The following is a 72,089-nucleotide window of genomic DNA, read 5'->3' as shown; positions in this document are numbered from 1 at the left end:
AGGTGCAGTCAGCTTTATGGAGCAGGGAAAGTGTTACTCTTTTTACCGCTGCTTCATTTTTCATGGCACAATGTAAAACTTTTGTGATACGCTCTGATACAGGGTGGCTGATGAATTTTGCTACATTAAGAAACTCAAATAACTTTTTTTTAATGTATGGAATTCATTTATTTTTTTTTTTCAAGTTGAAGGTCATTAAATTTTATTAAATGTAGCTTAACTAGTTTTAAAAATAATTGAATTTAAATGCCCCCCATGCTCGTTGACACAAGTGCGGCATCTTAGTAAAAAGTTGTTCATTGCTGCTTTGAGAGTTGCGACAGGAATAGCCGCAATTGTTGCCCGAATGGATTGTTTTAGTTCATCCAAATTTGTTGGCTTTGTTTTATAAACTTCTTGTTTACATAAACCCCACAAGAAAAAGTCAGGTGCAGTAAGGTCAGGCGACCTGGGGGGCCAACGAAATTCGGAGTTTCTTGAAATCAGTTTATTGGGAAATTTTCGTCGCAACTCTGTCACAACAGTCTGGGCTATGTGAGACGTTGCCCCATCTTGTTGAAACCACACAGAGTTGAAAGGAATTCTCTTTCGGCGTAGTTCTGGATAGAAAAATTCTTTCAGCATTTTCAAATAACGGTCTCCAGTAACCGTAATGGTGTGACCATTTTCTTCAAAAAAATAAGGCCCGACAATACAGCGTGAAGAAACCGCACACCACACTGTCACGCGAAGAGGATGCAATTCCGTCTCGTGGAGTATCTGTGGGTTAGAAGTACTCCATATTCGACAATTTTGTTTGTTCACATTGCCGTTTAAATCGAAATGGGCCTCATCAGACATGAAAAGGCAGTTTAACATGTTTTGGTCTTCTTCCACCATTTGCAGGATCTTCTGGCAAAATTCCAAGCGAATCGGCAAGTCTGCTGCATTCAGTTTGTTAACCATTTGAATTTTGTAGGGAAATAAGTCTAAATCTTTGTGCATTATTGTTTGCAAAGACTGTCGGCTGACACCAAGTTGAGCAGATAAGCTTCTTGTTGAAACCCCTGGATTGCTTTGTATAGCTGCAGCTACAGCAGCGATCGTTTCCTCCGTCCGAACTGGTGGGTTTCGATGATAAGGCCTTCTTGCGACTGTTCCTTGCTCAGCAAAATTATTCACCAGTCTCATTATGGTCCATCTGCTCGGGGGATCGCCGCCAAACATCCGCCTGTACTCTCTCTGTACCAAAACTACGGACTCCAGTGCGTGATAGCGGCGGATTATCCAAATTCTTGTTTGCATGTCCCAGTTATCCATTTTAATAAATTTTAAAGATCAATCTGCAAATTAAAAACAAAAATGGAACAGATAACTGAAAAAGAAAAAAAGTTATTCAATTTTTTTTGGTAGCGGCTTTCATCAGCCACCCTGTACAAAGCAAAAAGATAAAGACAGTATATTCGCCTTCGTGACATATTTGTATGATAAAATTTTTGCAGCAGATCATTCAAAAATCGTTATATGGTCTCGTTATTGGTATATCTCTCTGAAAGATATAGCAAACAATTTGAATGGAAGTATTTAGCCACTTCCCATGGTAAGGGAGTTGTAGACGGAGTCGGTGGCAATATAAAAAGACTTGTTAATCAAAAAGCCCGTAGCCAAGGAAGCAATACTGTAATCCAAAACGCGAATGATTTCCGAAATAGCTGACAAAATTCGGGATGTTCGTCCCTGGGAATCGTCCAAGCCTATACCCGGAATATCCAAATTTCACGAAGTATTAGCAAATGGGCGCGAAGTTACATGTAAAAGCCATGCTCAAGATAACAACAGCATCAAATTTTTCCTTTAGAGAACGTTAAAATCAAAATTTAAGAGCTGAATTTCGTACGCGTTCCGTACGAACATTTTCATTTTTACACTAAAAGCCATTTAAACTAAATATATTTTAAATGTTTTTATGTGTTAATAAACTCTAATACAATCACAATCAAATGTCATTTTCGATTTCTTGTTAATATTATATTATTAGTTTCGCTGAAATTTCACTTAGTTCACTATAACTCTGAGTAGTGGTAGACTGGAGCTGTCCCGTACGAACATATAATTTTTTTTTGATTTTGCAAAGATATGCGAATATTTTAAAGCCCGTTTATAGGTTTCGTTTAGAAAACTACCACACAGTATTAGTGCACTAAATAACTCGTTTTAAAAAGTTATGGTTTGTCTATAATTAAGGTTGTAAACTGTAAAAATTCGTACGATCTGTCCCGTATGAACCATGGAATGCTCCAATTATGTAATAAATTAGTTTGGGGAAAAAGAAATCTATAATGTTTTCGTAAAATTTTTGCGTAAATGGCTTAAAAGTGTTTTATTCATGTTCTTCAGCTTCTGGGCGATGCTACGACTACTAACTTGCTGGTCAACTGCGATTATTTCTGTGTTTTATCGATATTTTCGACAATTTCTCTTAACATCAAAAATGCCTGAACGGAATCGATGAAACTATAAACACCAATCAAAATTTCAGCGGCCTGGCTTGCATTTTCACTTTACCAAACAAAAACTTTAAAATGTACCGAATTGTCTCTTTGTTGACTTCCATTGTTAACACCCTGTAACTCACAACTGAATGAAACAAATACAAAAACAGCAACCGAACTTTTTTAGCGTGGAATGTCACCTCGACAACGATCATAAAGTTTAAATTATTTGATTGATACTTTACGAGACATCGATCACTACAGCTTCTGAGATCACTACACAATTGACAAAATAGTGGATTTCTTTTTCCCCAAACTAATATTTTACTACTGTGTCCAAAAAATAAGGTGACATTTGATTTTAAACTGCGCGCTTTGAAGGATTAGGAGAATTCTTTTTTTTTTAGGTTGGTAGTACTGTGAGTGACATCTATGTCAAATTTCATGTGAAATATTCATTTACTGTTTGAGATACGCGTCGTTTTGTGAGCTGCTAAAAGTGAGTTTCTCGTTTTTTGCAATGTCGAAATTTGTTGAGCAAAGAATTTGCATTAAATTTTGTTTGCGGAATCAATTTTCGGATACGTTGAGGATGGTGCAGAAAGCCTTTGGTGATGAGGCTATGTCTAAAAAAATGTTTACAAGTGGTATAGTGAGTTCCAAGCCGGTCGTGAACGTGTCGAAGACGAAGAGCGTCCTGGGCGACCATCAACCTCAACTGACGAAGCTCACGTCCAACAAATCAAAGATTTGGTGTTGAAAAACCGTCGATTAACGATTAGAGACCTTGCTGATGATGTTGGCATATCGAAAGGCTCAGTCAATACCATTTTGAAGGATGTTTTGGGCCTCAAGCGCGTCAAATCTCGACTGGTACCGAAAACATTGAATTTTTTGGACTCGTAATTCGTGATCATTTCATCAAAAACTCAACCCATATCGTTCCGCAACCACCGTATTCACCTGATCTGGCACCGTGCGACTTCTGGCTGTTCAGCAGGCTCAAAAGACCGCTCCGGGGACACCGTTTTGACACGATAGAGGAGATTCAAGCCGCAACGAAGACGGAACTGAAGGCCATCCCGGAAAGTGACTACAACCAGTGTTTCGAAAATTGGAAAAAACGTTGGCATAAGTGCATTGTGTCGGGAGGGGATTACTTTGAAGGGGATGAAATTGATTTGGAAGAATAAATAAAGAATTTTCAAAATAAATACAATGTCACCTTATTTTTTGGACACAGTAGTAAATAACATTTTAATCTTTATTGTGTATTCCTAAATTTATTTTATTTTTTATTACCCTTTCTAAACACAAACTAAGCGGCCGCCGCACACTGGGGATTTTTGTACAGAGATGCGGAAAAAAGTATACATCCCGAAAAATATTTACATTTTTACTACTAACGAAGTTGTATATATTTGTGTATGAAAAGAACATGTCTAAAAACTATTTTTTAAAAAAATTAAAAAAAAAATTTTTTTTTTTTAAATTCATAAATTAAAATTTTTTTTTTTATTAATATAAGCCAGCAAATATTTACGCACAGGATACATGTAAGTTCATAATTCTGAATTACCCTCAAAATGTCAAAACAAAATTAAAAGTGTTTCGTTATCATTATGCACACACTAGAAAGCGTTTACTTATTATTATTGCCAAAAAATAATCAGTGGCGCCTGGTGGCACCTGCAATTGATTACAACTGAAAGAGACGTTATTAAGCAACACGTTGATACTAGTTTCTGACCGTAGGTAAATGTAGCTCAACTTGCAGATCCAAAAATATGAAGGAATATGATTTTTTTTTTTTTCGTAAAATTAATTATAAATAGATAATCAAATGCTTTACAGCCTTTGTTCTTCCGGCTAAAATATATAAAAATATCGTACCCTAAATGAAAAATAAAAAATTGGAAGTCGGCTCAAGCAAAAAGAAAAAAAACCACCTTGGGCTTTGAAGTTTTTTCTTGGTCAGTTCAATACTATAAAAAATTAAACTTTTGACATATCTATAAAAAAAAACTGTAAGTCGGAGTTTAGTAATTCTTTTTGATTTTAAAACATTGCGTAGGTGGTATGTTGCAAATTTGACTTTTTTCCGCAAAATCCCCAGTGTGCGCCGCCCTAGCCGAATGGGTGGTGTGTGATTACCATTCGGAATCCACAGAGAGAACGTTGGTTCGAACCTCGGTGAAACACCAAAAGTAAGAAAAACATTTTTCTAATAGCGGTCGCCACTCGGCAGTCAATAGCGAACCTCCGTGTGTATTTCTGCCATAAAAAAGCTCCTCATAAAAATATCTGCCGTTCGGAGTCGGCTTAAAACTGTAGGTCCCTCCAATTGTGGAACATCGCCATGTAAAAAAGTAAAACCAGTTGCTTGTATGGAAAAACAGTTGGACAGTTGCTTGACCAGCTGGGTTTGCGGTTCATACGTGTCGTGAGGTAGTTTATAACTCATACCTTTGCCTACAGGGTAAGTGCATACATATAAAAATATGCGAGTACCGCGAGCGCCACATAATACAAGGAACGTTAAAAGGAATACTTTTCGTTTTTCTTGTTAGTGTGTAATTTGACACTATTGAATGCTGTGTCAGGCTGTGTGCTCTGCTCATGTTCCTAAAGGTGTCACTTATGATTATCTAGTCGAGGCAGAACAATACCTACTACAAGAATAAAGAATGCAAGTACAGTAGAATGTTTATTGTTTGTGGATAGGTGAAGCTAAAACCAAAACTGTGTTTGACATTTCATGCAAGTATGTGTAAGTGGTGCTAGTGTATATGAATTTGAGTGCTGATGTGTATGTAAATGTTTTCAACTATGCTTCATTATATGAATTTTGTTTCATATCACATTCCATTCTCGGTCAGTTTCTTAGGGGACACCTTTTCTCAGAACAGAAGCCGACAGAATTGGAAGTAGCAGTCGTACAATTCCACCCACCAGCAACCAATTTAGCACTTTGCTCTTATTGCGTATGTGTAAAAACAATTTATGAAAATATGTATGGCAACTCCCAAAAGAATGATTCAACGCAGTGCCGTTGTTTATTAAAATTGTGTTGTTTGGTATATTTTAATAAAATAACAAAATTATTATGCGATAAAAGTGATGTGACAGCAAATGAAAAGCGAAAAAGAAATTTATGCACAAATGGAGTTTGGGCAGATTTTGCACACATGTCGCAAAATTCATAATAAAAACAACACCCGCCACGGAAATGAAACGTAAAAGAAATAAGTGAGTCAATGTCAAGTAACAAAGCCTGCCTGTACTTGAACATGCACATGCATATGTACTCGTATACATACACATACTTATGTGTACGAGTCCGATTTAGCCACAAGCAATTTCGGAATGCTAATGCAGCCGTATGCAAAATCAGAAAATAAAGGTTTTCTCACGAAATAACAGAACAGAAAGGATATTGTCATCGTCCAAGCTTCTGCGCCATACGTTAGGACGGGCATGATGAGAGTCTTGTAGACGGCGCTGCTGGTGTTGAGCAACGTCATCTTGCAAAGCCGTATTAGTTTTGTGGGGATTACGAATTCAGACATCGCGGCATACAAGTAACTCCTTTCCGTACTGTCGAATGCAGCTTTGAAATCGACGAAAAGATGGTGTGTGTCGTTTCTCCTTTCGTGGGTCTTTCCAAAGATTTGGCGTATTGTGAATATTTGGTGGATGGTAGATTTTCCAGGTCTGAAGCCACACTGATCTCACACCTCCTCGCTCGACGAACAAAACTAACACTCTACAAGACTCTCATCATGCCCGTCCTAACGTATGGCGCAGAAGCTTGGACGATGACAACATCTGATGAAGCGACGCTTGGAGTGTTCGAGAGAAAGATTCTGCGTAAGATTTTTGGACCTTTGCACGTTGGCAACGGCGAATATCGTAGACGATAGAACGATGAGCTGCATGAGCTTTTCGACGACATAGACATAGCGCAGCGAATAAAGATCCAGCGGCTTCGTTGGCTGGGTCATGTCGTCCGAATGGATACAAACGCTCCGGCTTTGAAAGTATTCGATGCGGTACCAGCTGGTGGTAGCAGAGGAAGAGGAAGGCCTCCTCTGCGTTGGAAAGATCAGGTGGAGAAGGACTTGGCTTCACTTGGTGTTTCCAATTGGCGCCGGTTAGCACGAGAAAGAAACGACTGGTGCGCTTTGTTAAACTCGGCCAAAATCGCGTAAGCGGTTATCGCGCCAATTAAGAAGAAGAAGAGAACAAAGTTTAAAACTTGGATTTATAAGCTTTTTAGTTGAAAATTAGTTATATTTTCATAAATTAGAATGAAATGGGTAACAAATGATAAATCAATCAATCAAAACTTCGCACTAACTCCCAGTGCTATAGTTATTTATTGCATTGTATTCTAGTACTGTCGGCGCAAGTGAGATGGATTTGTATATATGTATTATGGCTACTAAACGGTGTCGATTTGTGGGGAGGCAAAAAAATCGCCCATTGCTCTGTGAAAATCATATTCTAGGGATCAAAATTAGAAACTTTGCTGAAGGAACCATACCCCTAAAACGAATTCTGATGTCACCCAATTTGGATCGAACTTTTTAGTTTCTTTTCTCATGTAAAGGCCAAAAATGGTGATATTTTGAAATGTTTGTATGGGGAACCCCCCAGGGGAGTTCCAGGGGGTGTACCACTGGCATGGGTGGATCGGCCGTCCAAAGTTAGTGGGCGTCGGTCATACATTTGGACTCGATTGGAGCACTCTAAATGGGTCAAAGTGAGATTTTTCGTTCAACCCAAATTGCGGGACATCAGAATTCGTTTTAGAGGTATGGTTCCTTCGGCAAAGTTTCTTATTTTGATCCCTAGAATACGATTTTCAAAGAGCAATGAGCGATTTTTAAATTGACCCGCCCTAATGCCTACATATATATTATATGTAAGTAAATTTTTATTAACACATTTACACACTGGCCAGGACCGAATCTATTTCTGTGTACTTATAATTTCGCCAAACTATGCAAATTTCTCTAAAATTCTCCACCCCATCTTCCTCTTAATTTAAAGGTAAAGGTAATTCGTCAAATTTTTTTTTTTATTTAATTTGTATATTCTGCTTCTGAAAAGTTAACAACTTATTATAAACGCTGTGACTGTCGATGGCGCAAATGGCGTTGAGTTTTGCATACATACAAAATTTGCGGTGAAAAAGTAATTGTTAACTTTTTTTCGCTTAATACTCCACATAATGCCACATGTGGCACCAAATTCATACACGTTTCCACCTTATTTTTCTAAATTCACTTTAATTAACTCAATATATTTTCAAAGAATTTTGCATGGTTTATTACTCGATTCGCATACATGATTGAACTTCCTTTGAGGGTTATGTCGCTGTCGCCGAGATTTAAAGAGCTTCTCATTTGCCCAAAGTCAGGTTACGTATACGCAATGCCAGACCGAGAATTTTGCTTTTGATGTTGCAGTGCTTTTTCCAGTTGAGAGAATTTTCCACTAGAAGAATTGAAAGGAACTCGTAGGTAATAGCAAATGCACACAATGTTAATTCGTGAGTGAAAGTCTATGATTGCATACCAAGTATATTAACTATTATAATACCCCATAACTAGCAGACATTCTCGGAATGGATTTGCTCTGTGTATCAAAGAACCATTCTTGTACTTTTTCAGTAATTTAACTAAGCGTAAAATTGAAGCTTGCTTTGTGTTTTGAATAACTGAAGGTTTATGCGAGCAAAGATTAATCCCTGCGAAGGGACTATAACGCTGTGTAACGAATACAGAAACGTCCTCTCGAAAGATGCGCCTAAATGTTGTTTTAAAATAAAATAAGTAAACATTTAGATTCTTTCCCGTTTCACTATTTTTATTCCAAACAAATTATTGACAATTTTAGATGAAAAATTACATCATTTAAATGCCCACCATGAGCACGTATACAGGCTGTTATATAAGAATTAAAATTGTGAAGGACTCGCTGACACATTATTACATCAAATATAGCAATCTCGATCCAAATGTTGTGTTTTCACTTTGCAATCGTTCTTAGACTTTACTTCAAAAAAAATTGCAGTCTGGTCTGCCAGTCCTTTTTCTGTCGTTAGCAGATCCAATTTCATAAAAATTTTTCACCAAGCTTTAAATTGTGGACTCATCCGGATGGTTATTACAAAAAAATCACAAATTTTGGGATATGTGGTTCTTAATGATTGACCATTTTCATAGAAAAGTGTCAATAGTTGTAACGCGTTGTTCTATCCTTTAAAATTGCACAGCTGTCTTCTTGACGTAAAAAAAGCACCATCTAAGAATTGTTCATCATTGACATCCAGGCGTCACTTTTGAAACACTCTTTATATCTGGCACAAACATTTTAAGTACAAAAAGCTGTACTACACACTGGCGAAATAATGACGTCCATCTCGACCCAAATATATGGGGGCGGTTCAATAAGTACCCATGTTTGATGACAGAGACGCCCTCTGAGGGAAGTTGGTGTTAGTATCGTCTGCTGCCATCTATCAAACGACGACAAAACAAATTTCAGACGGATTGATAGATTAGTTTGAATTTGGCAACTATTCCAGTAAGACGTGTTTCGTGATTTTCGCTAAGATGGAAAGAGTGCAGTATCGTTCGAAAATTCGCTTTTTGTTTTTGGATGGGGAAAAATGCCAGGAGATAAAAGCAAAGTTGGATGCCATCTATAGGTTCAACGAATTTAAACGTGGGCGAACATACGTTTTTGATGAGGAGCGACGAGGACGCCCGGAAGACGTGGTTACCGAGGAAATCATTCAAAGAGTACACGCTGATCGACGAACGAAAGTGCAGCGAAGCAACAGAAGCCATAGTTACGTCCACCGGAACGGCAATTAATATTTTACATGCTAAAAAATGTGCTGTTTCACCACGATAATGCACGAGCACTTCCATCTGGTGTTGTCGCCGCCAAACTGCAGGAATTGCGTTTTGAATTAGGTGAATTGTATTCACTTGCGAGAAAAAATTTTAGTGTAAATAGAAAGTTATCGCCGAGACGGAGGGATATTTTGGAGATTTCAACAAGATGCCTTCCATTTCAATTCAACCGGGCTATTCGGGTCATGTTCTTCGATTTCGATGTAACTGAAATATGTTGCTCTCTGGTCAAAATAATGAGACACGAATTTTTTTGTTACGCCTGAAAAAATTTTTTTCAAGAGTTATCGGCAATTTTGTTTTTCGGCTCAAGCTCGATTTTTTTTAATTATATAAGAACAAAATTTTTGAAGTGAAAACTTCTTTAGAATCGTTGGGAGTGATTTGAGGAAAAGTGAAACGAAAAAAGCGACCAACTTGGCTACGAAGCGTTATATTATATGTTGATATAAAAGTAGCGACGAACTAAATAAAAATAACCTTGTGATTCGAACCAAGGATTTTGGATCGGAAGCTCACATTGCTAGTCGCTCGGCTACCGCGCCATGCTGTCGTCGCTGGCCTAAAAGTTATTTAGTTACGATGCGTTATATTATATGTTGATATAAATAATTTTTGTGAGCGTGTAATTCTCAAAAGTTTTATTAGGTTTATTATTTAAAATGTATTGACTAGGTAGTGTGGTTATCAGCTTAACATTTGATAGATCGTCCATCGGAGGACAACAAATGTTAAACTGATTTTTGGAAATGGGCGGAGTGTTTTAGGGGCTTGCTCCTTCTCTGCCACGGGTTGACCCGGTATTGCAGTACCGCCCGGATTTCTGCTTTGAATAAATACAAGAAAAAATATACTAATACATTTAGCTTTGGTGGGAAGAGCCATAAATTTTTATATGAATACAGGTAGACGAAAATGGAATTTTTTTTTTTTTTTGAAATTTGCATTGTAGGACATTTCTGATTATTTATTGAAAACAGTTTTTTGGCTTTTCTATTTTTGGTTTAGATACTGAAAGTCAGTTTAAGTGAATCGGTATAAATATTTCGTACATTAATTTTTTTTTTGTGAGCGTGTAATTCTCAAAAGGTTTATTAGGTTTATTATTTAAAATGTATTGACTAGGTAGTGTGGCATCTGTTTTTATCAGCTTAACATCTGATAGATCCTCCATCGGAGGACAACAAATGTTAAACCAATTTTTGGAAATGCGCGGAGTGTTTTAGGGGCTTGCTCTCCACCTCTGCCACGGGTTGGCCCGGTATTGCAGTACCGCCGGGATTTCAGCCTTGAATAAATACAAGAAGAAATATACTAATACATTTAGCTTTGGTGGGAAGAGACATAAATTTTTATATGAATACAAGTAGACGAAAATGGAAGAAATTTGTAAGTCTGTTTCTTCGGTCCGTTTGGGTATTTTTTTTGACAACATCGAAACCAAAGCATTTGTATCATATTTTATCTATCATAAGCCACTCGTATCATTTGTTGAAATTGAAAACATTAAGGATGAATAATGATAAAATGAAGAAAATAAAATATGAACTTTATAGCAATATTATAATGAACCTATAATTATCCCGCTCCTAATGCTGCTTTCGTCTTATTCTCTCTCAGTTTGTTTTACGGAAGGTTTCACTTCTATCAAGTCTAACCGTTAGACTGGTATTTTTTTTTAAATGCCCATAACTTAGTCAAAAATGAACCGATTTTAATAATTCTGGGTTCAAAATGATCGTAATTACTTACACGAGCGACTTCATGTAGAAACAATTGCAAAAAAGTAGTTGAAAATTTTTTATTTAGCAAAAAAGAAAAAAATTGAAATTTTTTCGAAATTCAATATTCCAAAAAGTGTATTTTTTTTTTTATAACTTTTTCTAAATCAAAAGTACATCTCAAACTTTAATTGAGCTGAATGCCTAGTAGCTAAAATGGGTTGTTTTTGAGTAATGAATTTTTGAGTAAAAACCCTGTTTCGCACTTTTTTTTTTTGCAAAATAACACATTTTCAACTTCTTTTTTGCAATTGTTTCTGCATGAAGTCACTCGTGTATGTAATTACGATTATTTTGAACCCAGAATCATTCAAATCGGCTTATTTTTGACTAAGTTATGAGTAATTAAAAAAAATTTTCTTATATAGATTCTTTCCATTTCAATTCAAAAGGGCTATTCGGGACATGTTCTTCGATTTCGATGTAACTTAAATATGTTGCTCTCTGGTCAAAATAATGAGACACGTACTTTCTTGTTCGCCCGAAAAAATTTTTTTTCAAGCTATATCGGCAATTTTGTTTTTCGGCTCAAAATCGATTTTTTTTTTAATAATACAAGAACATTTTTTGACACAGGGTGAACGCGGTACTACATATACCCACCTATGCACCTACCTATGCATCTACATATAATTTTCATAGAATTTTAAATACATTTAAGTACAAACCTGTTAATTTGGCTACAACAATATTTTAAGCTTGAATCTTAAGAAAAGGAAAAACGAGTGCAAATCATCTACGCAGTTATAAAAACAAAACTTTAACTTGCAATTATTTTTCTCAAACAGTTAACTCATCTTGGCTTTGACTCGAAATATGAGCTATACAGCAAATAATCAAAGTCGTAAAAGCAAGTTGCTCGCTATATCTTCCAACTTCTATTCCATTGACAGGAGATAAACAGAACAAGATGAGTTTGCTTTAATATTGCGAAGGTGACTTGCAAGGTAGCATAACGGAACAGTGGTGCATTTGTTATCAGCACGGGCCAACAATGCGATTAATTTTGACAAAACTTAAATAAATGCAATTTCTAAAATTTTTAAGCATAAATCTTTTACTAAAATCATGACGGCAGACCAATATTTATATCGTCCCCCTTATGCCTGAAGCATGAATGTGCAAATTTTCCAATTTCAAGTTAATGTCTTGACTTGATTAACCTTTTGAAGTTCTTTATACCAAAAACCCAGAATAACATTCGTCCAGGGAAATCACAATAATTTTTTATAGGCGACACCAAACCTTCTAAATTTGCAAGAGAAATAAATTTTTATTTTTATATAAATACATCCATGTTTCTGGCATAAGGAAAACAATCTGTAAACGAAGGGAACTTCTACGGCTAGCAAAGTCTCGTCACTCGAATATGGTGGGTGTCTAGTAGGGCGGGTCGATTTAAAAATCGCTCATTGCTCTGTGAAAATCGTATTCTAGGGATCAAAATAAGAAGCTTTGCCGAAGGAACTATACCTCTAAAACGAATTCTGATGTCCCCCAATTTGGATCGAACGAAAAATCCCACTTTGACCCATTTAGAGTGCTCCCCCACTAACTTTGGACGGCCGATCCACCCATGCCAGTCCACCCCCTGAAACTCCCCTGGGGGGTTCCCCATACAATCATTTCAAAATATCACCATTTTTGGCCTTTACATGAGAAAAGAAACTAAAAAGTTCGACCCAAATTGGGGGACATCAGAATTCGTTTTAGGGGTATGGTTCCTTCGCCAAAGTTTCTTATTTTGATCCCTGGAATATGATTTTCACAGTTCTTCTGCTTTCGCGGGACTAAGATATAACTAAACAACCGAAAAATATTTAAATAAGCCAATAGAAGGGGCTTCAGGCGCTAAACTGCGCATAAACAAACATATTTTCAATGTATTGCTTCCTGATTCATAGTAGAGTTCTGTTGTAGCTAAACGAGTAGAGCAACGATTAGTAGAGATGTTGTACAGTTGGTATGACGAGGATTGTCATGATGCGGCAGAAAAGAAGGATGCTTCCTATAGAGTCACGCTGCGATCGGGCGCAACGCGAGCCATGTGGGATCGTTACCGAGAGCTAAGAAAGGAAGAGAGTCTTATTATCAGAAAGAAAAAACGAGAAGCCGAAATACGTGAGCGCCCGAGAATTCTATCAGAAAGTTCGGCGGCTTACAGAAGGTTTTAAGAACGGTACATTTTCCTGTAAGAACATAGACGGCGATCTGGTGACTGACATCCAGAGCGTACTTAAATTATGGAGAGAACACTTCTCGAACTTGTTAAACAGTGACAGCTGCACATGCCACAGAGAATGTGAAGATCCTGATACCCTAATCGTTGACGACGGAAATGTCGTTCCACTACCCGACCAAGGCGAGGTGAGAAAGCGATAATGCGTCTAAAGAGCAACAAAGCAGCGGAAGCCGACGGACTGCCGGCTGAGCTATTCAAACATGGCGGCGAGGAGCTGCTAAGGAGCATGCATCAGCTTCTATGCAAAATATGGTCGGATGAAAGCATGCCTGCCGATTGGAATTTAAGTGTGCTCTGCCTAATCCACCTGCGGGATTAGTCTTCTAAATATCGCTAATAAGGTTCTAGCGAGCGTGTTGGGTGAAAGGCTGAAGCCGACCATCAACCAACTGATTGGACCTTATCAGTGTGGCTTTAGACCTGGAAAGACTACCATCAACCCAATAATTTACAACTCGTGGAAAATACCCAAGAAAGGAGAATCGACACACACCATATTTTCGTCGATTTCAAAGCTGCATTCGACAGTACGAAAAGGAGTTATCTGTATGCCGCGATGTCTGAATTTGGTATCCCCGCAAAACTAATACGGCTATACAAGATGGCGTTGCTCAATCCCAGCAATGAGATTAGAATTGGGAAGTGATACCAAATGAGGTTTCAGACAGGGTGACTCGTTGCCGTGCGACTTCTTAAAATGATGTTGGAAAAAATCATGCAAGCCTCGAATTTAAAAACACAGGCACAATTTCTTATAAGAGCGTACAATTTTTGGCGTATTCCGATGATATTGGCTGTTAGTTCTACCTTTTTCCAACTGGAATAAGAAGCAAAGGGAATGGGTCTTGGGGTGAGGACGGAACGAATTATCTCCTGGCATCAAACAAACAGTCGGCGCACTCGCGGATCGACACCCACGTCACTGTTGACAGTTATGATTTCGAGGTTTTAAAAGACTTCGTTCCAGTATTAATAACGATGACAATGTCAGCCTTGAAATACAACGAAGAATCTCTCTTACCAACAAGTCCTACTTTGGATTAAGTAGGCAACTAAGTAGTAAAGTACTCTCTCACAGGCAGAACTAACACTATACAACCATCATCATGCCCGTTCTAACAGAAGGGTGAACGATAACAATATCCGTCCCTTGTATTGTTTGAGAGAAAGATTTTGCGGAAGATTTTTGGACCTTTGCACGTTGGCGCCATGCGATGAGCTGCATGAGCTTTACGACTACATAGACAAAACGCAGCGAATAAAGAACCAGCGGTTACGTTGAAAGGTATCCTCCGCGTTGGAAATATCGAGTTGAGGAGGACTGGACTTCATTTGGTGTGTCCAACTGGCGCCAGTTAGCACGAGAAAGAAACGAAACAAATTTTTTTCTTCACTTCGTAAAACCCACAAAAATCACGACTGCATGAATGCGAGAAAAAAATTATTTATTTATTCATTAATACCTATTTTGTACCCTTCAAAGTAATCCTCATGAGATATCATGCACTTGTGCCCACGTTTTTTCCAATCTTCGAAGCACTTCAAAAAATAATTTTTTTATCTTCTTCAGCCCCTCCTTCGATGCCGTCTTTATCTGGTCAATCGTGGCGTAGCGTCGTCCTTTCATGGACCTCTTCGGTTTCGGAAACAAGAAAAAGTCACAGGGTGCCAGATCTGAGGAATACAGTGGCTGTGGCATCATTAGTCGCTCACAAGCAACGATGTGTGAGCAGTGGCGTTATCGTGATGCAAGAGCCAATTTTTGTTCTTCGACAAATCCGGGCGTTTCTGGCAGATTGCTTCGCGCAAATTGAGCATAACTTGCAGGTAATATTCCTTATTGACCGTTTTACCCCATAGCAAGAACTCATGATGCACAACGTCCCTGCAATCGAAGAAAACGGTAAGCAAAACTTTTACATTCGACCGAACTTGGCGCGCTTTTTCGGTCTTGGTTTGTGCGGCAGCTTCCATTGAGATGATGGAGCTTTGGTTTACACGTCATAACCATAAACCCACGATTCGTCACCACCACCAATCGATATGTCTAGGTCCTCTGTCCTCAGAAACTTCTCGAACGGTGATTCGACGATTGGCCAATACCATTTTCTTCACTTCATCAATTTTTTCGTCTGTTGTTGAAGAGCTCGGGCGTCCGGCACGCTTTTCGTCGTTCAGATCTTCTCGGCGTTCCGAGAACATTTTGTACCACCGATAAACGTGGCTTTGGTCTAAAGTAGCTTCTCCGTATGGCACAGTCAACATTCGGAATGCATCCGCGCACTTAATTTCGTTTTTCACACAAAATTTGATACAGGTTATTTGCTCCATCTTTTTGAATAGGTAAAAATCGAAGACGAGCCAAAACATGTGCAAGCAAAGCAGCTGTCAACAATTAACTGCACATTCAAAATGACCGAACTCGTCGGCATGAGTTAGAGACATGAGTACCAACATATCGCCACAAAAAAATCGAAATTCGAATATACGTAACCTGCGAAAATTCTAAATTCGCGATACTTTTTGAACACACCTCGTATATTCATTTTTCTTAAAGCTATAGGTACAACAAACAAATAATTTTATTGTGAACTTTCTGTGAAGAAATAAAACAAATCTTTTTTACAATGTTTTTAAAAAAGTTCAATTTTTTTCTTCACCCGTTACATAAATTTATTCCTATGTACACAATAATATCTTACTAGCATCCACCATCCATCCACTTTGTCCATCATCAAACAGATCCACCGCTTCCACTGCCATTAGGTAGGCGCTTAAAGCTCATTTGTCGTGCTGCCTTCAGGGTTTCTCATTCCTTTATTTGTATTTGTACACATTTCGCCGCGTATGTTTTTTTCTTTCTCGGTTCAACCATTTCGTGTGGCATACAACATCTGCAAGGTATAATTTACGTATTTAACGAAATAGCGGCAGTGGAGGCAAATGCTGGGCGTTTCTCCGCACTAAGCGCACGCTTTTATGCAAATACATGCACAAGTACATCAATATATAATACATACTTGTATGTACATATAAGTATATATGTATGTATGCATTCACAAATGTGCATTAAGATTAGAGTGATTTTCCGCTTTGCGGTTTATCTGCCATTTCTCCAGTTTCCTTGTCTTCTTGTTTACACAAGTACATAGTAATTTTCTAATCCCCCATGCTCACAGGAATATCTGTATGTATAGGTATGTTCTACTTGTACTTATACATATGAACCCTCATACCTGCTTATGCAAGTATGCGTGTCTAATGAAAAATGTAGTTGGAATATATTAGCAATACCCTAGGGCTTTCACAGACATACATATGTATATGCAGGTTCGTTTACAACCAATCAATTAAAACCTTAGGCACAATGACCTTGGGTTAGAGATAAGTGCGATTTCCCTTTCCATCGCTCAGCATACTTTACTATAAAACTAATTCCGTACAAGTTTTCAGTGAATTCACAGGGCGCCTTGCAGTTGATAGTACTGCCTCCGGTATACTAAGTCAGCTTAGCGAACGCTGAGCTAGCAGTTTGGCATGTCCCATTGCAGGGCGCTTCTGGCTACATGTGGTCCAGGAAGCTTGTCAGGCCAACCAAGCCGAAGCTCTCCCTGTTGGTGGTGGTTTTAAACCGACCTTAAGCGAATGGTACACTAAATATAATTTCAAGAACCCGTTGTGATTTGGATCACAATGAAGTGGCACTAGCTCAAGAACTTCTTCTCAGTTGACCTAATTCCGAAAGCCTAATATTTTACTGCTATTATTACTGTTTTTTCAATGTTTTTTTTTTACTATTTTTACTGCTATTGTAACTCTTACTTGTAGTTTTCCTTTTATTTTCATTTTTACTGTTGTTGTTATCTTAACTTTCATTTTTACTTTTATTCTTACTTTTACATTTACTTTTACTTTCACTTTTGCTTCCATTTAAAATCATATTCTTACTTTTGCTGTTATTGTTACTTCCTTTTACTTTTATTTTTATACTGTAATTTTACGATTTTACGATTTTTGTTTTTTTTTAGTTTTAGTTTTACTTTTAATTAAAATTTCAATAGGTCGAGCCAAGGAATACCAAGAGATTTGGTGGCTCCCTAAAAGAGGGTAGAGGGTAGAAAGAGAAAAGTATCAGAGAAAGAGATAGGAAAGAATAGAGACAGAGACAAAGTCCTGTGAGAATTTTCCAGATTCTTTGGTAAATCTGTAAATATCCAGTTTTAGAGAACGAATATTACTCATTCTCACGACATTGGAACGCATAATTCGTAGCCTTGCTCTAGCAAAGGCAGGGCACTCACAGAGAAAATGCTCAATGCTATCCGCATTCTGCATGCAAGACAGGCCCATCGGGTTCTCAATAATTCCAATGGTGGTCAAATGCTGACCCCATGGGTTGTGCTGTAATAATACCGACCATCAATCGAACGTCTTTCATTTCAAGTTTTAGTAGAAAGCTCGTTAGTTTTCTGTTCGGACATATCACAAAACACTTTGCAGGTCTGCAGCGTTCTAGACCGGACCATCGCTCTTGATGTAAATTGCATACATAATCTCTGATCCAATTCTTGATTCCTGCGGAACTGATTCCGATTATTGGCTCTGATCCCTGTAGGGGAACCGCTAATCCACGGTTAACCAATTCATCGGCAATTTCGTTTTCTTGAACACCGGAGTGTACTGAAACCCACATAAGTACCAGCCTGTTTTGCTTGCGACAGAATTAAGCTTCTTCTTACATTCTTGAACAATCTTTGAGGTTTGCTTCGCGTTCTCCAGGGCCTTCAGTGCAGCCTGACTGTCACTGAAAACTTCAATCTGTTTCCCGCTCCACCTCCGCTCGATTATCCATTCGGCTACTTTGAGGATGGCAAAAATTTCCGTTTGGAAAACAGTTGCCATTTCCCCCATAGCATAGTGATACTTATTACTATCGTTTAAGTACCATCCGGCTCCAGACCCTGTTTCATTCTTGGACCCATCAGTAAAGAAAATATCTGTCAAACCTCCCTGATTATATTCTGCATTGCTGATTCTGACATCAAATTTCCTTCCAAATGAAATGATAGGTATCATACATCAACAATAAAGATAGCAGGGCTAATGATTTATTGAAAAGTAACTTGAGAGGCAGAGCAAGAGAAGAACAATGTTTGAAAACACACAACTGAAAGATCATCAGCATCCGTTTTTGTGGAAGGTTTTAGATCTAAAAAGCGCTTCTCAACATCTACCAATGTCAGACTTAAACACCCAAAGATAAGAGACGCGGTAGCATCAAAGCACAAATCCAGTCTGAACCAGGTTCGTCATCAACAAAATTTGTTTTAAGAATCAGCATACGTATTTACCACTTCAGTAACAATACAGGGTTCAACACTCGAAGTGTAACCAACTTCAGACCGCTCACGCAGCTGATGCATAGGCATCACTGTCTGTTAGTTTGCTAAATGACAGTCCAGAGTATTTTTACAAGCCCGTGGAAGCATTTTCCGGGGGGTAAACGCGAAAAAAGAAAATCAGTAATGGATTTCAAACGTAATAGAGTGATTGCATTATATTTGGCTGGAAAATCACAACCAGCGATTTTTCGTGAGCTCGAGCACCTTAAAGTAAATAAAGCTTTTATTTATCGCACCATTACTCGTTACAATGATACTGGTAGCATCGCGAATCGTCAAAAGACTGCGACGTCACGTGAAATGGTTCAAAAACTGAAGAAGCGACTTGAGCGAAATCCCCGAAGAAATACCAATCAAATGACGAAAGAACTGAAAATATCTGACCGTAGCATCCGTCGCATACTGAAAAATGATCTCAAAGTCAAGCCTTACAATATCCAAAACGCGCATGATCTCACACCAAAACAGCAACATGTCAGACTTGAGTAACTCGTAAACTCCCAAAACGATATGGTTTATTTGACCGACCGTTCATACGAGAATCTGAGTCATCGATTAGTTACCAGGAGGCAGCACCCGCCACAGGTAATGGTTTGGGCCGGGTGCTGCCTCCTGGTGGTTCGGTTTGGGCACTCCCCAATCGTTTTCATCGAACCTGGCATCAAGGTAAATGCGAAATATTGTCGGGAAAGAATTCTGGAGCCGTGGGCAGATATTTCGGTGGCAGACCATGGACGTTTCAACAGGATTCGGTACCGTCTCACAAAGCTCGAGTGGACCAAGAATGGCTAAAAAACAACGTTCCGAACTTCATAACGTCAACACAATGGCACTCAAGTTCATCAGACGCAAATCCGGTGGGTTTTTCTCTTTGGACCATATTGGAGAGCAAAGTTCGAACTAAAAGTTTCCTCAGTCTCGAGGCGCTGAAAAAAGCCTCATGCCGAGCAAAAATAAATTGAATCTTAATTTTGTATTATTTTTACACATCTTTTAGTTTGAATTGAATAAAAGCAATTTTCCAAACTAAATGTATGGCCTTTTTAATTGGTTACACTTCGAGTGCCAGACCCTGTAGAAGAATGACGGTGGGTTGTAAGCATAGAGAAATGATGTATATTTAGGGTGATATTAAGCAAATAAGATTGAAATCCAAATATATTGTTTTATAGCGTCAGCCTTGTTATTTAATAGCCGTACCTCGTACATTTTTTTTTCCTTGTTCACTCCTCTCGGGAGCATAGGGCCTCGACAAGACTCGGTCTTGCGTTGGTTTCGTTAATCTGTTTTGATTTCTGACAGGGTAGGTGATTAGCCTGCCGCTACCTCGTACATACATACATATTTACTATATATCGTTATTTTTAGCAAAGAATATATAATATACACATAGTAGAAAAAGTCTGCGTTCAACTATGCAAATATTCTTTGCATTAGAAAAAGTTCAAAACAATAAATATTTCAGAAATTTTTTTTAATGAGTTTTATTTAGTTCACTTAAACGTAACTATCACACATATTTCGCTGCCAATAACAAAATCAAATTTAAAATGAGATCACATAAAATTAAAAAGGCCATTCAAACTAAACGGAAAAGGTTTGCGTTCACTTCAATAATAATAAAATAAAAGGCTTAAGATCATAGAAATGTTTTAAAATTAATAGCTAGTTGGATATCCACGCCTTTTTATGACTTCTAGAAGGCGTCTTTTCATTGATCCAACTAGTTTGGCTGTTATTTCTGGACTTATGGCTTCCCATTCCTCTTTAAGCGCGTTCTTAAGCATTTCCTTGCTAGTTATTGTACGCTCTTGTATTTTTTTTTTTTTCTAGAACGTCCCATAAGTGCTCAATGGGGTTAAGGTCAGGTGATTGTGGGGGTGTGCGAAGTTGTTTTGGAACATTATATAACAACCACAACCTAACAATCTCTGCTGTGTGTTCCGGGTCGTTGTCCTGTTGGAAAACAAATCATTCGCCGAATCCCAGTTTGATTGCACTTTCTCTCAAATTCGTTTTTAAAATATCGAGATAATCATGCCTGTTCATTATCGACTCAATAAACTGTATATTTCCAACGCCCGAACTAGCCATACACCCCCATATCATGGCCCCTCCTCCCCCATGCTTTACCGCAGGTACCAGATTTTGCTTTCCAAGTGCCGTTCCGTTTTTACTCCAAATAATTTTACGACCTTTTATCCCGAAAATGCAAAACTTGCTCTCATTTAAAAAAAACACACTATCCCAAAACTCAGGTGGCTTGTTTACGTATTCCTTAGCGAAAGCCGTCCGCTTAAGTCGATTTACTCGCGATATGAAGGGTTTTTTTCGGGCCACTCTGCCGTGAAATCCGATTCTTTTTAGAATTTTTCTTACTGTATCTGGATGTACTTTCTTTTGGTATTTTACCTCTATGTCTTTTGAAATTTGGCTTGCTTTTAGTCGTGGATTAGACCTCACAAGAATAGTTATGTTGCGTTCTTCTCTTTCCGTCAGTTTTTTTGGACGCCCAGAACGAGGCTTAGACTCCAAACAATTCGTTTGCTTGAAGTTGTTTATCACTCTTTGGACCGAGGAGTATTGCCTCCCAAAAATTTTCGCGATTTTCCGATAGCTCTTACTATTTTGCCACAAACTTACAATGATTTTCCTTTCACCAATATCTATTTCTTTTCGCCTTTGGTCCATAGTAACAAAAAATGTATTTCTAATATCAATTTTTCCCTCTTCAGATTTGTTCTTAACCGCGTCAACTACATGAATGATTTAAAATTAAATTTAACGTAATTGCCATGCAAATAATCGTCACTATTCGAAATGAACGCACACTTTTTCTGCTCAGCCTATTTAAGTAACTGTACTACAATCCCGTTATCTGAACACGACCCAGCTCAAACTCCAAAAAAGTTTGTTCATACCCTCTACGAATAATTTTCTTTGAAATAAGTGGAAAGAAATAACTGAGAGTTTTAAGATAAACACGTTAAATTATTTTAATACTTTATAACAGTGGGTGAACGCAGACTTTTTCTACCATGTGTACATATATATATTTTTTTTTTTAGATGATTAATTTCAGCTCTGCTTTTATGCGGCATAAAAAATGCATGGCGACATTTATTAAGCGAAACTCATTAAATCGTGAAAACGCGTATTTACTTTTATTTAGGGAGGTATAGTAAATTAAAAACTTTGAAGACATATTTTTTAAATTTTTAATTTATTGAATTATGACGTTCTAGCAAAAGAGCGAAATTAAAATTTTCGAGATTACTTGAAATTTACTCAAATTCTCTTACTCTTTACTGTTTTGCAGAAGTTCGGCGAACGCCGCAATAAAAACCGCCAGCAACGCAAATGATAGTGGAATTCCGTAATTCAAAAAAAAAAGGAAATAAAAAATGAATATAGTGAAAAGAATAATGAAAGTAGTAAATGTTGAAGGGACTGTGTGCAATGCGGCATATCAATTCGGTTAGAAACGAAAATTCAAATAAAATCGAAATGTGAAACGCAAAGAGTGCTGATTCACGACAGTAATTCTAATTAAGACTGCAATATGAATTTTAAAGAATCTTCAATTTCTTCTCATTCGGTGATGACTACAAAGCACAGCAACTACTCGTATAACTGTTTTCACTAAAGTTTCCACTTTTCCATGAGTGAGTGCGCAACGGAAATAGAGACACGACGTTGATAAGTACAGTTAACTTTCTTCTTGTCAATAACAACAAAGGGAATGCTAAGGGCATATATTGAATTTATATTCATCTAAGCTCAGCTAACCGAATCATTAGCGCCCAGTCAAGCGCAACTTCATTGATTGTCAAGGGTGTTGAATGTTCGAAGCTTGACGGCAAGTGCCACTAAAACACGGTAACTAAAGTAAAATATAAAATTTATGCCAAAGCAGCAACTACAATAACAGTAATACGTATAATAAATATACACATACTCGTGTATGCATATTTGCACGTAGGATACATAAATGGTGTATACAATTAAGTAAAATAACAAATAATTATGTGAAGAAAACACAAGAGCAAATATAGAATTATATGATATTTGAAGTATGTATTTACTTCCAAAGCAAATTTTCCAATAAACATAGGTATGTAACAGTGCGCGCCTGGTCTGAACTAATACTTCCCAACGAACTTAATCATAAATCGCGCAACAAAAAAAAAGCTGAAACAAGCTACGCTAACATTTAATTAAAAGTTTCCAAGTCTAATAACGATAGAAAAGAAATAAAAGAAATAAAGAAAATGCGAATACTGGCAACACGTATGAGTCAATAAACAAACACAAAGAGAAAAGTGCTTTCATCAACAACATCATCGTTTACAAAACAAAGTCTGCAATTCCTATACCTTTCTGAATACATTTATTGCACATACACATGTATGGTATGTGCACGTATTACTTCACATGTATGTATTAGTGCACCATATTCGCCAGCACGTTCATCACTAAAAGCCATCGCATCGGGCATCCTTGTGCTTAATTTTTGAACGTCAATCATCATGGGTAGCTTACCGAATTTGCACGAGTTGGAGGAAATAGAGCGCCGACGTGAGAAGCGTCGTGAGCGTGAGCAACGTGAGCAACTGCGAGAGCAACGGGCACGTGATTCGAGTCGCGAGCGTGAGCGTATGGCGTTATTCGCACAGCGTAAGGTAAGTAAGAAATATTTAGGGTAAATTTTTTAGTACAAGGTTAAATCTCTTTTAATAGTAGGTTAGATAGTTAGAAGTATTTTTACTGGGTTATATTAGAATGAGAATGAGTGTTTCGTCGAGAGTTTAAAAAGGGCAATTATTCACCAATGTAAACTATAACTGCAACTAGTCACCTAAGCAGAAAGGTGCCGTAAACGCAGAAAACAGTAACCGTTCTTGGCTACATTGTTGACGTGAAGCAGTTTTATCTATGGCTAAAATTTTTTATTTATTAATTATATTTATTCAATCGACAAACAAGACGCTTACAGACTATTAGCTAGGTAGATACAAACAGAGATCTTATGACAAGAGTCTCATAGTAACTTAGAAAAATCAAAGGCTAAAGATAAAGAATACACATTAAATTGAGCTAGCGTCCTTCTAAAAGGAGCATTCATTCCATAAACAGTTTTAGCAATACCCACAAAAACAATTCATTACAACGGAAATTGCGGTGAGGGAATATTAAAATTAATTTTATCGAGCAGATACGGACAATCTATTGAACCTGCACAAATATCAAAGACAAAACACATCTACAACAGAACACACCTAGACTCTAAGGGCATTAGATTTATTAATAAGGAACGAGAGCGATAGGACGGAATGGGATCCACGAATTTCATCGAGCGCAAAGCAAATCGCACAAAAGCTCTCTGAACAGACTATAATCTATTAATATAGACTGCATGACACGGTCTCCAAACGAATACCGCGTATTCTAACCTGCACCGGACTAAGGACGAGTATAACAGATTGAGAGTATAGGGATCAAAACACGAAGAACTATTTCGACGAATACTTTTTAATTTTTTTTTGTTTATTTTTTAATTAATAACTTTTATATTATTTAATATTTTCATTTATTTCATATTATTGATATCATTAATTAAGCAACTCAATAATTCTTAAATAAATAAAAAATAAATAATTGGCGCGTATACTTCTGTTAGGTGCTTGGCCGAGCTCCTCCTCCTATTTGTGGTGTGCGTTTTGATGTTGTTCCACAAATGGAGGGATCTACAGTTTCAAGCCGACTCCGAACGGCAGATATTTTTATGAGGAGATTTTTCATGGCAGAAATACACTCGGAGGTTTGCCATTGACTGCCGAGGGGCAACCGCTATTAGAATAAAAAATAGTTTAAAAAAACTAAAAAACACGCTTTCATTGCTAATCGAACTAAAAAGTAGAAAATAAATTTTAATGACAAAGGGGCCTATAATGAAGTAATAGCAAATCGAACGATCAGTCATAGTCAACTACCTCAGAACAGAATTATAACAAAAATTAAGATACAAATAGAGTAATTCAAATTAGAGTTAAAAGCGTGGGATGCTTGATATAGTTTATGTATATGTATATATATTACAATCATTCTATTGGCAACTACCTATGTACAGAGGGTTATGAAAGTGAAGCAAAATGCACTAGCCGAGCTAATATAAAAGTGTGTCTTGGTTTTTGCATCACGATAATGCACCGTCTCACACTGCAGTCGTTCTTCGTGACCATTTCGCCAAAAATTCTACGCATATCGTCCCGCAACCACCGTATTCGCCTGATTTGGCTCCGTGTGACTTCTGGCTATTCCCAAAACTCAAGCGACTACTCCGGGGAACGCGTTTCGAGTCGATTGAGGAGATAAAAGCTGAATCGAAGAAGGTGCTGATGGCTATACCAGAAATGGACTATTTGGCATGTTTCGAGGATTGGAAAAATCGTTGGCATAAGTGTATTTCATCGAGAGGAGATTATTTTGAAGGGGATGAAATTGATTTACAAGAATAGATAAAGATTTTTCATTTTACAACCAAATTCACCTTACTTTTTGCCCACAGTAGTAAAAAAAGAAAATATTAATCCTGGCAATCCTAATAAGGATAATGGAAAACTTTTATCAAATTATTGCATTGTCATCAGTCCTTGATAGGTGTGCAAAATTCCAAGTCGATCAGATTTTTAGAAGCCAGTGAAAATTAAGCTCAAAGATTCCGTTACATACATACGTACATACAACCCGAGCTAATAAAAGTGTGTTAAAAATGTTTTTATTAATTTTGCTTTCACCGAGATTTCCGAATGATAATCACGTACCAACCCATTCGGCTACGGCGGCCGCCTCAATAATTCTTATATAGTGTTAAATAAGGAAATAAATAAATAAACGAAAAGTGCCTCTTTTTTTAAGTATGAAAGATTTTTTTTTGTGTGAGTCACTCTTTTATGTACCTTAAGGTGGAGCGGTAGTATATGGAAATTTATGTATGCATACATATGGTCATTAAAATAGGTACGCTGCCTTTATCTATTGATTTCCTTTTGTCGCTGGGAAAAATTTAAGGCTATTATTGGAATTCGCTTTTTTTACAAATGTCATCAATGCTTCGTTGTAAATTTAAAATATCCGTTATATTAAGCTACGTTACTAGTTGCACAGATTCAGTTATTTTCATGAAGTGTAGTTTTTAATTGTTTTTTCACTAAAATATGTACTATGCAGATAACTCTTGCATTTTATTTACTTAAGTGAAAAATATTGAATGTTACGTAAGTAGCCGAATGGGTTGGTGGGTGACTACCATTCGGAATTCACAGAGAGAACGTAGGTTCGAATCTCGATGAAACAAAAAAAATTAAGAAAAACATTTTTCTAATTTCGGCAGGCAATGGCTTGGTAAACACCCAAAAAAAGGGCGTACGCGCCAATTATATATTTGTAGCGAACCAATTACGTATATAGTAGCGAACCACAGAATCACGTGGTGACAAAAAGAAAACGACTTGCACTATTGATAATTTAATTCTGACTCTTGCTAAGAGGGATCCTTTCAAGTCATCAAAGGCCATTGCAATTGAAATCAGCGAGAATTGTACAGCGTCAATTATAGAGCATCCAAAAATTAGAAGCTACCAGGCAGAAACAAGCAAATTTAAGGAAGAGAAAAAATTTTGCTCAAGAGCACAAATCATGGAGAGAGTATTTAAAAATGGTATAACATAATTTCGAGCGATTCACCACCGCGGTTCACAAAAATTTGATTCACATGATTTGGGGACGTTTCTCTTGGTATGGAGTTCATCTCATAACTTGGTATTCATCTCATAACCAATAAAATGGAAAAACTTATTTACAAGGACGTATTTCAAGAAGTGATGCTTCCATTTGCTGAGGAGAATGTGCCGCTTCGGTGAACTTGTATGCAAGATAATTACCCAAAATACTCCTCAATGTTTGTATGTGAATGGTTTTTATAAAGTTATGGATTGCCCAAGGCAGTCACCTCATTGAAAATCTTTGTGGAGATTTAGAGCAGCGAATTGGGAAAGAAGCATTAGAAAGTAAGAGGATTTATTTATTTACTAAGCCAATAAATATTAAAGATTCTTATAGGCCAAGTGAACATATTTGAGGGTTAATAGGCATTGAAAAAAGTAACATTTCATAATAAATATTCAAAAACTTCAATAAGCGATATTTTGAGAATGAAAAATATATGTACCTCAACAAATTTAAAGATTTTATTAAACGCAATTAACACTCTAGCGGAGCCTAGGGGCGTCCAACATAGAAGAACTCCGAGCTACGAATATTAAAGATAATCCGTTCAAGAAGAACCGTGCAGTCAACAGCATCAGATATCAAATCAAAAATGAAACACAAAAATACTATTATTTACCTGTTCTGCAATGACTCTCAGTTAATCAATAAGCATCGCGTGTCATAGGTAGCGATAAGTTCCGAAAAGCGTAAATTACGCAAAGCGAAATTTAGCAGCATGGCACGTACCTATAATACGGAGAGCGAATGAAGGATGCATACCCAAGTTTGGAACGCACAAACGCCGTATACGAAAGCTTCGACGTATAAGGATTGGAGGAATCGGAGCTATGACGCCTAACACAAGCAAGCATGATGTTAAATTTGATACTAAGAAAATTTATATGACTAGCAAAAGTAGGATTCGAATCAAATATTGCACCCAAGTTTTTAATTTCATGAAGTTTCAATAACAGTGGACGGCTTAGGAAGGGTAGTTTGGAAGCACTTACATGTTTATGTTCAACGATGGGCGGTTATTGATAAACCAGGTACTGAAATTATCTAAATCAATTTGCATCAATTCAGAATCGAGAGGGCTAGTGATAGCCCAATAAATCTTAACGTCACACAGTGCGGCCGATTCCCAAAAAGCTGGCCAAAAGTCGAAAAAAAAAGTTTCTAGATAGAGTTTTTTTGTCTTTGGGTTGGCTACAGTAATGCCTTGAGTAGTGAAAACCGTTCATAGCAACGTCCTGTACCCTAAGTATCCTCTGTATTTTCAGTCGCAACGTGGCCTTCGTTTGAACATCGTATTACTGTCGATGAATAGTGAAAGTTGTACACATTTGAAAGATTTTGTAATGGAGTAAATTGAACAAAACCAAATGGAATCATCTTCCGAAGGTTAGTAAAATACGAGAAATCTTTAGTACATATCAATACTTCGACACAAAATTTTTAGCTGCAGCAATACGTAGATACATTTTTTGCAATTTTTTTTATAAAATTTGAGTTTTCAATAGGGGTGGAAGGGGGTGGATTTTCAAAATTTTAAGATCAAATTCGTAATCAGCGACCCCGACAACTCCCGAGTAAGAAACTTTGAATCAATTACTTAATTTTTTGAGTTTTGGCCAGCTTTTCGGGAATCGGCCGCACTGTGCGTCATCTGCATAAAGGAGGAATCTTGCTGACGAGAGGCAAGAGCAAATATCACTGATAAACAACAAAAAGTGGGCCAAGATAGGATTATCAATTCCATGCCAAATCGAATACAAAAAGTCATTGACAATCATAGTGGACACAGTGGTTATTGATTAGACAACATTTTTATTAAAACCACTAAGTCGTAGCTATTTCTATTTCGTACCTATTTTAATTGCCACATGAATATCTCCTTTTTGTTCTTATTATAATTAGTTTAAGTTTTAAAAGATCCTTGAATTATTATTTATATGTTTTATATTAGTTTATGAAATCAAAACCGCATAAAATCGAATATCTCTTATTATTAATTTAAAAAGATAATAGGACACTTCACGAAACGGTGATTGACACCATTAATCTAAAACGACCACTCCGACGAAAATCTGTAATCGCGTCTTGCATCGAATATGCTAAAGAACTAGGAATTAATGGCCCGTCACTCAGGCATAATGATAATTACCCACCGTGGTTTTTACGACAGTCGTCCTTTATTCTAGATCTCAGTAAATATCCGAAGGAAAACACCTGCCCTAGAATTTACCAACAACTATTCCGCGAATGCTTGGCACCTTTACCTCCAGAATGGAGCCTTATTTTCACTGACGGATCAGAATCAGAAGATTACATATCATTCGCGGTTGTAAAATCTAGTGGTGAAACCATGTCAATGGGACACTTACTGCCATTTTCGTCTGTCTATACAGCAGAAGTCATCGCGATATTGAAAGCAATTGACTATGCACTTAGCTCTTCATCAAAAACCATAATTTGCACTGACTATAGCATCCATTCTAAACATAAACAATAAAAACCACATCATATCGTGTATCCGTGACAAGTTAATTGCAACCCATAACAAAATTAAAATAATGTGGGTACCAGGGCATAAAGGAATCGCAGGAAATGAACTAGCAGATCTGCGTGCCAAGCTCGCCGGAAAAGAACATTTAATCTCTTTTCAGTTCCTCGACAAGAGGGACTTGCATAATTTAATTTCTTCACAACAGCGTATAAAACAAATGATTGAATGGAAATCCATCCGACACCACTACACGCAAATTAATAGTGATAGAAATGCACCCAAGTACCCATCATCATGCCGATGCAACGATATCAAAGCTTTCGTTCGACTACGCTTAGGGCATATCATAGCCACACATTCGTATAGGCTATCTGGTATCAGCCCCCCATCATGTCAGTATTGTCCTGCGTCAACACTCTCCATCACACACCTGCTCAACGAATGTCCACAGTTCACGTCAATCAGAAACAACATATTAAACTGCAACAACGCCATTGATCTCTTAAAAACCACTACACCCGAAAACATTGAGAAAATATCTAACCCTAACGGATCTTCGTAAAGTAATTTAACTCCCTGTAGCAATAGCTCTAAGTAACGTATTGTTAGCAATTTAACTGCTATCTCAACTCAGTAATTTCCTATACTTTTTATATAATGTTTCATATTCACACATACTTTTTTCATACCGGTGAGCCGAAGACCCTGGCAACCAGTGCTCCTTTTTTTGCTGTGCAATAATAATTGTATTGTTGTTTCTCATTCTTATAAATAAATAAATAATTTAAAAAGAAATTGCATTTTCCGTATGTACGTGAGGGGTGACCATATAGCGTTTGCTTTTTGAACCACTTATTTTTTTGAGAATAGTAACACAAATGACATGTCAAATGTGTTCATAATTTACTTAAAGGTTCGACAATTACGAAATGGGACGCTATACGCTTGAACAAAATTGGGAAATATTGAAAAACTATTTCCAAAGTGGTGAGCCTTCTTCTTCTTTTCTGATTTTCACATCGGTGGCAACGTCAATAAGCAAAATTGTCGGATTTGGGGCTCAGAAAATCCACACGTTACTGTAGAGAAGCAAATGCATCCACAACGAGTCACTGTTTGGTGCGGTTTTTGATCTGGCGGCATCATCAGGCCATTTTTTTTCGAAAATGAGCGAGGAGCCGCGGTTACAGTAAATGGTGAGCGTTACCGTGACATTTCCAAAAATTGAAGAGGATGACATGGACGACATTTGGTTTCAACGAAAACCGAATAATCAGCCGAAATTCCGATATCAATTGGCCGCCTGGGAGCTGTGATTTAAGCCCGTTGGACTATTTTTTGTGGGGAGCCGTTAAGAACAAATGCTATGCGAACCATCCAGAGACGATTGCGACGCTGCTTTAAAACACAAAATCGAAGTTGGCATTCATGAAATTGGAGCCCAAACAATCGAAAATGTGCTTAAAAATTGGGTTGATCGAATGGCCTACTGTAAAGCCAGTCGTGGCAGTCATTTGAACGATATTATTTTTCATTCATAAATGACAATGCTCAATCTTCAAAATAAAAAAATAAAAATTTGAAAAGATATTGATTTATTTTTTTTATAGCCGATTCAAAAAGCAAATTTTACATGGCCCACCCTATATAAAACAAATGGTACGTGCTGGACTGCAAATTGGTTCTAAAGCGTTTTTCAGTAAGAGCGCTTCAACTTTTTTTTTGAATAAAACACAAACGGTTTGACTTTTTTAACTAATTTTTTTTTTATTATCGAGTTTGAACATATACATTTAAGTATGAAATTCGATTTCTTTTGCATGACCACCGCGTGCACGTTTTACGAAGTCCAATCGTTGAACCCAATTTTCGACCACTCTTTTGCATAAATCGGCCGAAATTCCAGCAATTTCGCGTTCAATATTGGCTCTGAGCTCACAAATCGTCACCGGCTTGTTACTGTAGACCAGAGTTCCCCAAACTTTTTTGTGTCGTAGACCCCTTGCCATGTTTTTCCGTGTTGGGTAGACCCCCTACTTACCTGATATTGATTTCCTGTAAATTTCTAACTGTAGTGAAGTTTAGTGCTAAAAACTTAAAGTAAAAACACATGTTAATTTATACATTTATTAATTGAATATTAATTGAATTTAAATTAAAACTACTCAAAATAAAATTTTGTATCTGTTATGTAAAATATACGTAACAGAAAATAAACTATAAATAAAATAACATAAGCAATAAGTCAATATTTTTAGTGAGAAGGATGAACCTGATGCTTTAATAATAAATTATCAACATTTGGCGTCAATTTTGTAAGGGTTAATCTTAGGGTAAGGGTTTCTTTTTTTCGTTAGGAGATTGGTAACAGCGCTGAACCCCCTTTCCAGTAGGTATGACGATGGAAAGGAAATTAAGAATTTCCTCGCTATATTCCATAATACGGGATAAGTAACGGGTATGTTGTTTTGCAGCCAAAATTGCTGATATCCGTTCTTACACTTGACGTTTCCATTAATTGACGTTGGCAATATTTTAATGGTTAAAACGTCATTTATTACATTCTATGATATATAATAAATTTTTTACTTCATAGGTGCTTTTATAAATAATGGATATATAGATATTTTGATATTATAAGATAGTATGATGTAAGTAAATAGGAACTATCAGTGTATGTGTTGAGATCCACTATCGCGGACCCCCATTTTCATTTCATTGACCTCCAAATTTTTTTTTCGCTGACGCAGACCCCTTGCAGGTTGTCATAGACCCCCAGGGGTCGATATAGACCACTTTGGGAATCACTGCTGTAGACCAATGACTTCACATAACCCCAAAACGGGACGGCTTGTTAAATGGCCGTATTGCTCTTAAAGTAGCAGCAACAGAACGATTATTTTCATAAAAAATTTGCACTATTTGTAATCGTTGCTCATGTGTAGCGTTCCATGATGAAATGTATACTAATGAAGTTTACAAATGATAAGCGAAAAATAAAAAATATTGCGTCGTTCGCCCTCCCTATCGGAAAAAAGTTGAAGCGCACCTATTGAAATACGCTATATATACCTACATAGATATATGCCGGTGAATGTGCCATGTCACTTGGCACAAATTAAAGAAATTCAACCAAATATTTATAAATGGTTCACTTTCCTGAAGTCTTAAATGACAAGGATGCCCTTTTCTATTGTTAGCTGTCGTCTTGCAACCTCTGTAGCTAATAAACGTTTTCTACATACTTATACATCGCCATAGTCGATTCTACGTTACTGGAGTGACCCAGATTTATATCCGGCCTTAGTAGTATCCCCCAAATATTTATGGTGTATGTCTATGCTATAACAGGGACAGCAACAACGCACACTACAAATTGAAAGAGAAACTCGGACAAAATCCTAAGGGGTTTGGTCATTGTATAAATTAAAAAAATCGATTTTTTTTCTTAAAAGTCCCATTATATCGAATGTTTTTTAATAGCTTGAGAACTTAAAATGATAATACAAAAGAGAAATATTGTTGGAATGATTTTCTTTTTATTATAATCTGGTAGATAATTGCATATAATTTTTGAAATATACCCGGCATATGTCCGCCGCGGTTACGAGTCACATTGTCCATTCGATCAGTCCAATTTTGGCCATATGGCGTCAATAGAGGCTTGAATATTGCAATAAAACAATTGTTAAGCGCTCTGTGCGGCAAGTTGCGCCGTCTTGTTGTAACCAAATGCCATCGATGTTTAGCTGAAGAATCTTTGGAAACACAAATTCAGTCAGCATGTCTTGATAGCGCTCGCCATTCACCGTAACGGCAAGCTCATTCTTCATTTCGAAAGAAATAAGGACGGATGATGCCGCCAGAGTGTAAATCACACGTAAAATGGACGAAGTGCTCCATGAAATTCACGAACAGATTTTTTTTTTTTTCAAAGTAAGTTTTCACAACTTGGAAACGTTGTTCTGACGTTTAACGGTTCAACACATTTCGCCAATTACAGCTATCAAACCATATTTATCGATATCGATAGCTTTCATGCAGCTAAAAAACACCCGAGACCTCGAAAGTGACATACTCCAAAAATGTAGTTAAGAAAAATGTTGAAATACCTATATTTTAAATATAATATTTGGACAGTCCCCCTCATTTTATGTGCACCGTACACATTTTTCTCGGCTGCCGTGGCCGAATGGGTGGTGCGTGATTACCATTCGGAATTCATAGAGAGAACATTGGTTCGCACCTCGGTGAAACACCAAAATTAAGAAAAACATTTTTCTAATACCGGTCGCCATTCGACAGTCAATGGCAAACCTCCGAGTGTATTTCTGCCATGAAAAATCTCCTCATAAAAATATCTGCCGTTCGGAGTCGGCTTAAAACTGTAGGTCCCTCCATTTATGGAACAACATCAAGACGCACACCACAAATAGGAGGAGGAGCTCGGCCAAACACCCAAAAAAGGGTGTACGCACCAATTATACAAGGTCCGCCATATAACTTTACGGAATTAAAAATTCTATATAAAAGAAACTACTCAATATTTTTCCAAACTGTTTTTTTTATTACGTAATTTTCGTACACATTCGGCAACATTACCATGATTTTCAAAGTAATGTTGAAATATTTCCCAGCGTTCTTTGAGCGTATACACAACTATTTTCGTTCAGCGGAAGAATAAAACTAATTTTCTGTCAAATCAGATGACAGCTAAGTGTTACCATTCTTCAAATAATACCTAGATCAAATACGTAACGATAGATGGCGGGCCCTATATATATATATATATATATACATATATTTTCCAAGTCGGTCAGTCTTATAAGAAGTTTTGTCCGATAAACTTGAAATTTTAACTGCAGTTTTATAATAAAAATCTGCATGCAGGTACGAATAGATTGTTGTTTGTTTTTTTTTTTTTTTATTTGCTTTGGCAGTTATCTTCCGAACAAAATTCGGGCGATATATTTTTAATTTTTTTCAAATAAAGGGCCTAAAAACTAGTTAAAGTTAAGTTTATTTATAATATATTATATATTTATATAAATTTTACAGTTTATGACATGTGTAATATAGCACCTTTTCCAGATTTTTTGTTGTACGGCTGAGAAAAATTCCTAAAATATGCTTATTTTTCCGACACTACAGTGATATAAATGAGAATAAGATATATTCTACTACTACGGCCTAAATTTGACACATTCCGTACGTTATTTAAACTGTCAAAATTAAAAAAAAATCAATAGTTCAAACTGTACTGTTTTTTTTTCTTTCACTTTTGATCTGAAAGTTTAGGTCTATATTTTTGAGACAATTCGGAGCACAAATTGAAAAAATGTATTTTTGGTCGTAACGAACTATAACATCTATAGCATTACTTTAAAACTTAGGGTTTAGTGGAGATATTTTCACTCTCACTAGTGGAGCCATAAAATTTGTCACTACTCAATTTTCCTAAATATTCCACAACTGAAAATAATAGAAAACAATTTACATAACCACTGCACGTACATAATTAGCGGCAATGGGATGGAATCCAAGTCCACTACAACTTGAAAATTACACAACTTTAAAAAAATTCGACTAATAAATCCTAGTGAACTATCCCTATCTCTAATTGGAAGGCAATGACTTCGGCGAGAAAATACATTTTCATGATTATATGAATTACGGGTAGAACTTTAACTAGAAGAGTGTGAGCACATTGCATTTCTATATAAAAAAAATTCAACTGTTGTGGTTACAGCTACAGTTACCTATTTAACAAAATTATACTCATTTTTTCGGGTAAATACTCGTACTATCATACATTTTTTATTTTTGGTTCTGCATTTCTAAGCATTTTCCTCTCACTACTCATTTCGCTCACCAGCTACCCGTTATTCGCTCTCTGTGGCTCTATCGTTCTTTCTCATAATTTTTTGTACTAAACAGTTATGAGTACTTATGCATACTTACATTACATATACTTCTCTTCTCAGCAATCATCCTACAACGCCTACTTAATGGCCGGTTTGGGTATGGGTGGAGGAACACTTGGCATGGCTGCTGCTGTGGGGGCCTCTCACCTAACAAATGCTGCTGCAGCAACTGGTGGCATCGGTGTTGGCGCCTATACAACAGCTACAACGAAAACTTTAAGTGGCTTTGCGGTGGGCGGTGCGGCACTGCTGGGCATAGGTACGCCCGCGTTGCTAGCCAAACACCATCATCAGCACCAACATCATCGGCACTCGTTAACAACACGACATCGAGTGTTACGCACTAGAAGCTCGGGAGCGACACACAATATTTGGGACGAACAATTGATGGAGGTGAGTTAGTCAGGATTACATACATACATACGTAGCATGGCAATAGGATTGTACATACGTCTTGGTAGTAGCTATTGTTCATATTTAAGCAGTGGGTTTTAAATTATAACGAAGGTTACATTTGCTGATGGCTATCACTATTGGGGTTGGATTTCTCATTGTTACGGAAAATTATTCTTGATTAACCATGACTACACATGGATGTATAGTATGCATGTGCATAGGTAGGTAGGTGTGCATACAAATAGTTTTACTGAGAGGCAGTGCTTAAGAATATACAAGAACAGAAGAGAAGCATTTAGAAGGTACCAAGTGCTAACGCAAACTTTTAATTAGCTTATGTCGGTGCGAATGCCACTGCATAGTTTTAGGCGGGGCTCAAATGATAAATTGGAGGTGGGTGAGTGCAGCAGTGCAAAGCAGTTTGACGATGGGAACCATTATTCGAAATTTGTTTTGTTGCTATGATACCTTTGTGTCCATAACCTCTTCAATTCATCACTGCACAATGAAACTGAGTAATAACGAACTCTGCAATGAATCGACGATAGCTCAATGAAAATACGAACTGATGTCAATTAATAAGATTATAGTTTTGACCTTCGTAATTATCTTGCAAAGAAGTAAATGACTGCCTGGGGAATAGAAGATGTCAGATGTCGTTGAGATGTGAAGTAAAAGTACAAAAAATAAATATTTCTCCATTTTATACATATACATATATATGTATTAAATAAGTGCTCACATAAATACTTATACAGTGAATCCTCGATATAACGAATCTGAAGGAAACCAGACAATTTTTCGTTATATCTACATATTTATTCACTATAGGTATATACTTATTGGTAAAATCTTGGTAAAACGAAATTTAAAGAAATCGGAAAGAATATTTGTTATAAATACTGTGTTTACATGTTTACATCAAAATAACGATAAAACTGCACAGAAGTGGGGTGGATACAAAAAAAAAAAAAAAAAATTTTTCAATTAGATTTTAGTAAAATAATTGGTTGTTTTTGTTTGTTTGCGCAAGTTTCGAATGCAGCCATCAATACTTCGCTCAACAGATGGTAAGCTATCGAATGCACTTTTTGGTATAGCTTCCTGTGCCTCAAGAAAAGTTTGGAGCTTTTCAACCATTTGTTTATATTCTTTGACAGTGATAACGTTCTCGACCTCTTCATCCTCCTCAACAATGTCGAGTGTATTTCTGTTCAAAACACTATTAACAATGTCATCATCAGTAATAAGACTTTCGTCGAAAGTAACGAAATCATCAAATCGTTCATTCAAATGAAATGGTTTTTAACGACAAGCCATTCTTCGCTGTCTTGAAAACAATCAAAATATTTGGACTGTCGACAAGGCCACATGTCGCAAAACAGTTGACAAGCGTTGGTTGTTTTACGTTTTCCCATGCTTTATGGGCCATTCTGATGCCTTGTAGAACGTTGATACTACCCTTGCGCCCCTCTTCCATATCATTGATTAAAATTTTGACCCCCTCTTTGCGATAGAATTGCTTGAAATTTTTAATTATTCCCATATCTAGAGGTTGTAATTTCGATGTTACGTTTGGGGGCATAAATTGTAATTTAATAGATTTCAGTGTTGTAGGGTTTTTGTGCGACATGCAGTTATCAACGAGCAATAACACTTTTTCTAAGTAATCCAACCATATTTCAGTAGTCATCCAAACTTTTTTGTTTTTTTTTTTTTGTATTTTTAAAGCATTTTGGATTAGCCGATTTTCCCATTACCAGCAAATTTCTCTTCTCAGTGCCAGAGCTATTTATATATATATATATTTGGCGCGTACACCCTTTTTGGATGTTTGGTCGAGCTCCTCCTCCTATTTGTGGGGTGCGTCTTGATGTTGTTCCACAAATGGAGGGACCTACAGTTTCAAGCCAACTTCGAACGTCAGATATTTTTTATGAGGAACTATTTCATGGCAGAAATACACTCGGAGGTTTGCCATTGCCTGCCGAGGGGCGGCCGCTATTAGAAAAAACTTTTTCTTAATTTTGGTGTTTCACCGAGATTCGAGCCTACGTTCTCTCTGTGAATTCCGAATGGTAGTCACGCACCAACCCATTCGGCTACGGGGCCAGAACTACTTACCGTAAAGGTGGGTGCCCGCTAGTGTAGGGCATATCGTCTTCGTCTAGCTCATCTAAAGGTAGGCCAAGGAAACATGCTGTTTCGGTGGGTTGGGTCCAGAGGGAGAGGGATGTTAGATGAGTCGGTTTTAAAGGACATGTGAAAAGGTGGTTAGTGTCGTGCGGGGTGCCTTCACATGCCGGACATATGTTTGGTATGTCGGGGTCGATTCTGGATAAATATAAGTTTAACCTGCTACAATATCCAAAACATAGTTGTGCCAGTGTTACACGTATCTCACGGGGAAGCTGGAGCTCTTCACCTGGAATAGATGGTGGTTAGACTCCGATTACGGCATTCACAGGACGGGACTTCATGGAGGTGGTGACGGTCTCCCGGTGGATGTCGTTTATTGACTGTCTAAACACTGTCTGATGCAGTAAATTTCGGTCAGTTTTGTTCGGGATTTCGTCGGCGTAGTTTAAGAGGTGTCTCCTGACGTGCCTGGGAGGCGGCTCAGGCTCAAGCAGGTGTCTGCAGGAGTGAAACCTGCGGTAACATCCTAGCAGGAACTGCTGACTGGAGCAGTTCGTTATGCTCCATTACTGGGAGCATTTGTGCCTCGTTGTGAAGGTGTTGAACGGGGGACATCAGGAGGCAACCGGTCGCTGTACGAATGGAAGTAGTTTGACATGTTTGTAGCTTTATCCACTGCGTGTTACTTGTTCCAGGCGATCAGACAGGCACAGCATAGTTCAGAAACGGTCGACCAATTGCCTTAAATGTCGATAGCAGCAGTTCTTTGTCTTTGCTCCAAGTGCTGTCGGCAAGCGATTTGAGGACCTTGTTGAGATTTTGGACTTTAGTAGCAATTGCGGTTGTGTGCGCTGAGCAGGAGAGCAAACTGTCGAAGGTTACACCCAAAATTTTGGGGTAAACATCGGAATTGGTGTGTCGTCGAGTTTTACCTTAAGGGACAGCTTGACCTCCTTTGTCCAGGTGGTAAAGAGGGTCGCCGTGGACTTAGCGGGGGAAAGTTGGAGATTCCTCGCAGTGAAAAAGCGAGAAAGGTCGGTGAGGTAGTTGTTCACTTTGCAACACAGGCCATCGATGTCATTGCCCGACGCCATTATCGTACAGTCGTCAGCGTATGAGACCAGGGATACTCCCTCAGGTGGTTGAGGGAGCTTCGAGATGTAGAAGTTGAACAGCAAGGGAGAAAGGACACCACCTTGCTTAATCTTCCTCTGCTTTGATGTTTGATCTCGAAAAATCACTGACGAGTGACGACCGCTCAGGGAGTTTGCGGACCACCTCTTCAGCCCTGGCGGGAGTGTCGACTGATAAATATCATCTAGTAGCGTGGAATGGCTGACTGTATCGAAAGCCTTCTTCAGGTCCAACGCTACTAGAACAGTCCTCTCGCAGGGGTGGTTTTTGGTTATGCCCGCTGTTTATCTGGACGTTTATGGCGGTGAGTGCAGTGGTGGTGCTATGCACTCGTCGGAAGCAGTGCTGATGTGGGACTGGGGCCAGGTGTTTCGTGAAGAGTGGGAGTAGGAGGGCTTCAAGTGTCTTCACTACTGGGGAAAGGAGAGTTATCGGACTGACGGGTTTCCCAGGTTTCAGTAGTGGAACCATTCTCCCTGCTTTCCACTTGCCAGGGATGATGAGAGTGGCCAAGAACAGATTGAAAGCCCTTGTGAAAAATCCTGCTCCCAACACATGTCCTTATTCCCATTTAGCGTAAGTTATACCTACATACCAAATTAGTAAAAAAAAAAAAAAAAATCTTAAAACTCACACAACTCTATTAATTTTAATTCAATTACAGTCAAATATAACTCATTCGACGCAAAATTAAATTTACTATAACAGTAGTGTACTAAAAAAAATCCTCAATATCGGATAATATCGTAAAAATTATGTCAAAGTTGAAAAAATAGAGAAAAAATAAAAAAATTCCAAATACTTCCGTCTACAGTCTCGTCAGTTTTCATTTCAGAAAAATTGTCAACACACTGTCAAAAAGGCTTGTTTTTGTTCTTTCGAACTAAAAAAACAAATTCGAAATCGAATGGAAATTGGCGAAGTTAGGAGTGATTCTTCACATCAACCTACTGAAAAACGGTTTTATGGCCATAAAATGAGATTTTGGGGGTGTATTGGAAATTTCTCCTATACCATTTTTTTTAGTTTTTCTATAGCCACAAGTTGTGCTAGGTCTCCATAAAAGTATATTTAATTTTTTTTTTTTTTGTCACACAGTGTTATTTAATAATTAATATCGGTTAAAACCGTAAGTAATGTTAAGTTAGTTATACTTTTTAAATTTTTTACCAAAAATCATATTTTTTTCATTCAAGAATAAAAATAGTTTTCATTATTATATTTTTTTTAGCAAATGAGAATAAAATTCAAATACTTTGTTTGCTTATTTTCGTTTCTTTTTTTTTTTTAAATAATGATATTCTTATACTTATTACACAAAACTCTAGCCCTTAATCACTCCCTTCTGCGGCCATCAAAGCCACGGTTAGCAAATGGGTTACTTACTACAACCCACAAGCGAGCTTGGCAGGCTGAGAGAAGCTCCAGATGGACTACACTGATGTTACCTGTCATATCCGATCGACTGTCGCAAACCCTCCTGTCATTAAGCAGAAGGTAGTGCCGACGCCTGGTTGGACTGATGACGGGCCACTTTCTGTGGGCGAAGCACATGGAAAGGATGGGTATCTCAGACAGTGTACTCTGCCAAGCTTGTGAAGAGGAGGATGAGACGGCGAACCACTTTCTGTGCGTCTGCCCCGCCTTCGCCCGAATCAGGCTTGAGGGACTTGGCACTGATGTGTTAAGAAGCGACCACCTTGGCTCCTTGACACCACAAGATCTACTCAGATTTCTTCGGAGATCGGGTAGATTTAAAGAAAATTAAAAGGGAATATAAGTGTAGTACAATGGACTTAATTAATGTTTGAGTGCTGCACTTGCTAGTTGTCCCGACAAAAAAAAAATCCCCTAACCAATAGAATAACCAAAAATGCTATCCTTAGTAAAACACAGTAAAAAACAGGCCGGTATTGCTCAACGATGATAGATATATCAGGATCAGCCAATAGCATGGTGAAAAGATTTTTAGAGGTGTTCCATCTAGCAGACCGTTATTCGGCTCTGAGCGAATTCGACAGATATGCCGACGTCATTCGTTTTGTGTTTCACTAAGCTAAAGTTAAATTTTGTGAAACAAAAAACGAATGACGTAGAAGTTCCCCTGAAAAAAAATTTTCACCATACCTAACGAGCAAACCTCTGGTATCTATCATCCTTGGGCCAATGGCTATGGTGAAAAAGAAAATTGTGAGGGGAACTTCGGCTCCCACGACACGGGAGTACTCAGTAGCCGATTCTGCACGATAGTCTGACATACATTCTTAGTATTTTCATAAACAAACTGCTTCGAGACTCCAGTTACGTCAGACCATTCTGACTAACGGTCTGATATTGGCCACATCATTAAAAATCTTTTCACCATGAAATTCTGCCTGCTCATTTCCCACGTAGTCACACACTTCCCTAATACATTATTCAGGAATTCAGGTCATCCTTTATGATAAAGACCTTGCGTACCGAGATAACACATCTCCCTAGATTTTAGATACGAAATGCCTTTGGTATTGTGGTAGCCTGGTCAAATAAATTTGGTCCAGCAAAGGACGTAATTTCGTTCTAAACTTGACGTTAAATGTGCAGAACATAGTAATTCAACCACTAGAAGCAGAAACATTTTGAGCACCAAATAGTTATTCTACAATAGTGTATGGTATGTCACTTGGTGGTGCCCCGACACTGTTCGGGGTCACTTATGCTAATACGACAGCATTGCAGTTGTCCAAACCAGCGGTGGATAGTTACAAAGGACGGTAAAGAGTCTCTATAATAGTGAAACTCAAACTTTTCTTTTTCCCTTTTTTCAAGACTGCTCATGGGCGTCTCTTTCAAATAGTTGTTACAACAAACCTATCTAACAGGTCAGGGAGAAATTTATTGGCCGATCTTTTGGAAGATGCTTTTCGGTCGGATTTGAGGTTGCAAAGCCAACTATTATAAATTGCAGGGACTTATTGATCCACCCTGTGAAGCCGTCGCCGCATGATTTTTATATGTTTGTGTTTTCTAATAGCTGTCGGACTCAGCAGGCAACGACAAACCTCCGAGTACTACTTGCATACATACATATATATCTGCCATGAAAAATCTTCTCATAAAAACCAACAGCTGTTCGGAGAAGGCATAAAACTGTAGGTCCTTCCATTTGTAGAAAAATATCATCTGCGCTGTAATTCCGCAATCCGTAAACACCAATTTTAAATGACTCGCTGGAGGACTTCGGTAGGTATCTCGTGAATAATTTTAATAATGTGGGCTTCCATTGCCTCATTGAAGCTGGTTTATCCACAAAGCATTTAGACTTTACATACCCAAGTATGTAGACTTTACATGCGTATGGCAAGTAGCGTCGTCTTGTTCGAAGCAAATGTTGAGGAGATCGCGGGCTTTAATTTCCGGCATCACGGCATCCAAAAGTCGTGTATCGTGGCACGATAGCTTTCGACATTCACTGTTAGATTGACGTCGGTCTCGTCTTCGAAGAAATATGGACCTATGACTTCTCCAGTCCATAGACCGCACCAAACGGTTGTTTTCAATGGCTGATCTTGAATGGCTTCGTTGCTCTTCAGCCGGCAATTTTGCTTATCGACGTAGCCATATAGATTCTTTCGGCAAAACTCTCATTTACAGCCGGAATATTCTCTTCACTTCGGGCTGTACGTGGTTTAATCGGTCGAGTATCATCCAATAATGTAAAATTATTTTCAATTTTGCCGAATAGTGTGTTCGGTAGGACGGTTAGGTACACAGTAAGTTGGCCTAAGCGCGCGATGAATACTTCTCTCAGAGCGTCGATTTTCGTAAAGCAAATGTACGATTTGTAAACGTTGTTGAGACGTAGGTCTTTTCACGATGAAATGTCAATGCATACTGAAAAAAATTAAGTATTTAATTTGACTGTAGTCGCGCGTGATCTGTCAAAAAACCCTATTGGAAAAAGTACCTCCAATCTGATCACCTTGTATATGTATATCTATTAATCCACGCTCTCTATATTCCCGCGTGCTTACTCGTACATATTCGCCTGTTTTACATATAAATATTCTTTACATCTTTCTAAATTTACATGATTCTTTACATTTATTCTTTTATTACGTTTTCTAGCACCTTGCCGCCTACTCACCGATTTCAACGCGTTCGCATCGCATTAATCCGGTGTCATCATATCAGGTGCAGGCCGCGCTGGCCGCCTCCCGCCGACGTGAGTCCATCAACAGTTCCATTGGTGCTGCTTCAATAAGACGCCTTATTACGCTTAATAATCGCAACTGCCGTCACAAGATTCCGCCACACGTACGACACAAAGTGTGCCAGAGCTTCATCTTCCTAACGTTAGCGCATGGCCTAATATGCGCAGTATTGATGCCGCTATTAGCGCTACAAGGTTCGAATTCGGTGTGGCATCAACGCGAGCAGTGGCTGCATGTGGGACCGAATATCGGCTCCCTTCTGCTAAGCGGTTGCTTTCTCATCTCCGCCGTTATGTGCCTATTTACCAAACGCCTTATACAAAAATTCGGTTATACGTCGGTGGTCAGTGCCAGCTACGTTGCAACGGGCATCTTTCTCTTATGTCACCTCTTTCCCTCCATCTTTACGTTACTGCCGGCATACATACTGCTCGGTATCACATACAGTCCATCATGGATTAGCAAAATTGCATTGGTGGTGCATTACGGCAGCAAGCTGAGCTGTTCCCAGCACGAATGCATGTTCAGTTCTTCGCATGCCTCGGACATATTAGACGAGCACAAGCTTTTCTGCAATCGCGATCAGAAGGTGCGCCGTTTGGCGCGTTGGTTTCAGGTTGCCCAAGACATGGGCATTATTTTCGGCGCACTGCTGGCGTCATTCTTTTTGGCCTGCAGCGCGAGTGACTGGAACTGTTTCGCTGACAGTGAGACGCCAACTGTGGAAATGAAAACGACTTCATTGCCCGGCGAGAATCTGACAGAAGCACTGCCAAAGGCGGCAGAATTGCGGGCACATTCCTATAGCATGACGGGCTTTTTGTTTAACATACCGGGTTACTTTGATGATTTCTACTATCACAACGAACACGGTGAACGAATCTGTGGTGCCGACATGTGTCCTGTTTGGCATCATGATAGCAGCTTCGACGACACTAGCAATGGAACCAATGAAACTATTTACACGCAATTCATCAATGAGAGATCAACAGGCGGTGGCATTACACTGATAAGTGTCTACTTTTTGTTCACAGCAGTTGCGACGGGTCTATCCCTCCTTGGTGGGAAATTACAGGGAAGCTTTCGACGAGAAGTGCATTCAAAAGGAGTAACGGATACGCTGCTCTTCGCTGGCCCAATGGCGTATTTCGTGGGAACCGAGCAGGCCTATATGCTAGGCGATTTTTTGCGGGTAAGTGCGAAGTATAAGGATGGGAAGGTATAAGAAAACGAAGCTGCAAACTCGGATGGCGTAGGAAATCTTTTCAAAAAGAAATTCAATTAGAGCCCATTCAAAACCGAGTTTGTTTTAAAGCAGGGTTGGGCATTTTGCCCTACCACTAATTTTTTAGTAGGAGTTAAAATAAGGGTTTCATTATCACTAAATCTAAAGTTTTTCAGTGCTTTAACTATCATTATTTAGTGCACCATGCCCAACCCTGTTTTAGAGGAACGAGGTGGTAATAGGAGGTGTGTTCAAAAAATAAGGTGATTTTCATATTTCTCAAAAAATATTTATTTATTCATCAATTTATATTTTATCCCCTTCAAATTAGTCCCCCTCAGATATAGTGCACTTGTGCGAGCGAATTTTCCAATCCTCAAAGAAGTTCTGACATGCACTTTTTGGTATGTCTTTGAATTCTCTCAGCAATTCGGCTTTTATCTCCTCAATCGTCGCAAAACGCCAAATCGTCCTTTCATGGATCTCTTCAATCTTGGGAATAGGAAAAAGTCGCAGTGGTTGTTGTTTTTGTCCAAATAATCTCTCACAAGCAAAGGTGAGTGAGCAAGTGCATTATCGTGATGCAAAAGCCATAAACTTTTTTTCCACAATTCTGGGCGTTTTTCCGTATTGTTTCGCGCAAACGGCGCATAACTTCAAGGAAATACTGCTTATTTACCATACAACCTTGTGGTAAGAACTCCTGATGCACTACGCCATGGTAATCGAAGAAAACAGTGAGCAAAACCTTGACATTCGATCGAACTTGGCGTGATTTTTTTGGTCTTGGCTTCCCTGGACTCTTCCATTGGGTTTCGATGTCATAACCACATACCCATGATTCGTCACCAATTATGACCCTTTTAAGCCAACCTGGATCATCGTTGACGTCATTCAACAATTCTTGGGCGATGCTCATGCGATGTGGTTTTTGGTCAAAATTCAGCAATTTTGGAACGAATGATTACATGGCATGAGCCAACCGATATGCCGACATCCTGCGCAAGTTATCTAATTATAATTAGACGGTTTATAGCAATTTTCTACACTTTCTCAACATTTCATTCATTCATCGGTTGTTGAGTGCTGGGGCGTCCAGAGAGAGCGTCGTTGTTCACATCTTCTCAACCTTCTGTGAAAAGCTTGTACCACTTGTAAGCATTTCTTTGACTCAGAGAACTCTCTCCGTATGCCGCTGTCAACCTTTCAAGTGCTTTTGAGCACTTAACTCCATTTTTTATACAAAATTTTATGCAACTTCTTTGATCCATTTTTTTCGGTAGCAAGAATTCGCAGAAAACGCAAAACACTTGTCTTATTTATGCCGCTCACAAACAAACTAATATTACTAAATATTGCTAAAACCGTGAGCATATCTTCGAGACGAGTGTACCAACATAAAAATATATAATAATCGAAAGTCGAATGTCGAATGTACGTAGACCGCGAAATTTGAAAATTCACCTTATTTTATTTATTAATATGACCTTCGATTTGTGCGAATCAGCTTAGCGACAGTCAGACTCACATCAACTTCAAATTTTCATACTTTCAGGCTTTCGTTTCTTGTTCTTTGGGTATTAGCATGGTGGCTGGTGCATTGGTCGGCATGGGTCTCATGCAATGCATTGTCTCCTGCACGCTGAGTATGCTGCTGCGACACACCAAGCGTATTGTTGTCATTTGTAAGTTATTGTTGCCTTCTTAAAATCTACTACAACAACAAATTCATTTCATTTTACATTCATCTTCCAGTGGCCGGTTTCTTCTTTCAGTCGTGTCTGCTACTTGCACTATCCAGCTGGAAGCCGTCCAGCGATGACATAGCGCTTTTCTATGTACTAGCCGCCTCGTGGGGTGCCTGTAACGGTATGTGGGAGACACTCTTAATGGCCTTAATCACGTTGAATCACGCTAATAACGTTACGGAAGTAACCAGTCCCTTACAAGGACTACGCTTCCTCGGCTTGGGTATCACCTTCGCTGCGCATGGCCTAATGTGTGAGACACCTAAAATTATCACTATGGTGATTATGTTGGTGGTGAGTTTGCCGGCGTATGCTATGTTGGAGACCAAACTGGAAGCGCAGCGTAAGTTGCAATTGATCAATTTGTGACGAAGCGTTTTCAGTTAGTCGAAAAGGCGTGGCCCCATGGCGCGCACGCATACAATGTAAAAAAGGAGTAAAATGAGTTTGAAAATATGCAGGAGAAGTGCGTGTCATGGAGAGTGTAGAGTGTGTGAAGAACAGTATTAAGTTTAATTCAAGGTAGAAAAAACATTTTTACATACATATAAAGCGCGTTTAGTCATATTGACAAATGTAAAATATAATATTTGTATTGAGTGCGAGACATATTCGGCTCGGCACAGTGTTAATAGCAAAAATATAAACCTGCATACATACATATGTATATAGTTATAGTTGTCAGTACGTATGCAAGTAGCACTCGGATTAATATTTGTATTTATATTTGTATTTGTAGTTTTAATATGTATGAAAATCATTCAAGCCAAAGATCAAGTCAGCATGACTGAGTTGTGTGGTGCGCTGAATAATCGAACGATTGTTTTGTATCAATCAGCTACTAGTTGTTGACACATACATGTGTACATACATATTTACATTTAAACGTTTACATTTTTATATTGGCTAATTTATTCAGGCGTTGAAAAGCTTGTAAACAGAGTAAGTAAATACAAAGTACGTACGTGCAGATGTAGCAGCGCGCACTGTTGCAACAAAAATTATTAATAAGCTTTAAAAAGACATAAAAGATCAAATGTATTAAGCTCGGTTAAACACAGCTGAACGAAACTTCGCGCATTAAAAATAATATGTATAAGGGTATATTAAATAAAACCAGCGATAAAAAATGTTTGTTTTCGAAAAAACAAAAAAAAATTAAAAAAAAGCTAAGAAAATTTTCATAAAAGAAAGGCCACCCGGTGGTCTAGAATTTTCAAAAAATCGATTTTTTTGTCGATATTTCGAAAGTATAGTATCTTAAGAATATACTGTACAATTTTCATGCGGAAATTCCCAATATTATAGCTTCTACAGCCCATTAACCAGGTAGAGAGCGGTGCGCGCGCTCCTGTGCCTCAAACTTTAACCTTATTTATCCCGAAACGACTTTTTTCGGCACGGCGGGCATGAAAACAAAAAATCTATTCAACCGAATCACTTGAAATTTGGATATGTTGTTCACAACATGTATCGCTATCGTCGGAACTAGAATCATAATTTTATTTAAATAATTTCCTATTTTTTAAACTAAAAAACTAGTGAAAAAACCCCGATTTTACGAACTTCTTTTTCAAAAGTGCGCCATTTTGTCAATGTTTCGATTTGTTCTAGTTCCGACCATAACTGCACTCTTTTTGATTAAGAATCTTCTTGAATTTTGTGTTTCAGATGAGTAGAAGCCTCGAAATCATCTACACCGTCCGGGTTCGATCTTTCGAGAGGGTCATCTTCAGCGGCATTTTTATAATAATAAATATTGTTTCAAAAGTAAAAACAAAAAATTTTTTGTATGCTCAATAAACGTACTAATAAGCCCAAAAAATTTAAACATCGTTTTTTAAATTTTTAATGGCACAAAAAAATCGTGAAAATAGGTGAAATTTTCGTGCGCTAGACCACCGGGTACCTTTAACTCTAGACTATTAACCTTATTCCACTATTATTATCTAAAACCTATAACGAAGTTAATAATTTTATAAAGAGAGATTGAAGATATTAACCTAGGTTAAAAAAAGTTGGATGTTATACATAAGTTGAACAATTCACGCATTGAAAAGAAAAAATGAAAAAAGAAAAATTTTCCCAAGAAATTATTTGTTTTGATCAAATAATAAATTTTCAAACAATTTTTTTTGTTCAAATAAAAATGAATTTGTTTACTCCTTTAATATTAAAGCAATAACCTAGTTTCAATATTATTATTCAAATAAAAAATTAAAACAACTTGTTTTCAAAGAAAATTTTCAAATTTTTTTTGTTTTTTCTTTCAAGAAAATTTTTGTTTGTTAAAAAAAAACAAAAAAAAAATTTGATTGAAAAATATTGTAAGTTTTTTTAATTTTGTTGAAAAAAAAATTTGATTGAAAAATTTTAGTTGAAAAAAAAGTTGTTTTAATTTTTCATTTATTTTTTTTTTTAATTTTGTAACAAAAAAAAATTGATTTTGTTTGAAAAAAAGTTTTTTTAATTTTGTTAAAAAAAACAAAAACGAATTTTTGACTCCCTTAACTTTAAAACAATATTCAATATTACTACTCAAATAAAAAAATTAAAAATCTGTTTTTTTACTCCCTTACCCTTAAACCTCTAACCGTGATACAATATTATTACCTAGCACAATTGCTATTGCCACAAAAATTAATTTCTAAAGATATCAAAGAGGTATAAAATAAAAAGCGATGATAAGTTTTTTCTCAAACAAATTTTTTGCCTTTTGATCAAATAAAAAATGTTTTTCTGTTTTTTTTTTAATAAAAAATTATTTACTACCTTGACATTACACTCGTTTCAATATTTTTATCTATTGCCGCAAAATAACTAATTTATAAAGAGAGATCAAAGATATTATACTACATACTTAGTCCTGCCATAAAATTTGTTACAAGTTAAATCCGTTACAGATATGAAATTATAATACTTTTTTTAATGAAGTTGGTTTTATTTAATCATGTAAATCTTAAAAAACCAGCAATTCAATTTTCATTCGAAATGGTCACCATTTGCTTTTACACAAGCCTTCAAACGTTGAGCCCATTCAGCTACTGCAGCACGGTTTCCATGGATATGGGTGTCGCTGCTCGAACCAAAGCTTGTTTGAGACTCTCCAAATTCATTCATCCACATGAGATCTTCGACAGGCCATATTCTCCAATTTTGATCACAAACTGTAGTCCAGTGGATTCGATCAGGACGTCCAGATGGTCAATCTTCTGCGGTTATGAACCCAGGAATATTGTTTTTTATCAATTGCTGGGTGGTTTTTGTCTAATAAGCTGGAGCGGAATCTTGCTGGAAGACCCAACGCTTCCCACCGAAGAGAATACTGCTCGACTGCTTCACCACGTCTTCAAAGACACTTGACCTGGTACACTTTTGTCCCGATCTTAACTCATTTCTTCGCAGAAATGAGGAGATGTAACGCCGTTATACGACACTCCCCACCAAAACATTACGGAGACTGGATGGTGGATGCGCTGGACCCTTGGAACAACATTTTTTGCGTTTTTAAAAGTTTTAGCATAGATTTTGTCGTTTTGCTAATTAAAAACTTATTTAACAGTAAACATTTTCTCATATGTGAAAAAACATATTCATGGCTGTTGACCGCGTGCCACCGAAGAAGCTGCTTGCTCTGTCGAGTCTAATTTTCTTCAAACGCTTTGTCAAAAGATGACCAGTTGAGCAACGGAAGGCTTTCATGTGGAGATCATCTCTAATTAGTCTTGACATGGATACATTTCGATACATTCATTTCCATGGACATGATTTTCTGCTTTCTAACGGGATTTCAGCGAATTCTTTCTTGAACAGCTTTTATGGCTGCACTGCTCGAACCACGCGAGTACGACCACTTCCTTTTCTGTCTGTCACCTCAGACTCGACTAATCGTGCAATACTCAAAAATCCTCGAAATATTCAGTTTTTTCAGCAATTCGTAAATCACGCTTGCACATTTACCACACTTTTACACTTTTTTAATGCAATCAATGCAATGCGATTTTCCTTAGCTCCCGACTCCTTTTTTAACAAGCGAAATTTGCCGCGAAACGCAGTATAATTTATGAGTAAGCAATGCGCACGAACAAAAACAATTTGTTCTCGCCGTATGCATTGTAAGATTTGTCACAGAATTTATGGCAAAACTAAGTATATTAACCTAGGGTAAAATAATTTAGATGTTATGTAAAATAATAAAAAAAATTATAATTAATTCTTGAAAAAAAGAAACATTTTTTTCTTAAATTTTTTCCACAAAAGAAACTTTTTTCTTCCATTTTTTCCAAAAGCTTTTTTGTTCCTTGACTTTAAACCACTAACTTTGTTTCACTATTATTATTTAAAATAAACTACTACTATAAAAAAAATTCTAGTCGCTTAACTCTAAACCAATATTTTTATTTCACTATTAATTCCTAAAACCAATTATTATTATAAAAAAAAAAAACAAAGTTCAAACTCTAAGCCACTAACCAATTGTTTCGCGATTGTTTTTGGTAGCAATCGACTACATATTATTGTCAAAAAAAGGAAAATATTATAATATTCTAGTCCCTTAACTCCAAGTTCCATCACACAATTTTTTGTTTTTTATTTAGTGAGAAAATTATTCAAACACAACCTTGATGATTAATTTTGCAGCGTCTATAACGAAATTTATGTTCGACAAGCTGAAAGCTTTGATTCTAAAAACACTAAAAAGAGTGTTGCAGCCACTTTAATTTTTCAACCATGGGATAACCTAAGGAGTATCAAAAACAGTCTACAACGCGTTTTGAATATTTTTTTATTTTTTGTTTTCCACTGAAAATCGTTTTTTGCATGTAATTTCGGGCTTGCTATTTTTCTGTAGATAATTGATATAATAAAGGGTGTTTTTTTTAGAGGTTAGGTTTTCAAGATGAAATAAAACGTATATAATTTAATGTTATGGCCAAGAATTTAGCTTTATTATAAAGATAAGGGTTTGCCATTATGTTTTAAAAATGATTTTGGGCAAGTGGCCGCCGCGACTGGCTCGAATAAATTCCAGCCGAGAGGCCCAATTTTCGACCACTTTTTGCAGCAATTGGGGCCGTATGTCAGCAATATCGACAAGCGACTTCACACAGCCCCACAAGAAATAGTCCAGCGGTGTTATATCGCACGATCTTGGAGGCCACGCCACAGGTCCACGGCGCGAGATAATGCGCTCACCAAAAGTTTCCTTCAATAAATCGATTGTTGCGTTGGCTGTATGGCATGTAGCGCCGTTTTGTTGGAACCAAAGGTCGTCCACATCAACATCGTCCAATTCAGGCACGAAAAAGTCATTAATCATGGCTCTATAGCGCTCTCCATTGACTGTAACATTATGGCCGGCTTCATTTTTAAAGAAATATGGACCAATGATTCCCTCTGCCCATAGAGCACACCAAACAGTGACTTTTTGAGGATGTAACGGCGTCTCAGCAATGGCTTATGGATTATGTTCACTCCAAATGCGACAATTTTGCTTATTGACATACCCATTCAACCAAAAGTGAGCTTCATCGCTGAACAAAATTTTCTTCGATGCGTCGAGCGAACTGAACCATTATTTTCGTAATAAATTTGCATGATTTGCAAACGTTGTTCAGGTGTAAGTCTATTCATTATGAAATGGCAAACCAAACTGAGCATAAATCAAGTGACAGCTGTCAAAAAGACCATCTACGAAAAAAGTAGTGCCAACTTGAAAACCTAACCTCTAAAAAAACACCCTTTATAAAAGGTGGTATGATTAGAGTAGTTGATTTACTCTTCTTGCATTCGCCTTTAATTTAGAAATGCCAGTAAAACGGAATGACGGAAAGTTGTTGATGCGTTGTGAATAAGCGACGAACTAATTTTGTCATTCATTCCATCCTTCATTCTTTTTGCCTTGACATTTCTAATTTAAAAATGTTTATGTAGCGCATTTTCCACCTAAAACCCAATGAGTCCAATTTGCGCGATATTTATAAAACTCCGGAAAATTTTTATTAAAATTCCGGAAAGTTTTCATTAAAATTTCAAACTTTTTACACTGGATTCATATAGAATGAATGCTTAAAAGTTTTGCGCAAAGCTTGAAATTTGAATTTAAGTGATTTTTGTTAAGAAATGAAATTTATTTTTATAAAAAAAATGATTAAAATTAATATTTCACTGTTGTTATATACTGTAGTTTTTATATTTAATATAATAGTTTTATGCCATTTTATTTTATTTAATTTCTTTTTTTTTCGTTTTCTAATTACAATCTTTGCAATCTTGTATTCATTTCAAAACTAAGATTATAAATAAATTGAATCACTGATGCCTAACAGCGCGCAATAAAGAGTGTCTGTCCCGTTGCCCTTTTGGCTGCCAGTTACAAGCCTATCTGCCATAAGTGGTGAGTAGGGAGATGAGTACCCCGCATTAAGCCAAGTACGCTGAACAAGTTCATGTAGTAGCATTAAACTAAGTACATTGATCGGGTACACATGTCTGATGTCCTCAACATGTATGAATATAGTCAAAACTTTTTTATTTTTATTTTTATTTTTCTATTTTTTTGAAGCTTAAATAACAAGGAATTGTTAAATAAACAAAAAGATAACGCAGCGCTAGCAACGGAGACTTTCAGCTGGTACTCAAAACTTATTAATATGATGGTGATCCTATAATTATGTCGCCAGAGAACGTAAATACATAGAGAAGGATCAAACAGAGAACGTTAACGTGCTCATATACATTCGTTCTCATATACACGTACATATGTACATTAACGTACTCTGCGTTCCTCAATTTCGGCAGAAACAAAACAAGTGTAAGAAATTACTTCACCACAAGTTAATATCATAGTAGGAAATTAATTAATATAGCTGCCGGAGAGAAATGAAAGGGAGAGAAAAATGTTCAAGGAAAACTTATCTAAACTAGAGCTTTGAGCGAGATTTGCGTTTGCCAGTTAGTCTGCGACACAGTTACCAAGAATTTCGCTCGAAAATCTATCCCATTAACAGTATCGAAACCAAAAAAACAACACTTTATAAATAAAAGCTTTTATATTTATTAATACCTTCACTAAGTATGCAGTCAATTATGATAATTTCTTCAGAAAAATAATGAATGAATATAATTTATAGTACACCCTTTGAAATTGAAATAAAAGATATTTAGCGTGGTAGCAATGACATATCGATGTTGAAATTAAACATTAAATAATAAAAACTAGAACAAAATTAAATATTGTGTATAAAAATAAATACGCAAAAATAAAAATAATAGATAAAAACCACAAATACACACATACAATGCAAGTAAAAAATTACATATTAAATAAGAACTTTGTGGATAATACAATAAAATGCTAAACATGCTTCGATATACAAAATGTATAATAATAAAAAATTAATTAAAAAATTAGATAAGTGAACAATAAATAAAAACTGTAAAAATTTAGATATATTACACTTTGCACTCAAATCTTAAACATGCAAGTAAACATAAAGAATTAAAAGTGGCATTAAATGTTAAATATAAAATAAATAAAATATATGATACATACATACACACACTTATACACATGCATTAGAAACCGTATATGTTTATAAGCGTTTATACGCATATATACGCAATTCACATACATACATACATACATACACATATACATATACATATACATATATGTATGTACAGACATGCATCCATCCATATATATATACAGACGTACATATGAATAGGCGAGAGAGAATTAAATAATTCGCCTATACCCTGAAGTTTCCGTTTCTTCTTCTTTCAATAGCCAATTTGTCATTAGTTCAAGCCCGTAAATTGATTTACACATTTTAATTAATGCAATATTTATGTGTAAAGATTTGCATGTACTTACACTTACACATGTAAAAACATACATAATTATTAACATGTTTTATCAATTTTTTTTTTTTTTGACGTGATAACGTCTTATAATTCGATTTAGCCGGCTGCACGCACGAAAAAATGTGTCGTTACCTTGCTCATTAGTGTTACCTTGCGTATTTGTCGTTACCTTGCTCATTTGTCGTTACCTTGCTCATTGCCGTTGCCTTGCGCATTTTTCGTTACCTTGCTCATTGCCGTTACCTTGAATGAACTGCAAGCGAAAGCGCGGAACGAACAAAGCAAACGAACGGCAACGTTCGACATCTTGCTCTCTCCTACTTAAGTGAGCGTATATATGTATGTATATGCGCATATGTACATATATAAATTCACGTATTTGTACTTGCATATGCTTTCTTATTGATTATTATTAATTTGATTTACTTGAAGAATTTAAAATAAAACCAAGTTTGTTAATAATACCTGTTGTTTTAATGTTATTATTATTAATTTTTTTATTCTATATGAAGGAAAAAACGTATGGTAATATTTATCGCATACCTTATAAGATATGTTGAATACTAATATATGTATATAAACATGCATATACCTACATATACAATTTCGCGCAATTTTCAAAAAGAACAAATCTATATGTAAAGATGCATAAAAGTCATATGGACATATCAAATAAACGAATCTATTCCGTATGCAAGCAAATGTAAGCTAATGTGCTTGAACTGCAAGCGAGAGCGCGGAACGAACGACAAAGAGCACAATCGGCCCCCGCGTTCGGCAACGTTCGACATCTGGCTCTGTCCTACTTGAGTGAGCATATATATGTATGTATATGTATGTATATGCGCATATGTATATAAATTCACATATTTGTATGTATTTGCATATGCCTTCTTCCTGTGTGCATGGTAATGAACCAATTCTCTGTTGAGAATAGGACGATGATAGGAAAAGTAGGAAATGAAAGGGAGTGTTTCGAGTGTAATGTGTCTTAAAAAAGGCAAATCGATGATGTTGCCTTTTAGTGTTGTTGACTTATTAACGTCTGATGCACAATCGAAATTGTTTCGTCATTTTTCACGTTTTTGTAAATGTAACTTGACCTATTCCATTGCGATTCCATTTACCTCCTTCTCTATATCCATACAAAATATCTATCAAACAAATAAAATTAAAATTTTCTTTCGAAAATTGCAACCATTCCATCAATATTTTCTTATGACGTTGTCACGTTAAACTATCGTCAGTAAACCGACTTTACAGACAACCTCTTTTTTTTTCTCTTATAAAAATTACATGAAACCAAGTTTCAAACTTAGGGCAAATTTAAAAAATTCAATGTTCAAAATTCAAAATTTCAAACTTCATAATCAGCATTTTTAGAAAGGTAACGTTTGCAGTTTCATAGCCCATTGAATTTTGATATAATAAAGTGCAAGCTTAAAGTAGCTCAAAAATTGCGTTGGCTTTTGACAATTTTTCATATTTTGCGGGCGGTGTTGGCATTTTCTCAATATAACAAATGCTCGATATTTTTTTAAGTGGTAGAAAACAGCCAACACCACCAGCACAAAAAGTATTGAAACGAAAGCAGGGAAGAAAATCAATTGGACCTGCAGCCATTCCATAGCGAATTTTGACTAAGTACAATATTTGTTCCTAAAACCATCAAGGTTAAGTTGTTGTAATAATCGAAACCAGTTGATTTTTGTGAACGTCCATTAATTTCATTTCATCAATCGGAAAGTATTTACTCGAAGAATTAATTTGAGTTCTGGAAAAATTAGCAAATCAACCCACTCCATATCAAGTATGTACAGGGCCCGCCATCTATCGTTACGGATTTGAACTAGGTATTATTTGAAGAATGGTAACACTTAGCTGTCATCTGATTTGACAGAAAATTAGTTTTATTCTTCCTGGGAAATATTGCGACATTACTTTGAAAATCATGGTAATGTTGCAGAATGTGTACGAAAATTACGTACGGCAATGGGAAGAAGAAAAGCACCGAATGAAGCGTATGTGCGTTACTTTGCGAAAAAAGTAAGAGAAACTGGGTTGCTTATTGACAAACCAACGCGGGACCGACCAAAAACCGTGCGTACACCCGAAAATATTGCTGCTGTGGCTGAGAGTGTTCGTGAATCACCAGGAACATCAGTTCACCGTCGTTCTCAACAATTGGACATATCATAGCTGTCATACAGCCGCATACAATCGAAAATGTGTTGAAAACTTGGACCGATCGTATGGGATGATGCATGGCTAGGCGAGGCAGCCATATGAATGAAGTTGTATTCCATCATTAACCGGAAGGATTGTACTTCAAAATAAAAAAAACAGTTTGGAAAAATATTGAGTAGTTTCTTTTTTATAGCATTTTTAATTCCGTAAAGTTAAATGGCGGACCCTATATATGCGGCAAGAAATTCATTCGCTATGATAGCCTTATGAAAAGGCGAGTTATCGTGGTGCAAAGCGAATGATTTTTTTCTAGAAATATCACCCTTTAGTAGAAGTATGACCATAGCCATTAGAGCCGATTCGAGTCTTCGATTTTTTCATTACTTCCTTTCGGCTGTTAAAACGTGTTCCTTGTAGAAGTTTTTTGACTTGATCAAACAGAAAACAATCGCAGGGAGCCATATCAGGTGAATTCGATGGCTGTTGGGTTGATTGTATTCGTTTCGTTCACTTCATTTGAAACAGCTCAAGTAATAAACAAACAGTGATTTTTAAAAAAATCAGTCATTTTATTAATCAAAATGAAAAAAAATGTACATAAACATATATAGTTTCAACCACATTAATTTCAGCTCATAACATATACTTTTGTTTGGAAAAATAATAAAAAATAAACTCATTTTTACATGGGTACATGCAGTAATTCTTTAATAATAATTGTTCAATAATTTTATATTGTTCAATAAAATTATATTGTAAAAACATTAGCTTATCGGCATTTTCACCTTGCTAGTGGCACCGTCTACTGGTATGGAGCTGACTTGCAGCACAGAACAATTGCTCACTAGCCACACTTGATGAATGAGCAGATGCAATTTAATGGATTCTGATACCAGAATTCAAAAAATTATACAAAAAACAAATGTTTATAAAAGTTTTGTGCAAAAATAGTTTACAGAAATGTTCGGAAAAAGTTCGGCACTTTTGACGTAACCGCGTCGAAATCAAACTTAAAAATTTTGTGGCTGAAAACAAAGTTCGGTCGTTCTTTATAAACATCCTTATACTCGTATACTTCGATACTATCCTACTATGCACATGTGAAAGAGACAACATGGGGAAAAAGCAGTAATGCCCAACAATTTCTTTTGAGCGGCAGATCTCTTGTTTGAAATTTGAGGTTTATAGAGCAGCTACGTCTGCTGGGTCATATCAGTTCAAAATTGTTCTTTTAATTCAATTGAAATATTTGGTGAGTATACAACTGTATTTTCCTATGCTCACCTATACACGCCTGTGTAAAATAATTTCTTATGAGTGAGCATAGGCAAGCAATAATTTTGGAGAATACTCGTAAATGCCTATCAGTTTTACAAAAACCAATCGCGCATGCGAATACGAGGGGTGCCTTTTATATTTCGGGATAAGAGAACAAAAACAAATTTTAATCATCGAAAATCCCATTATTGTTTTTCAAAATATTCTCCATGAAGATCTATACACTTTTGCATGCGTTTGAACCGATTGTCGAAGCACTTTTGCCACTCTGAATGAGGTACCTCCAAAAATGCATTCTGAATGCCGCAACCGCTTCTTCAGGTGTCGAAAAACGTTGACCTCTCAGTTTGTTTTTTACGTACGGGAATAAAAAGAAGTCATTCGGTGCCAAGTCAGGACTATACGGCGGATGACCCATTAATTCGATGTTTTGGGTGCTAAAAAATGCAGTTGTTTGAGCCGATGTGTGAGAGCTCGCATTGTCCTGGTGAAGAGTGATCCGTCTTTGGCGATTGGTTTTCCTAATTTCTTGGAAGACAACTGGCAAACAAATGGTTGTGTACCACTCAGAATTTACTGTTCTGCGCTGTTCTGCGTTGTTCTAGTGGTACGGTTGCGACATGTCCAGTTTTTCCGAAAAAACAGGCGACCATTTCCTTGGAAGTGCTTCGTGCGCGAACACCTTTTGTTGGATTTGGCTCATCTTGAAACACCCATACAGTCGACTGCTGTTTACTTTCGGGCTCATACGCATAAATCTATCATTCATCATCTGTCACGATGTCATAGACGTGTTTCGAAGCCCCGCGATCGTATTTTTTGAGCATTTCCTTCGACCAATCGACACGAGCCTTTTTTTGAGCGATTGACAAATTGTGTGGGATCCAACGCGAACAATTTTTTTTTACAGTCAAATGTTTATGCAATATTGAATGTATGCTGGTCCCACTAAGGCCTAAGATTGTCTCAATCTCACGATAGGTCACATGACGATCTTGCAATATCAGTTCGCGCACAGCATCAATGGTTTTCAGAACAACAACTGATTTTGGACGACCTTCACGAAATTCGTATTGGAGTGAACTACGACTACGATTGAATTCACCATACCATCGATAAACACGGGTCCTTGATGGAGCTTCATCGCCAAAAAATGAATTAAGTTCATCCATGCAATGTTGCTGAGTTAATCTACGTCGAAGGTTGTAAAAAATAATCGCACGAAAATGTTCACGATTTAATTCCATTTTTGGACCGAGATGAATCTCTTAAGTTACTGTAAACAACACAAATAGCGCTGGTATTTCAAAACGTTCTGAGTACGTAAAAGCCAAAAAATGTCAAACTTTGCGATACAGCTGTCAGTTGCCAGATTGCAACACCAGGGTTGCCAAATCCCGATATATAAAAGGTTCCCCTCGTAAAAGCTTTGGGCATCACTGTTTTAACGTTCCCACGGCAATCGGTTCTACGTTTGCTGAATGACTTGGATTTATATCCGGCCAACGACTGTCAATCCAACAGCATTGCCCGTATAATATGCTGCTACAACAACAACAACATTAAGAATATCACTGTTCTAAACCAAAATGAGTTGAAAAAGAGCTTGCCCTACCATGTCCAAAAGCATCTAAAAATATGCCTGTTGAAAATGCATGCAATACAATTTATACAACAAAATTTTTGTCAACGGGACCAGAACTTTTGGGAAATTTACACAGTATTCTTATCGGAACAGACATATTGCTCATTTGCTCCTGGGAGTATCATAATCAAAAATTGAACTTTAAAGATAAGTATACGAAAATGAACATCAGCTCCTGCTTTATGCTGTGTAAAAAATTCACTGCGATTTCTGTTAACAGTAACTTATTAGATCACAATGTGGAAATTTGTAAAAAATAAATCTAATAAATTGAGTGGTTTAACACGTTCACGCCGGCGCGTACCACCGGTGGCTCGCACAAGTCTGCTTCATGGGGCGGCGCGTACCAGCGGTGGCCCGCACAAGATTACTTCATGAGGCGGCGTGTACCACCAATGGTACTTCATTAAACGGTACCTATGAGATGAGATGCCATAAACGACTACCCTTATGAAAAAATTTCGTTTTATGACCTGCAATCGCTTCCGATAGAGCGAAAAGACTTAAACATTGCCGTCTGTGGGCGAAGACCATGAATAACAGCGCCGGCGGGAACGTGTTAAGTAGTTTTTCGCGAGTTTTGGTTATTTGAGTTGTGACGTCCTTTCAGCAAACGAGCTATTTAATGCACTTACATATGTATCTTTTATTTTTCATACGCGTGTTAAGCATTCAATAGTAAATTAATATTTTTGTGAAGCGTATAAACCAGTGTCGCGGTGAAAAATACTTCCTAACAAAAACAAAAAAAAATTATAATAATTAAAAAATTACCACACCCTATCATTTTTGTGCCGCTTATCCACATTCTCCTGATGCATTTTTTGTTAATTATTAAATTTACAATTACATAATACTCTTCTCAAGCAAAAGGTTTTTGAAATAAACATACCATAAAATTTATAAATAAGTAAAAACCAGTTGGTAGAATTAAATAAAGATTTTAATACGAGTCACACCTTTACAAGCATCACACCTACACAAACATTGGCGTAATGTATAATAACACATATTGTATAATATTTGTACACATCAGTGTTTATATGTACGTGTACACGAAAATGGAGCACAATAATTGTAAACGTTATTCCAGACATTTAAATGGAAATGAACATACAAGTATAAATAAATATTTTAAGAATTCTCAAAAGTCTAATGACAATGTTAACATTTTGTGCAAAACTTGTAGCGAGAAATAAGTTTATACAAGTACCACATAAATACATATGTAAGTAGGTATGTAAGTGAACGAGCAGATATTCATACGAGTATATAGTAAATGAATAAGTCCGTTTGTATATATGTATGTGCAAATTTAGTGTATGTTTGTAGTGGCATATACTCGTACTACGTTCAAAAAATACTACATAGGTAGCTTAATAATTGGGCAAAAAGGTGCACGAAAGATTGTATACATATAACGGGTGTTTTTTTAGAGATTTAGAAATTTTATTAAAACATTAAAAACACTAACTAAATTACCAATATTTCGTCTCAAGTCACTGGAACATTTTATGACATTGAAAAAAAATTACACATGAAAAAACGGCTATGAAGCAATAATTAAAGCTGTTGACGTAGCCTAAACGGACGGCGGTGTTAATCGGGATTAATGACTTAATTCGAAATTATCTCAGGAATTGGGTCCAACTAATGCGGATTGACAACTACACTTAATTCTCATAATTTGAGCGGCAATTCGATGGTAATCTGGCCGAAAAATTACAGTTAATATATATTGTGAATAAAAAATAACAAAACTTTTAACCCTAGAGTACGAACATATTTTACGTACGTTGTAACGAATGATCGTCGAATCGACGACGTATTTTTTAATTGACTACAGCTATAGCTTAAAACCAAACATAATCTGTTAATAAATGATTTTAATTATTTTGACATCCGATTAATCTATATAAACAACAAATTCAATTGTTATTCATAGGAAAAGGATTTATTTAATTTTTGTACTAACTCATTTCATGTTGTACAAAATTTTGAGATCATAAAAAAAGCAACTAAATATTATTGTAAAATAAAAATAAAAAATAAAAGCAGTAAAAACTTAAAAATTACACATTCTTAGCTTGAAAAAAAGTTAAAGAAAAATTACAAAAATATTCACATTGAACAAGAGTCACACAGTTCAATTTTGTGCTCTCCACATATAGGTTTTTCGCATTTATCATCCTTTTTCATCCTTTTTGGTTAACTCCTCGTTGTTTTTACTGCAATTCGGAGTAACAATATTTTCAATATTTGCTCTTGTCTTGCTAAGTAACTTTGGCATTTCCAGTCTTTCTTTTTGCCATGGTTCAACAAGATTCTTGTGGAGCTCTTTCATGAATTGTCTGCGGTTGAGAGGTTTTATTCCGGCAGTAAATATATTGTGTGTATAAATTACGTAGCTGTTAATAAATGCTATATTTAGGATACCATAAAATATACACATTGGCCATCTATTTGTCTTTCGTGAACACGACATGACACTGCACATTTGGTCCAGCGTATCGACTCCGCCTTTTGTTGTCCTTTGTTTGTCCTTTCATGTTCAGCAGCTCTTTGGGTATTTCTTTTTTATTCTTACGCAAGGCTCCTACAAGTGTTAGATTATACGGTGGCTTAAATAACGATTTTGCCAAGGGAACCGAAGTAAACCAGTTATCCATCGTTACATTTCTGTTTGTTCCATGAATGCTTTTTGTAAGTTCCTTCACATAATATTCTCCAATCGGTATATTTCCTTTACTGAATCCTTTCCCAAATATGGTATAGCATTAACCATATACTTAGTGCCGCAGTCACACATCATAATAATTTTTAAGCCATACTTAGCTGGCTTGTTGGGTATGTACATGCGAAAAGACGATCTACCTCTAAATGCCAGGAGTTGTTCATCTATTGTTACATAATTACCTGTCAGAGATTCTTTGGATACATTGCGATTCGTCATCAAATCTTAAACGTATGAAGAAACAAAAAATGGTCTTTACTCATCGTTGCCACATATCGTGATCCAGAATAAGTACTATCAAAGAGCTCTCTAGCGGCGAGATGATTATCTTTTCTTGCAGCTGAGAGAACTAACATTCCAAGCAGAGCTTTTATTTCCTATGCGTTTGTTATTCTATTTGTGGCTGTAGCAGGTTTAGAATTATTGTGTCTTAAATTTATTTCGGCATTTGTCCATTGTACAATTTCGTTTAATATTTCCTCACTTATAAACATTTCAAAACATTTAAGGGGATCAACGATATTTTTGCAGTTGCGAGTTCGGTCTTAATCCCAAGTTTTGTGAACTAGTTGCCTGAGTTTCTAGAAACAAACGGGAAAACATTGTCTTCATCGGATTCAGAAGAAGTTTTTGAAAAGCTGTCGTCACTTAACACCTCGTCGCTTTCGCCTACATCGCTTTCAATTACATCCTCATTATCAGAATAATCACAATTTTCAAAAAACTTTTCAATTTCATTATCGGTTAATGTTTTTTTATTATAAGTCATTTTGTTTTTCAACTAAAGTAAAAAAGGACAAAGTAAATAATTCTGCAATATAAAAATACAAATAAGCAATGATATTAATCCAGACATAAAAGTCACGCTAGTACTAACCTTCGACGATTCAACAACGTTCGAAATGACATTAATTGCTTTGATATTGCTGAGCGGTTTGAGAAATTGCAATTTAAGATTTTTTTTTAATAAATACATAATTATTTCTTAGTCTCAGGACAGCTTATACCTGTATTTGTTGCCTGCGGTTAATCCTTTACTGACAAAACTATCCAATAAGCAAATGTTGATTTTCATTTCATTTTCATTCATAAAATAACATAAAATTAATCTATGGCTTCCATCGACTTTTTTTAATTTTTACTACCTTTTCAGAAAGGGAATAAACTTATGCGCCGTTTTTACTTATTTTCAAATTTCATCAATGGATTAAGCATCCGAAATCAGTTGTTAAACTTTACACAACCTTTAATTATTAATTAAGATTATTGTGCCGAGGGCTAACTCAACTGCGTGCGTCCCACAATTTTGCCTCTAATAAAAAATGTTTTTACAATTTAATTGAATAACACGCCGATAGTTCACTTTCAAGTCTGGTTTATCAGCAAAGGTGCCTTGACGTACCCCACAAAGAGGTTGCAGGCCGAATGAGTCACATCAAAATGAGGCGGGACGGATAATTTGCATGCTCATTGCTTTAGACTATTCGGTCGCCCAAAGTAAGGTCCGCTGAATGGTATGTTACAATGCCTCGGTTGAACAATTTGCCACTTAGACGATTGGTATTTACTTGGAAAGCCCAAAAGTCGCAAATTATTTGCCTGTAGCGCTGAACATCGACAGTAAAGTTACGCTACATACAAATATTCAACTTTTTCACATACGCGTTAGCTTAAAAATGGGCCTCTTCTACAAATCTTTGGCCCAACTGCCAGTTTACTTTCTGCAAATTCACCGATCGTATGACGCAATCACGATTGATGGTTTTAAGGGGGTCTTCTGGTCTCGAGGCCCTGAAATGAAGGGTTTTTTTGGGGATTGATTGTGACAAATCCTGTGAATATTTAAAAAAAAAATTTTTTTTATTTTAAAGGTACATGTCTTGGCTTTTAAAAAATGGTTTTGACTTTGAAAAAAATTAACACCCGCGACCTTGAAATGGCGCTGAAGACGTCCACCTCCAAACGAAACAGGTCTCCATTTTGGTCACGGTTTTTCCACCTGGGTAATCAGAAAGCAAAAATTAGATATGCGTTGTCTTCAGAGTTGCCCTGGTTAAGTTTTCCCGTGACAGATTTTTTTTTTTAATTTTTTTCAAAAGTTATGCAACAATTTGCAAAAAAAATTTTTTTTTGCTCATTTTTTGAACTTTAAAAGGTTATAAAAATGGAATGAAAAAAAATTCAAAAATCGTACACGGGGAAACTTAGCGGTAAGTTTTCCGAACCTTTTAAGACCAAACCCATTGAAATCGGAGTATAACTACTATGAAAAGTGTGACCAAAATGCTTAAAAAACACGATTTTCGGGGAAACGCGTTTAAAGATAAAGTTTATGATAAAACGGCCGGAGGAGGGTATACTTCGGTGCCCAGAAAAATGTGAAAAAATGCGATTTTCAAAAAATCCTTTCTGTGGCGTATTCTCGCATACACATACAACAAAATTATGCAAAAAAAAAAATCGATTTTTTTTTCGCTGGAGACCAGAAGACCCCCTTAATTATAACTATTAATGGGAGGGGGAGGGGCACCCGCCCAGATTTTTTTTATCCAACGTAATAATTGCAAGTGCCGTACCATGCAAAAGAAAATAATGGACTATTGAACGAGGAGAGGGAAATTTTGGTTCTGCGAGCACTTAACTACGGAACAGAAATGTCAGAAATATTGGTTAACATGAACAGCTACCACAGTTTGGAAGCTATCTCTCTAGAAAATTATATGTTTCTGAAAAAACACCCGTTTTTTTTTAATAAACATATAAATGCATTGTTACATGTTATGTATGTACAGTTGTAATTTTTATGCTAGTGAAATTATGTTCTACCGCCACTGTTCCTTAGAGACTAATTGTAACACATATGAAATATGTATAATATATATATACATACATATGTATATAGAAAATATTAAATAAAAAATAAACGCCATTAAAATGTATTAATGAATATCCACAGTGAGTTTGTTTTAATTTTTCTTCAAACTGCCGGCACACAAGCCGGAATCAATTCATATCGCATAGGAGGCATTCTTTTCCAAATAGAAGAAGTTTGGACAAATTTTACCGATACATTTTTGATGTAGCTGAGTTTTTTTATGTTCCAGTCGCCGTAGTCGAATGGGTTAAATTACGAGTATATTTATTTATTTTATTTTTATTTATTTAAAAGATTAACAGTTATTAATAACTATTCCACTTACAAAATAAGCACTGGCTGCCAGGGCCTTCGGCTTATGGTATCTTAATTAGAGTAATAATATAGGTAAGTAACTATACAAGAGGATGGGAGAGAGGAGTTGAGGGAGTATTAAAAGATTAGTGGGTGGTTTGAGTTTGACCGAAGTATAATTTTATATATGTATATCTAGTTTTCGCAAAGAGTTAAAGATTTAATTTAGTTAGTTTAATAAATTTACAAATTAAATTAATGCTATTGTCATCTGTGTTGTTGAGTAGCCTCGAAAGTTCAAAGTTAGGATGAATTGCATTTCTAGTGCATTTCAATCCTGGGCAGGTATCGAGGAGGTGTGAAGTTGTGTAGTCGTCTGAGTTGCAAAAAGGGCAGGCTGGTTTGACTGTGCGGTTTAGTATGTGAACATGGGTGGCTATAGTGTGACCGATTCGAAGGCGTGTAAATATCTTGAGGTTGTTGGAAGGCATGTGTGTAGGATATATCGGCTTGATGCCAGTAGGGTTGTACTTTTTGTAGTGGTGTTGATAATTAAACCATTGCCTATTGTATGCATCCTGAAGAGATTTTTGTATAATTTTTCAAATATCTTTCGTCTTTCGTAGTAAAATGTGCACTGAAGTGAAGGGGTTCTTGGGCAGCTTCTTTGGCTCTAGTATCAGCGCATTCGTTGCCTTGTATTCCGGCATGACCCGGAACCCACATGATCCTTATGGAATTTTTATTTAATGCGATATTATTTCGGATTTCAGTGATTATTGGAGTTTCGTTAGAATGGTTCAATATAGCGTCCATTATGGATTTACTATCGCTGCAAATAATGAATTTTCCGCCTTTGTTGGAGGTATAAACTACCGCTTCAAGCAATGCAGCTGCTTCCGCTGTGAATACTGAGCAGTAGGAAGGTAAAGCCCCGACTGAGATTGTGACACCAAGCTTGTTTGTGACTGCAAACGATGTACTGGTGTCTGTTTTAGATCCGTCGGATCCCATTCGTTTTTTAAAGGAGCAACGATTTCATTAAAATGTTGGACGTATTCATTAGAGGAGGTGGACTCTTTGGGGAATTTCAGCAAATCCGCGATAAAAATATTTTTTGGATGTAAGCCTGGTGGGAAAACTGGGATTGGTGGCAAAATCGCATCTGATGTAACATTCAGTTTGTGCATTAGTTCAACACAACGTTGTATGGTGGACGGTTTGCGGGTATTTTTATGTTGTTGCTTCGCTGAATTTACCAGTCCAAGTAATATTTTATTTCTACAGTGAAGAAGCTTGGGTAGGAGCATTGCTGTGTTGCGGTTGTATATTTAATTTGTGGGTGATTGGATAAGTTCAAGCACTCAGTCAGGAAGACCATTGATTTATACCCGAATAGATTACAGTAGAAATAATAGAGAGACAGGATGGATACAGTATGGGTGGTTAGACGGAAAAATTGGGTTTAGGTCACGCTTCCCCAAATCTTTTGAATTATTATTTTTATTAGAAGGCCATTACGCACTGCGACCAGAGCTGATCTATTGTGAAAGGCCTATTTTGTAACCCTAGAATTTTAGGCTTTTTAGAAATTTTAGCACAGTTTTGGATTTGTTGTTCCAAAGATTGCATGGAGATACTACGATACCACCAAGGTGATGAAGTCTCTGTCTGCCCAACGCAGGGCATTCACAAAGCATATGTCCATTTCGCAAAAGCGGCAGACATTGGTCTCGGATAGACCAATATTATTTAGATGGTACCTCAGGCTGCAGTGACCTGTAAGGTATCCTGTTAAAAGACGCAGATCTACTCTGTTTAATGAGAGAAGTTTGTCAGATATTCCTTTGTTGGGACTTAGGAATAGTTTGGCTTGACGCTGACCGGCGCAGTTTAGCCAGTGTGCGGCAAGTTTTCTTTCTTCCCATTTCCTAAGGAATTCATTAATGTGGCCTTTTGTCAGTCCACAGAAAGGCTCAGGACCAGTAAGTTGCATATTTGCTCCTTGTTTTGCAAGGTCATCAGCCATTTCATTTCCCTCATGTCCTTCATGTCCCGGAATCCAGCATAGTGTTACTATGTTGAGGTTTCCTAACGTGTTTAGAAGGTTTAGGCAATTATTTACCAATTTAGAGGTGATAGTTGTTGATAGAAAGGCTTTTAGAGCCGCTTGGCTGTCTGAAAGTATGTAGATGTGAGTACCTCTCATTTTCCTTCTAAGGCATTCTCTCACACATATTTCAATGGCATGTATTTCTGCCTGGAATATTGTTGGGTAGGATCCCATCGGAATCGATTCTTTGAATTTGGGCCCATTGATTCCTGCCCCTGTTCTACCATTTTCCAATTTGGACCCATCAGTAAACCATAGCTGGGAGCCAGGTTTGAAAGTGATAGAGTTAGTTCTCCAGTCTGTTCGTTCATTGATTATAACTTGGAAGTTCCTGAAGAGTATTGGTTTGGGTGATAGTATATCATCCCTATGAAGAATGGGACTATGTAGGAAGTCTTCCAAGATCTTTAAATGTCCTTTCATATCCCCACTTTTAAGTTCAGTTATACCTTTTAGTCTTAAGGCACTCGAGCGAGCTTCCCTTTCAATTAGAATTGGAAGCGGTGGTATGTTCAGGAGCACACCCAATGCATCCGTGGGACATGTTTTCAGAGCCCCTGTAATACCAACACATACCAGGCAATGCAGTTTGCTTAATTCGTTTGCTGCCTTTCTTTGCTTGACCTTGGGCCACCATGCTAAGGATGCATAAGTGACTATGGGTTTCACAACTGTGGTGAATGTCCAGAAGGTCATTCTAGGGTTTAGTCCCCATGTCTTACCAAAAAGCCTTGTACAGGCCAAGAATGCCCTTGTGGCTTTTGAAGTAACTCTCTCAATATGGGAATTCCACGTAAGCGTTTTGTCAAGACTGACGCCAAGATAATTCGCTTCTGTCGAGAGTTCAAGTGTTGTTCCATTATGGGTCGGACATTTGAGATTTATGTTCCCTCTCCTAGTAAACGGTACAAGTGTTGTTTTGGATGGGTTGATGGAGAGCCCTTTTTCCGTGCACCATTTGTTTATTATTGTAAGGGCTTGCTGCATGCGATCCAAAATGGTTTCCTCATGCCAGCCTAATACATAAACTACTAGGTCGTCAGCGTAGCCCTGAGTGTGAAATCCTGGGTTATTCAGTTTGTGGAGAAGTTCATCTATGACTAGAGTCCACAAAAGAGGAGAAAGTACGCCACCTTGAGGGCAACCACTTGTGGCTTTAATAGATTTGATTGTTCCTCCTAGTTCGGTGCTGATCGTCCTAGATTTCAGCATGAATATTATCCATCTAGTGATGGGTTCAGGTACCTCCTTTAGATATAGGGCATTATAGATTGCCTCATAGGAGGTGTTATCAAAAGCTCCTGATATGTCAATAAATGCACATAGAGCTATCTGTTTGGACTCAATAGCCTTTTCAATAACTGTTACCAGGCTGTGTATTGCAGTCTCAGTGGATTTACCCTGTTGATAGGCAAATTGAAGTCGATGCAGTGGGAATTTAGCTAGATTGTTTTCCCTAATATACCGATCAACCATCTTTTCCATTGTTTTGAGGAAAAATGAGCTGAGACTAATTGGTCTGTATGATTTAGGCAATTGTTCGGGTTTTTTCCCTACCTTTGGAATAAATACGACCTTCACCTCAGCCCATTTTGAATTCATTAATGAATCTTAAGAGATCCGGAGGAGGAAGAGTACGAACTTTTTCCATACTCAGTATAGCGCAACCCATTAACCTAAGTCTGATCCTAGAAAACACCAGACAGCTACGGAGAAAATGCTCTGCAGTGACCTCATTCTCAAGACTGGCTAGGCATGTTGGGTTGCCAATGATTGCCATGGTAGCCATATGCCGACCACAGACGTTATGCCCTGTGATTACACCCACCAGTACTCTCAGGTTCTTCCTACTAAGCTTTAGGAGAAAGGGCGCTAATTTCCTGTTTTGGTTCTTTCACAAAGCACTTGGCTGCTCTGATGGAGTCCCACTCAGACCGACGTCTTCTATGGGTAGACCTCATTAAGTCATCAATCCATAGTTTAATCGATGCAGAATTGACAGCTGAAAAGGATTCAGCGCCCAGTAGTATGCTTGCAGAGCCTTCATTAGCCAGTTTACCAGCCAACTCGTTCGCTGTAATACCACAATGTCCAAGCACCCAAATGAAACAAACTTTGCTGTGTTTTTTGCAACTCTGTTCAGTTTTGTCTTACATTCACCGACTAATTTCGAAGAACAACGTGGATTAGCAAGGGCTTTTAGTGCAGCTTGGCTGTTACTACAAATTTTAAAGCTGAATGGTTTGGTGTGTGACTACAATTCGAAAATACACAGGTTCAAGTGCCCGAGTATGAAACACCAAATAGTTTTTTCTATTAGCGGTCGCCCCTCGGCAGGCAATGGCAAACCTCCGAGTGTATTTCTGCCTTGAAAAAGCTTCTCATAAAATTATATATGCCGTGCGGAGTCGACTTAAAACAAAAACAATAAAGATTTTTAAAATTTCGTGTTTTTTGGCTGGGAGAAATATTTTCTAAAATTCATAACTCCGATTCTATTGGCGCTAGAGACTTCTTGTTGGCTACATTTTAAAGCCAAAAGAAATGAACGTGCACAAAATAAATTTATTAAATAACTTCAATAAAAATTAATAAGAAAATTATATTGTACTAACTGAGAATTAAATATTTTTATTTTCAAATTTTTTTTTTTTTGTTTTGAAATCATGATTTCGGGCTGACTACGAAAATTAAATAATAATAAAAATATATACATAATTAAATTACAAATTTACAACTAACTAAACTAGAAGATAGAGCTCAGTAATACAGAAAATTCTTTCTTAGAACTGAGAAATCTAGAAAATTAGAATTGCAGATCTCATTAAAATCGCAAAGGGCACGTTCAATAGGAACATTACGAGCATAATTTGTATTGAACTTATTTAGGTAGAAAGAAAGAATTTGCGAAGAATTCTTGGAGATGGAAGATGGTTAATAATTTGAAGCAGAAATGGGCAATCAATGTCACCTTTAATAACACTGAAAACAAACGAGGGAGCAAGAATCTATCTGCTTCTTTCTAAAGACTTCAAGTTGATCAATAGCAAATAGCAAACGTGATGTGTAGGTTGGGTTAGGTAGTGCTGGCTGATCTGTAAAAAGATCTCAATTAGACCTCTAGCGTAAACTGTATTTCCAGTGCTATGTATTTGAAGCCGAAGATATTATTTTATGTAATTCTTAATGCAGGTCTTCGCGAGTTTTAACAAGCCGTTCAGCCTTTTCTCAGCAATATCCTTCCAGAATGAAAGATATGTTGATCCTAAGCACATTTCTCGAGTTCCACAAAGAACAGGGCAGTGGGAGCTCCAAAGTACCTCTAGCATTCGCTACATTGCAAGTGTTACACGCATCGCTATGGACTAATCCCCAAAATGGGATGCGTGATGTAGGGTGAGACAGTGTCCCGTCAGTGGGTTGTTTGGTTGGTTGGTGTAGGTATTGTCGGAGCGACACAGCCCAGACGCAATTAGCACAAAAAATGCCATTTTTATACACTACTTGCAGAACCACTGATTTTTATTAGTCGAACCATCACGAATTGACTATGAATTTGCATATGTCGTCAATTTTCTTTTCTGCAATTTCTTTCAAGTTAGCCATCGAGAATTCCCCCAGCGTTCTATTTCGTAGAGCGCCCAAACTTGGGCACTCACACAGATAGTAAAAAACTGTTTCTCTAGAGAACTGTTTCTTCTTTATAGCAGCTTCTACATTTATTGTTGTACGGCCACCCCATCATCCTCCAAAAGGCCAGTGGCCGGTTATTGTTGACATAATTCTGAAAATGTCTGCCCGTGGCTTTCTTAACAACTCGCCAGTTCTGGATTTGTTGAAATTGGGCCACGTTTATTTAGTTATTTTTCAGGTATCCGTGATAGTCCATCTGTCAAAGGCGTGCTTCTGAAATAGCGAGAGGATCTCTCGTCAGTAATCGAAACCAATAAAGTTTGCAGTTTTCGTATTCCAAGTCCTCAGCATATTTTGGGCAGTTATGTACGGGGCTTAGTGTTCCCATATCGATTGCGTTTCCAAAGCTAATTCCTACTTTAGTTATGTTTTCAGAAAGGAGAGTGATGGGTATATTTCTGACGTGCTCAATTTCGAAAAGCGAATTCAATTCTTTTGTGCCCTGGTATCCAGAAAATAGTGACCTGCCCAATTTCGCAAAGTACATCCATTTTGGATCTGCATTGTTGAACACATTCCGAGTTAGTCTAAGGAGCCATAATAGATTTAAAACGTGATGTGTAAGTTGAGATAGATTGTTTAAAAGATTTTTAAAAATTGTCTCCACATACACCGAGTTTTTAATAAAATCAAAGTATTCCACTTCCAATTCTATAACAAAAAAGTATTTTTAATTAGTGCAAAAATTATTACAATTAAAAAAACAAAATTATTCAGCGCGGCATACTCCATTTTCTCCCCCAGTATTTCCGGGTTTCTCTGTATTATGAATTATGCTAGATTTTAAACTTTTTTTGGGCAAATATTTTGAAGGTTGATAGTACTTAATCGTCATCCGTTTTGTCGGATTGGCTCCAGCTTTCGTGATAACGCCAGTTGAAAATGGGTTTTGGGCCACTGAAAGCTCATTTAGAAATAACAATATTCAACAAACAATGCTAAAGTTATCTCGATGATTTTGAAAAATAACTAAAAATTAAAATTTACAAAAATTTGTGAAACGAAAAAATTAAAATATTATTTTACGACTAACATTAGGATTTAAATGATTTCCGAAATAAAAATTTATGATGGAAGGTTGTTTCCAAAAAAAATTTTCAAATACGGATATCTCGACAAGTGGAGCCAAACTAACAAAACACATAACGCCATATACAGTGTGCGCCATCTCGAGCTTCGGTATGGAAATATTGAATAACTTTAGCAACTAGCAAAATTGAATGTTTGTTGGTATTTTTTTATTTTTTATTTGTCCTTTACAATCTGTTTCAACTGCACTTAGAACACAACATCCAACAAATGACCACCTTTACGAGCCACACAATATTGTGCTCTTTTTTCGAATTTTCCATTACTTTTGCTAGCATTTCGGGTGATATTGCCTCTATTTCAGATCTAATGTTGATCCTGAGCGCTTCCAATGTAGTGGGCTTGTTGGCGTATACTCTACTTTTTAAATAGCCCCACAAAAAAATCCGGCGGCGTCAAATCCGGCGATCTTGGAGGCCACTCAACATCGCCACCTTTCGACATCAACC

The 72,089-nt window shown here is 37.0% G+C and overlaps 1 protein-coding gene, 1 non-coding gene and 1 pseudogene across 3 annotated transcripts; all 3 read left to right on the top strand.

The window, feature by feature from the left end:
- The first annotated feature begins 10,052 nt into the window (after positions 1-10,052).
- Positions 10,053-10,236, top strand: LOC129239927 (U2 spliceosomal RNA; annotated as a pseudogene).
- Positions 10,237-10,502: 266 nt separating this feature from the next.
- LOC129239849 (U2 spliceosomal RNA) lies at positions 10,503-10,697 on the top strand. Its single transcript, XR_008581964.1, has one exon. It is a non-coding gene; the product is annotated as a U2 spliceosomal RNA (small nuclear RNA).
- A 12,290-nt stretch (positions 10,698-22,987) lies between these two features.
- On the top strand, positions 22,988-46,694 carry LOC129237845 (uncharacterized). Of its 2 annotated transcripts, XM_054872798.1 has the most exons (5): positions 22,988-23,507; positions 35,089-35,421; positions 42,805-44,082; positions 45,671-45,800; positions 45,871-46,694. In XM_054872798.1, the coding sequence occupies exons 1-5, from the start codon at positions 23,355-23,357 to the stop codon at positions 46,230-46,232; spliced, it is 2,256 nt and encodes a 751-aa protein (XP_054728773.1). In that variant the 5' UTR covers positions 22,988-23,354; the 3' UTR covers positions 46,233-46,694. The 2 variants fall into 2 exon arrangements, with proteins under 2 accessions (XP_054728773.1, XP_054728774.1); XM_054872799.1 differs by lacking the exon at positions 35,089-35,421.
- The last annotated feature ends 25,395 nt before the right edge of the window (positions 46,695-72,089 follow it).

Source organism: Anastrepha obliqua, chromosome 2 (genome assembly GCF_027943255.1).
Source record: "Anastrepha obliqua isolate idAnaObli1 chromosome 2, idAnaObli1_1.0, whole genome shotgun sequence".
Classification (NCBI taxonomy): domain Eukaryota; kingdom Metazoa; phylum Arthropoda; class Insecta; order Diptera; family Tephritidae; genus Anastrepha; species Anastrepha obliqua.
The sequence above is the reverse complement of the archived record's forward strand: the minus strand, read 5'-3'. Positions and strand labels throughout refer to the sequence as shown.

What these genes read in the sequence shown, in the direction of transcription:
- LOC129237845 (XM_054872798.1), top strand. Translation starts at nt 23,355, where the DNA reads ATGGGTAGCTTACCGAATTTGCACGAGTTGGAGGAAATAGAGCGCCGA. An exon ending in TGCTAGGCGATTTTTTGCGG is followed by an intron (nt 44,083 to 45,670) that starts GTAAGTGCGAAG and finishes TCATACTTTCAG; the next exon opens with GCTTTCGTTTCTTGTTCTTT. An exon ending in CAAGCGTATTGTTGTCATTT is followed by an intron (nt 45,801 to 45,870) that starts GTAAGTTATTGT and finishes TTCATCTTCCAG; the next exon opens with TGGCCGGTTTCTTCTTTCAG.